General features: G+C 56.2%; 5 protein-coding genes across 20 annotated transcripts in view; 2 read left to right on the plus strand and 3 right to left on the minus strand.

Moving 5' to 3' along the window:
* SLC43A1 (solute carrier family 43 member 1) overlaps positions 1–3623 on the minus strand; it is a 17693-nt gene extending 14070 nt beyond the window's left edge. For 2 of the 4 annotated variants that reach the window (XM_039539104.1, XM_039539102.1), the window contains exons 1-3: positions 3386–3623; positions 2058–2154; positions 1284–1460 (exon numbers count right to left, since the gene is read on the minus strand). In XM_039539104.1, coding sequence (XP_039395038.1) covers positions 1284–1437 — 154 coding nt within the window. In that variant the 5' untranslated portion in view covers positions 1438–1460; positions 2058–2154; positions 3386–3623. Of the gene's footprint in view, positions 1–1283; positions 1461–2057; positions 2155–3140; positions 3177–3385 lie in introns of those variants that run through there. The other 2 variants (XM_039539103.1, XM_039539105.1) reach the window with 2 other exon arrangements.
* A 6258-nt stretch (positions 3624–9881) lies between these two features.
* Positions 9882–12609, minus strand: TIMM10 (translocase of inner mitochondrial membrane 10). Of its 4 annotated transcripts, none has more exons than XM_039537555.1 (3): positions 12521–12609; positions 11884–12012; positions 9882–11060 (listed from the first exon to the last, which is right to left on the minus strand). In XM_039537555.1, exons 2-3 carry the CDS (start codon positions 11952–11954, stop codon positions 10859–10861), a joined length of 273 nt encoding a protein of 90 aa, XP_039393489.1. In that variant the 5' UTR covers positions 11955–12012; positions 12521–12609; the 3' UTR covers positions 9882–10858. The 4 variants fall into 4 exon arrangements, with proteins under 4 accessions (XP_039393489.1, XP_039393492.1, XP_039393490.1 ...); XM_039537558.1 differs by having other exon boundaries at positions 12568–12591; XM_039537556.1 differs by having other exon boundaries at positions 12427–12561.
* Positions 12604–22623, plus strand: SMTNL1 (smoothelin like 1). 2 transcript variants are annotated; one of them, XM_039537552.1, is made up of 11 exons: positions 12604–12623; positions 15077–15181; positions 16345–16522; positions 17177–18018; positions 18349–18505; positions 18713–18758; positions 19014–19181; positions 19575–19677; positions 20383–20534; positions 21286–21431; positions 22480–22623. In XM_039537552.1, the coding sequence occupies exons 4-10, from the start codon at positions 17179–17181 to the stop codon at positions 21428–21430; spliced, it is 1611 nt and encodes a 536-aa protein (XP_039393486.1). In that variant the 5' UTR covers positions 12604–12623; positions 15077–15181; positions 16345–16522; positions 17177–17178; the 3' UTR covers position 21431; positions 22480–22623. The 2 variants fall into 2 exon arrangements, with proteins under 2 accessions (XP_039393486.1, XP_039393485.1); XM_039537551.1 differs by lacking the exons at positions 12604–12623; positions 16345–16522.
* A 1323-nt stretch (positions 22624–23946) lies between these two features.
* On the minus strand, positions 23947–29043 carry UBE2L6 (ubiquitin conjugating enzyme E2 L6). 2 transcript variants are annotated; one of them, XM_039537553.1, is made up of 4 exons: positions 28870–29043; positions 25714–25809; positions 25361–25580; positions 23947–24911 (listed from the first exon to the last, which is right to left on the minus strand). In XM_039537553.1, the coding sequence occupies exons 1-4, from the start codon at positions 28894–28896 to the stop codon at positions 24757–24759; spliced, it is 498 nt and encodes a 165-aa protein (XP_039393487.1). In that variant the 5' UTR covers positions 28897–29043; the 3' UTR covers positions 23947–24756. The 2 variants fall into 2 exon arrangements, with proteins under 2 accessions (XP_039393487.1, XP_039393488.1); XM_039537554.1 differs by having other exon boundaries at positions 25361–25547; positions 28870–29022.
* Positions 29044–36273: 7230 nt separating this feature from the next.
* Positions 36274–47526, plus strand: SERPING1 (serpin family G member 1). 8 transcript variants are annotated; one of them, XM_039537372.1, is made up of 9 exons: positions 36274–36415; positions 37149–37204; positions 38588–39025; positions 39086–39524; positions 42287–42424; positions 43153–43356; positions 43710–43852; positions 45639–45858; positions 46541–47526. In XM_039537372.1, exons 1-9 carry the CDS (start codon positions 36292–36294, stop codon positions 46789–46791), a joined length of 2013 nt encoding a protein of 670 aa, XP_039393306.1. In that variant the 5' UTR covers positions 36274–36291; the 3' UTR covers positions 46792–47526. The 8 variants fall into 8 exon arrangements, with proteins under 8 accessions (XP_039393306.1, XP_039393303.1, XP_039393305.1 ...); XM_039537369.1 differs by having other exon boundaries at positions 38588–39524; XM_039537371.1 differs by having other exon boundaries at positions 38591–39524.
* The last annotated feature ends 3514 nt before the right edge of the window (positions 47527–51040 follow it).

Raw genomic sequence — 51040 nt, forward strand, 5'->3', positions numbered from 1 at the left:
AGAACAGGATTGGATTTTTGTGTCCTAAGGAGTTTGTGCCTGTTGTTTAATTAGCTGCTAGCCACAGCTAATTTCCGTTGTTTCCTTTCTCAGCTCTTCCCTGGAGTGGGGCTGAAAGGGCTTGAGGGTGCCCCACAGGGAGGAATTCCCAAGTGCTCCTTCCTGGGTTCAAAAGGGGTTTTTTTTGCATTTGGGTGGTGGCAGCATTTACCAAGCCACGGTCAGAGAAAAGCTGTAACCTTGGGAGTTTAATACAAGCCTGGAGTGGCCAGTATTAATTTTTTTAATCCTTGTGGGCCCCACTTATGCACTCGGCGTGACAGAGTGGGGCTTCAGCGTTGACCATTCCCATGGGGGGACAGGAAGCAAGGGGGGATGGGAGGGGCAGGGGTTCCCATGCAGGGAGCGGGATCCCATTGGGGACAGGGGCAAGGCAGAGGAGTCCCTGAGGGTCTCCAGCCCTGGCTCAGGAATGCTGTATGGTGCCACACCTGGCAGGGTCTGTGCCAAGCGCCGCTCTCGCTGTCACCCTGGCCACGGGCCCATGCTGCAGCCCCATGGGGTGGGTGTCAGGGAGTCCCAGCACAGCCTGGCACGGGGCAGATGTGTACATCAGTGCCCAGGGCCCATTGAGGGGGGCCTGGCCCGGCCTGCCCTAAGCAGCTGGGGTTGGTGGGAGGCGCCAGTGGCATGGTGCCTGTCAATCCCCCACAGGTCCGTCTGTCCCTCTCTCGGCTGTGTCTGGCTGCGGGTCTCTTGTGGCCGGCAGAGCAACCCGGACCCTGTCAGACCCATCCACCCCACTGGGCCTGTCCCGCCCACCTGGGACGAGGGGCCAGAACCAGCCCGGCTGATCTGGGGAGGAACCCAGCTCTGTGGGGCCTCTGCAGGGACTGAGCCCTGGCCACGCCCCAAACACACCCACATTCCCACACCTCCCCATTCCAACATCTTCCCGTGGCTCCACCCACCTCATCTCAGGCTCCACCCCTCCCCTGCTTGGCCACGCCCCTCCTCATCTCACCTCCTCCCCTGATTGCCCAATCCCATTACTTCCCTTTGCCCTCCACTCCTCATATCATCCCCCACCCTTCTCCTGCTTGGCCCCTCCCATGTTATTGTCCTTCCCACCTTTCATGTTTGGCCCCTCCCACTTTCTCTTTGACCTTCCCCACCCTTCTCCAGCTTGGTCCCTCCCACTCTCTCTGTGCCCCGCCCTTCTCTTGCTCAACCCCACCCACTTTCCCCTGCCCCGCTCTCTCCCTGGGCCCCTCCCCTCTCACCTGTGCACATGTGGGAGTAGAAGCCCTCGTGCTTGAGCATGATGAGCAGGGAGCCCCAGCCCAGCAGCACGGCGGAGAAGAAGAGGTTCTCCAGGACGGCAGTACACGCCATCCACCAGCGCCGACGGTACGCCTGCTGCAGCGTCAGCGCCATCCCGGCTCCACAGGGACCACAGGCTGGGGACACAGAGTGACTGACTCATTCTTTGCCCCCCCCCATCTCCTGCTTGCCCCTCCCCTCTCTAACTAAATGGCAAAGCATAGGGTGGGGGGTGCTGCAGGGATCTGGTCTTATTTAACCTCTGCCATACCAGTCTGGAAGAGGGAGTAAACAGCACAGAATCCATCTGTCTTAGAGACTTACCTGGCCCATAGTGTCTGAGCTCCCTCAATGCCTTTGTATCTTTACACAGACAGGCCAATTATGCCTATTGTACAGATGGGGAAACTGAGGCACAGAAAGGCCAAGTGACCTGCCCCAGGTCTGCGGCAGAGCAAGGAACTGAACCTAGGTCTACCCAGTCCCAGGCTAGTGCCCTAACCACTGGGCCATCCTTCTTCCTCTTGAAAGTCACAGATGCTACGAGCGAGGCCAGGGAAACACCCACCAGGGCCAGGAGAGCTAGTCCACCTGGGCAGGAAATGGAGACTGACTGTTTTTCTAGATCTGCTCTAGCTCAGCCGTGTTTGCAGGGTTGCTGTAGCTGTGCTGGTCTCTGTAGAGCTGGAAAACTGGACAGAAGTCGGTCCAGTGAGCGGGGTTACCTCACCCACCTGGTCTCTCTCGTTCAAACACAAACTCAGTCAGGGCAGCAGGAGGTCAGACGAGCTGGTCGCAGTGGGCTGGGCTGGCCTTGGGATCTGTGACTCTCTGAAATACCAACACGGGATTTCACATGGGAAAGCCAGTGTTTGATTTGTAGCGAAAGAGATGCAATTGTTTTGCTTTCTTAACTGACACGGCAAACTCAGAGGTGCAGGGGCCATGATCTGCCAAGCCCAGTGATGTGGGGTCCATGATCTGCCAAGTCCTGAGGTGCTGGGGCTGTGCCCTGGCACAAATTAAGCATTGGGGAAAGCAAACTAGGGTGACCAGATGTCCCAATTTTATAGGGACAGTCCCGATATTTGGGGCTTTTTCTTATATAGGCTCCTATTACCCCCCACCCCCATCCCGATTTTTCACATTTGCTGTCTGGGCACCCTAAAAGCAACAACCAATCCAGCTGGAGCAACCTGATCCCAAAGCCAGGCGCCCTCCCGCCGGGGCTGGGGGCAGACTGTGAAAGAGACCGAGGTGGGGCAGTGGGGCGGCGCTCCCTGAAATGAGGCACAACTTTGGAAGCTGGAGTGAAGAGGCCGGAGCGACAGGCTTGCCCTTGGCTGTCTGATCCTACACAGGGCTCATTTCCAAGGGGAGACAAAATGTTTGGGGCTCTGTTGAGTTTGCAAATCTCCAAAGGTGGGAAGAGAGAACGTTAAGAAAGAGGAATTTAGGTGAGAAAATAGCTTCAAAGGGGAATAGCCCCCTGGGGGAAGGGCCAGGGGCCCCACTGTCCAGCCAAAGATTTGTGCCCTGGGGGAAGATCAGCCCCTAGACGGCCCGTGTCCCCGAGGGCCTTGCCCTGCTCTGGGCTGTCCCCCGACCCCCTGGCGGAAGCGGAGGTGCTGAGCCCCAGCTGCCAGGATTCTCATGTCAGGCTTCTCTGACAGCTGACAGCACTCTGGGGTACCCCCATTGCAGGGGTATCCCCTCCAGTGCCCCCAACCCTCCAACATCCCAGCTCTGTAATCCACTCAAGCCCCCTCGCCAGCATGGCCTCCCCCCACCCAGCAGCTTCCTAGAATCCCCCTCACCTTCTCTTCCTGTTCCAGCACAGCCAGCCACATGGCCCTACCCCTCCCCAAAAATAGCCCAGAATCAATACGGGGCTGGGCTGGGCTGCGCCTGGCCTGGCCGCCCTGCCACGTGGACTGCACGATTGCTTTGCCCCAGTCACACACGTGTGAAACACTCCTGTCCCCTTGGCCCAGCTGGCTCCCTCCCCAGCCACCGCCTCCCCTCACACCGCTCCCCCTTGGCAGCCCTCGCCCACACTTACCCTCCTGGCGAAAGGGGTCGGGGGGGGGGGGGCAGCTCGGTGATCCCAGAGCAGGGAGGGGTCAAGCGAACTCTCCCTCTGCCTCAAGCCACTGGCTAAGCGGTGTGTTTTTTTGCCTGCTGTTTGCCAGCTGCTGAAGTTAGAAACGGCTGAGCGGGAGTTGAAGAGCGCTTGTGTGTGCAGTGCAGGAAGTGAAAAGAGTATGTGTGGTCTGCTTTATAAGGGCATCAACTCTGCATGTGTGTGTGTGTGTGTGAGAGAGAGAGAGAGAGAGAGAGCCAGGAGGGGGATAAGAAGAATAAGAAAATATGAAGGAGCTAAAGAGGCAAAGAACAAAATAAAGAGGGAATTGAAGAATGAATAAAAGAATGAACAAGTTAAAGAAAGCATGAAAGGACAAATGAGCAAAGAAAAAGTGAATTACAGAAAGATCAAATTAAAAAAAGATCAGGCAAAAAGTGAATTGAAGGAGGAAAGAAAGAGTCAGTGAAAGAATTAAAGGAGGAATGAAAGACGGAAGAAATGAAAGAACAAACTAAGGAAGGAAAGAAAGAGTGAGTTACAAAAAGAATGAAGGAAAGAAAGAACGAAAGAGAATGAAAGAAAGAATGAACTGAAGAAGGAAAGAATGCATGAGTGACAAAATGAATTAAAGAAAGAATCAGCAACAAAGAACAAATTGAAGGAGGAAACACAGAATGAGCAAAAGAATTAAAGAATGAAGGAAAGAGAAGAAATGAAAGAACAAACTAAAGAAGGAAAGAATGAGTGAAAAAGAATGAATTCAAGCAAAAACAGGCAAAAACTGAATTGGAGGAAATTCAGTGTTCATCAATGCAAAAGAATGCACACTGGAAAACATAATCCCAACTCTACCTACAAAATGATGGGGTCTAAATTAGCTGTTACCACTCAAGGAAGACCTTGGAGTCATCATGGTAGTTCTCTAAAAATATCTGCTCCATGTGAACTGGCAGTCAAAAAAGCGAACAGTGTTAGGAACCGTTAGGAAAGGAATAGATAAGACAGAAAATATCCTAATGCCGCTACGTAAATCCATGGCACGCCCACACCTTGAATACTGCATGCAGCTCTGGTCGCCCCAGCTCAAAAAAGATACATTAGACTTGGAAAAGGTACGGAGAAAAGCAACAAAAATTATTATGGGTCTGGAACAGCTTCCATATGGGGAGAGATTAAAACGACTGGGACGGTTCAGCTTAAAAAAGAAACGACTAAGGGGGGACATGATAGAGGTCTGTGGTATCAGGACGGATGTGGAGAAAGTGAATGTGGAAGTGTTATTTACCCCTTCACATAACATGAGAACCAGGGGTCACCTAATGAAATGAATAGGCAGCAGGTTTATAACAAACAAAAGGAAGTATTTTTTCACACAGTGCACAGTTGGCCTGTGGAAGTCGTTGCCAGGGGATGTTGTGAAGGCCAAAACCACAACTGGTTTCAAAAAAGAATTAGGTAAATTCATGGAGGACAGGCCCATCAATGGCTATTGGCCAAGATGGTCAAGGGTTCAATCCCATGCTGGGGATGTCCCTAAATCTCCAATTGCCAGAAGCTGGGACTGGCCAACAGGGGATGGATCATTTGATAATTGCCCTGTTCTGTTCGTTCCCTCTGAAGCACTGGACACTGTTGGACAACAGGACACAGGGCTAGATGGGCCATTGGTCTGACCACATCTGGCCATTCTTATGTTCTTGTGAAATAATTAAAGAATGAACAAAAGATGGAAGAAACAAAATACAGAATGAACTAAAGAAGGAAAGAAAAATGAGTGAAAAAATGCTAGACAAAACAAAGAACTAAAGAAGGAAAGAATGAACAAGTAAAAAAAGAATGAAATAAAGAATGAGCAAAACAGAAAAGGAATTAAAGGAGGAAAGAAAGAACAAGTGAAAGATGGAATAAATGAAAGAAAGAAAGAAGGATTAAGGAAAGAAAAAGGAAAAAGAAATGAATGAGAAAGAATTAAAGAGTGAACTATAGAAATAAAAGAATGCATTAGAGAAGGAAAGAACAAATTAAAAGGAGAAAGAAAGAAGGAAAGAAGGAAAGAGTGATGGACAGGAAAGAATGAACTGAAGGAAGGAGTGGATAGAGGAGAGAGACTGGGAGAGAGCAGAGGGAGAAGAACAGGGTGGAGATTTCCAAATGGGACAGGAGAGAAGAAAGTGGGGCAGGGAGAACAGAGGAAAAGACCAGGTTGGCTGGAGCATATACTGGGAGCAGGCAGATCTCACCAGTGCGGGTCGCCCTTGAAAAGCACCAGGCTCACATTTGGGGGGGGGGGGGCGGGGTGTCTCACCCTTTCCTTTATGTCTCCCACAGCCCCCGGGTGCAGTTGGAACCCTCCCCCCTCACAGCTTCTCATTGGCCACTGACCAGCCTTTAGCTGCTGTGATGAGTCCAACTGCGCAAACACAACCTACAGCTCAACCTTTAACTCCCCCCATGCCACCCACAGGTGCCCCCTCCCCTGGCCGGCCTGTGTGGTTGTGCTGCATGTGCATTCATGTGTGTGTATAGTTGTTTATGTAGTTGTGTGTGTACGTATGGTTGTGCATGGAGAGTGGGTGTACGTGTGGTTGTGCACAGTGGATGGTTGTATATGGTGTTTGTGTGTAAATGTGCATATGTGGCTGTGTGAGGTTGTGCATGTGTGAGGTTGTGCATGTGTGGCTGTGCCTGGTGTGTGTGCACATGTGGCTGTGCCTGGCGTGGTTGTGGTAGCATGTATGTGGCTGTGCAAGGTGTGTGTCTCTCCCTGTGTGGGTGCATGGGGTGTCTGTGGTTGTGTGTGACACTGCATGGTGTGTGGTTGCAGGTGTGGTTGTGCATAGTGTGTGTCTGTCTCTGTGTGATGTGGATCCACAGGATTGGTGCTACACTCTCAGCTTTGGAACAGTCTCTTGGAGTGTGCCAGACCCCCAAAGGGTCCCACCCTTCCTTAAGGGCAGGCCATCAGGCCTCACCGCCTCCTGTGACTGACCCTCCTGCCTCACCCCGTGAGCTCAGTGAGCCCAGCTGGAACAGGTTCCCGGCACAGCCTTGTCTGCTCTTAATGCCCCTGATTAAGTATTTGTGGTGACACTGAGTGTTGTCAAAACAGCCGGGTTCGGCAGCCAGCTGTTACACAGCCCAGGAGGCCCATAGGTGAGCACAGAGAAGTGAAGGTTAAAGCACGGCCCAAGTCCGTCCTGCTCAGCCCAGAGACCAGCCAAGCTGTGGTGAACACCTCTGTTCAGGCTCTGTCTCAGTCTGACCTCAGGTGAGAGCCCCGACTCCTTCCCACAGCCAACTCCTAACCCCATCTCCCACCTCCCCAGCCCTTTGTTCTCCAGCTGGGGGGTTTGCTCAGCCTCCCTGCAGAGCAGTGGGGAAATCCATCGCCCTCTGGGGTGCAGGTTGCTAGGTGTCCGTGTCCTGGTGAGTGGATTTACTGTCTTAGGGGGGCCACCCTCAGCCAGTCCTTCCTTTTTAATGAGCCGCTCAGGCAGCCATGTAACGTTCACACTACATCTCCCAGCCTGTCCAGAGAGCAAACTGTCCTTTTTCCCCACTGGGTAACAATGCAACGTAAGAGGGGGTGTTTGTGACATTCTGTACTTAGGGGGAGCGTGCTATAACCCCCATATTCCTCATTTTCATATCATCGTGATCTTACGTATTAAGCAGGCCTTGTAAGGTATCAGGGGAAAGGTTATGATCTGCTGAAAGTCATTTCTCTCTCCATATATGTATATCATTAATGCATATGAAATTATGAGAATTGTGTAGTATGGTTGTCACTAAAACATGCTGTAAGTTTAGGGAATCAGCCAGATATTAGCTCCTCAGAGGCAACAGCAAGGAAAGCAACCAACGCCCAGGCGGGGTGTCAAACAACCCATCAACAACCATTGTCCAGCAAGGGGGCTACAGTGCAACGACTCACCTGCATGAGGCCCCACCAGTGGAATTGTTCAACCTTGCTTGGAGAGACTCCATGTAATGCTCACCTGACTCTGAAGGGGGGGTGGGGGCAAAGCAAAGAGGGACGAAAGGACGTGATAAAAGGGAGAGATGTTTGCCAGGCTCTTCCTCTCTCTTCCACCTCCATCTACAGCCATCTCCACCAAGTGACTGAAGTCCCACTCAAAGGGGAGAGCCTGACTGAAGGGCAACCAGCCAGCCTGTGGTGAGAAGCATCTAAGTTCGTAAGGGCACTGAGAGTGTTAAGATCAGCTTAGAATGCATTTTGCTTTTATTTCATTTGACCAAATCTGGCTTCTTGTGCTTTGACTTATAACTTAAAATCTATCTTTATAGTTAATACACTTGTTTTGTTTATTCTACCTGAAGCAGTGCGTTTGGTTTGAAGCGAGTCAGAGATTCCCTTGGGATAACAAGCCTGGTACATATCAATTTCTTTGTTAAATTGATGAACTCATATAAGCTCACAGCGTCCAGCGGGCAGAACTGGACACTGCAGGTTCCTAGGGTTGTGTCTGGGACAGGAGATATCGGCTCGTGTCATTCAGTTGCACAATCCAAGGAGCAGATTACATGCCAGAGGCTGTGCGTGAACAGCCCAGGAGTGGGGGTTCTCACAGCGGAGCAGGGTAAGGCTGGCTCCCAGAGTCGAGGAGTGGAGTGACCTAGCAGATCACTGGTCCAGATAACACCAGGGGGGAACATCACAGTGTTTAAGGGCTATAGGGTGTTAGTTCCCCAGTCCTGTGACCAGAGACACTCAGGTATTAACTGCACGGAAACAGGCAGCTGTCCTTCCCAAGACAGCCGGTGGAACTCCCTGCCACTGGATGCCAGAGAGTTAAATGCTGCCGTGGGGTTTGTGGAGGGGCTGGGGAACACTGTGAGTGGAAAACTCCTGCCTTGTAGCCTCAGCTGATGGCTGGGCTCAAGCAGGAATGGCCCACGGGTGGCATAAAGTAGCTGGAAGGTGCCCAGCCCCCAGATGACACTGTCTCACCTGCACTGGGAGACCACTCCTCCCCAGAGCCCACAGCACTGGGGCCAGTTAGTCGTCCTGCCCCCTCTCTGGGTCTGTATGAAATCCCCTTGGGGCACAGCGTCCCCAATGCACCAGGGAGACTCAAAGCCTGTCCCCATTCCTGGGCCTGGCTCCCCCAGTCACCCACTCCTGCTGGGGCCTGGCCCTGTTCCCTACTCCCTCCACACAAACACATACTGCCCCCCACCCTCCAAAGTAGACTCCTTTGGGCTCCCCTCCCCATCACCACAGCGTCGAAGCCCTGCTCTCCTCCCTCCTGGATCTAATGCCAATGGCCTGAAGCCAGAGCAAATGAGGCTGGAACTAAGGGGCTCATTTTAGGCCATTAACCCTTGGGGCCCACCTAGGCACGGGGCAGATTCCCCATCATTCTGAGCCCTTGAAGGAAGAGGGGGCATCTCTCTCTCTCTCTCTCTGAACACTCCACTCTGGCTCCACCCCGCAGGCAGCCCTGGGGTTCAGCTCTGGCCTGGGCTAGCCAGGTCACACTCGCTGATCACACCACTGGCCTGGGAATCTAGGATCTCTGCCTCTCTACCATCATGCTGCTCCCCTGCCCCCAAACTGCCAGGTGTTGGCATCATTCCCATCATGCCTCCTTCCCTGTCCCTCCCCATGGCTACTGCCCTCCTAGGCCGGCCCCTACACATCCGGGGATAGAATAACCACAGCCGCATGGTTGTTAAGACCAGCGCCACCCTCCCAATGGAGAGGTGCCTTACAACAGTCCAGCTTCGCCCCCTTCCTCTACAGCACAGATCCCTAAACTGTGGGGCACGACCCCTAGACATTCAGGGGGGCACAGCCGGCTAGGCCAGCCCCCATGGGGAGCAGTGAGGGAGGGCCACCCAGCCCTGCCCTGTCCCCATTTCTGCTCCCGCCCCAGCTCCATGCCTGACCCCGTCCCCAGCGCACAGGGGCAAAATGGGGGTGTGCAAACGAGGCTGCTTCTGCTACCACTACGAATGCCCCATTTGTCTGGCTGTTCCCCCATCCCAGGTGTGTCTGGCTGTCTGTCTGCAGACCGTGATCACAGTAGGGCAGGGACTTCCCTTCCTGAACATCTGGGAAGCCCCCAGCACACAGGGGTTACCACAACCTCGCAGCCAAAGATCTAACACGGTGCAGTGGCTGGAAGTTGAAGCTAGACAAATTCAGACTGGAAACAAAGCAAAAAACGTGAACAATCTACCAAGGGCTGCAGCAGATTCTCCATCGCTGACAATTCTTCAATCAAGATGGGATGTTTTTCTAACAGATCTGCTAGTTCAACCAGGAGTTAATTCAAGGAAGTCCGCAGGCCTGTGTTAATGCAGGAGATCAGACTAGATAAGCACCGTGGTCCCTTCTGGCTTTATAATCTCTGACTCCTCATTATTACAGCTCATTCCTCTAGCATTTCCCCCACCAGAGAAGCCACCACCCAGCCAAGATGAACAAAACCTCAAGTCAGGCGAATTAAAAATAACTCCCAGCTGGTGCCTTTTAATCCAATTCTGATCTCTAAGTAGCTGGGAGGGGAGAATTCAGCCTCTGGCACAACAGAGCTGCCATGTAATTAACCTGCGGTCAGCACTCTGAATGAGACAAAGGCAGGGAAACAACTCAATTAAGAACCTGGATTGTTAAACATGTACCACAGCCAGGAGCGGTTAAGGGCCACGTGCTCTGCAGGGAGCAGCATGCCCCCTGGTGGGCACACAATGCACCATCAGCCACCTGTGCTTGCCAGGATGAGTTGATTGAAATAAGAGACGCTCTTCACACAGGCATGCATGGATCTGCAGCCACGTCTAGGGTGGGGGGTGATTAAAGAGGAAGAGTGACATCCCTCCACTAGGAGTTTGGGACAGGAAGTGAAAGGATAACTGGAGGGGAGGGGAGGTTATCCAAAATTGATCAGGATCCTGCCAGTCACACACCGATCCCAGTGAAAGTGCCAAGGGAATTTAGTGTGCACAGCAGAAGAGAAGCTGAGCTTTACAGTGCACCAGGAAAATATGCCCCTGCCCCAGCACCACAGCGCCCCCTAGAGCTACACTGGGGTACTAGCAGGAGAAAAAGTAGCCAGAATCCAACCTGGCCTCCTGCAGAACTGCTCCCCCTGTAGGAACTGACTTTGATTAACCCTTTCCTCCCATGACATGGTAAAAGGACTTAGACTGGCCGGCTAAATGGGAGGGTCAGCTGGGCAGGGCAGAACTGGGATCCTATCCACGCGGGGATGGAGCAAGGCGGGTGTGGGAGGGGGAAGCGGAACATCCCATTGGTGTATCCCAGCCCAAGCTCTTTGAAATGTCCTTGCAGGCAAAGGCCTAGCTCATACTGCAGAGGTTTTATTGATGGGGGGGGAGGGGGCACAGGGTTGAGTCCGGAAGGCAATGGTGGGGCCACTGGGCCATACATGCATGCTGTCCACGTTCAAGAGGAAGTCCCTACACTGGCCCCGCCCCCTGCTGCATCCTCTTCATCAGCTCCTCGTCCTGCATGGAAAGCTCTGTCAGTTTCTTGCCCATGCGCTCGTGGATGTCCAGGTACTTGGAGACGCAACGGTCCAGGCACACAGACTCCCCCTTCGAGAGCTCTGCCTCCTTGTAGTGGGGAGGGACGCACTTCCGGTGACAGGCATTGGTCATTCTGGGCCACAGAGGAGGAGAGCATGAGAATACACAGATGCCCCTGTGACCCCAGTCCTGCCTCCTTCCCACAGACCCCACTACTATCCCAGCCCTGAGTTCCCTCCACACCCTGCCCGCAGTTCTGACAGTGCCCCTGAATCCCAATCCAGAGCCCCTGCTATTGCAGTTCTGGGCTCTGCCAATTCCTCTCAATCCCAACCCATGGCCCTTTGATGTTCCAGTCCTCAACTCCAGCATGCCCACAGCCCGCCAGTTCCCTTCATTGTGACCCACACCCCATCTTGATTTAAAACTCATCACTGATGGAGAATGCACTATGACCGTTGGTAAATTGTTCCAGCGGTTAATTACTCTCACCATTAGAATCTGACACCTTATTTCCAGTCTAAATGTATCTAGCTTCAACTTCCAGCCACTGGATCATGTTAGACCTTTCTCTGCTAGACTGAACACCCCATTATTAAATATCTGTTTCCCACACAGGTACTTACCAAGTCATCACTTAACCTTCTCTTGGTTATGCTAAATAGATTGAGCTCCTGGAGTCTCTCACTAGGAGGCATATTTTCTAATCCTTTAAATTATTCTTGGGGCTCTTCCTTGGACTGTCTCCAATTTGCATCTGAAGAAGTGGGTTTTTTACCCACGAAAGCTTATGCCCAAATAAATCTGTTATTCTTTAAGCTGCCACCAGACTCCTTCCAATTTAGATGAAGAGAATGGTCCCTGCTGGCTTTGAAACCGATGACACCCCAGCAAGCCACACTCTGGGGGGCTGGGACCCTACCCTTGACAAGGAGCAGCCGCGATGGGGTCGTTACCTGTTGTACATGTCAGCCATCATCTCCACCTCCAGCTCGGCTGCCAACTGCTGAGCCCTGAGCGGATCCATCGTGCCGCAAGTGAGCACCGAGTCCCCAGTATTTGGGGCGGGAGTCAGTGACTTGCTCCTGGAAACACACAGAGCCTGTCAGAGCTGCCACTTCCCCCCGCCCAGGGCAGCCCCTAGCCCCTACCGCCACCCTCCCCCCAGTGCAGTTCCCCCCACACCCCTAGGACGGCAACGCCACCCCCCAGGGCAGTTCCCCCCACCACCCTCCCAGGGCAGCCCCTACCACCACTCCCACCCCCCAGGGCAGCCCCTGGCCCCTACCACCACCACCCAGGTTAGTTCCCCCCAGGGCGGCAACTCCACCCCCCAGGGCGGCCCCCCACCCAGTGCGGGCACCCTACACACTCCCAGGGGGACGCCACCGCCGAGCCGGGCCAACCGACCCCAGCCAATGCACCGTGGGGCGGGGGGGGCACGTCCCAAGCCTCAGAGCTGACACCCCCTCCCCGGGCCCTGTGCGGGGACCCCTCACCCGCCGCGCTCCTCGGGGATCACTGAGCCCCGCGGTCAGAGGTCAGGGGTCAACAGCCCCCCTCCCTCCCCCGCAAGGTCAGGCCCAGGCCGGCCCCTTTCTCCGGGATGTAACGCGACTTTCCCCGGCCCTGCCGCCAACCGGAAACACGCGAGGACCAGGCGCTTCCGGCGTGATGGGCCCCTCTCTCCTCCAAGGTACCATAGAGTCCGGTGGAGGGGGGGGGAGAGAACCACTTCCGGCGTGTGGCGGACTCAGCTACCACAGAGTTACCCGCCATAGAGCGGGAGGAACTAGGCAGGAGACTAGAGGGGCCGGTTCCAAACCATAGAGATGTGCCGGGACTGGAGCTAGAGCGGAGAGGAGCTGACTCCCGAGGAAGGCGGGGAACCCAGTTAGACCATAGAGCTGGTGAAGGACCCAGGCTAGAACATACCGGATGGGAAACGGGATGATGGGCGTGGCCACGTTACCATAGAGCTCTAGCTGTTGCTAGGATGTCTAATAAGCCTAGAACAGTGTTTCTCAACTTTTGTACTGGTGACCCCCTTTCACCCAGCGAACCTGGGAGTGCAACGCCCCTTGCAAATTAAAAACACTTTTTTTGTATTTAACACTCATAAATGCTGGAGGCAAAGCGGGGTTTGGGGGTGGAGGCGGACAGTTTGTGACTCCCCACGTAATAACCTTGTGACCCCCTGAGGGGTCATGACCCCCAGTTTGAGAACCCCTGGCCTGGAATAGCTGAAGGGCTAGTGTCCCCCCACGGGAGGAGGAGAGGGTGTAGGGGAGGGAGAGAGGCCCCCTGGAGCAGCCCCCCCTCAGGCAGGGATCCCGCAGGGCTTCGGGGACAGCAGGGACGGGAACAGCTGGGAGAGTGGCGGGGTGGTGTCAGGGGTGATCACAGTGGGGGCTGTGGGGTAACAAGGATGGTGGGGGTTCATTGTGAGGGCTGTCAGGCAGTGGGGCTGTGGGGTGACAAGGATGGTGGGGGTTCATTGTGAGGGCTGTCAGGCAGTGGGGCTGTGGGGTGACAAGGGCTGTGGGGGGTAGGGGATGATCACAGTGGGGGCCAGCAGACAGTGGGGCTGTGCTGTTATTTGCAGTACGCCCCCAGAGTCCCCTGTACCTGGAGCAGGAACAGGACAGGAGCAGAGCTGCCAAAGCCCAGATACAGCCTGTACCATCATGCTGGGCACCACCAGCCACTCCCAATCTTTGACCCCAGGCAGCACCTCCCACAATGGGCCCCTGGGAGAAGCGGCAGCACTGAAGTGTGGGACCTGGGACTGACCCCACAGCCAGTGGGGCTGGAGTGGGCCCTGCCCGATCGCCCCCCAAACACATTGCAAGAACATGCCCTACCCTGGCTGCCAGTTACCTCCTGCCTGCCGCTTACAAACGCCCTGGGCTGAGTGTCCCTGTGGCGGTGCCTGTCTCTGCTGCTGCCAATTTTATGTGGAAAGGGGCATCTGCCTCTGAGCCAGTGACAATCTGAGCCTCCTGCTAAACAGAGCCAGGCAGCTCATCCTAGGCAGTGTGCATGCTGGGTTTGTCACACCCCACCACCATATTACACACAGGGAAATTGAGGCACAGAATGAGGCAGGGACTTGCCCAAGCTCAGAATCAGGACAGAACCCAGTTCTCCTGACTCCCAGTTCCCGGCTCTACCCACGAGAGCACGGAGTTTTTGTCTTCAGAAGGGAGGAAGCGACACAGTTGAGCCTAAGATTGCCAAGAGAGGCAGGGAATGGCTGCAAAGGAGCCACCCAGGGGCCTGGATTAGGTGGGACCTACCCTGTCTTTTCCTTCTGCCGCATGGATGATGCCCACGTGACTGCCTAGCACCCCAGCATCTGGCTGGGTTGGCGTGCCAGGCCCCAGAGCTGCACTGGGGTCAGACCAGTTGTACTACATAGACTCATAGACTTTAAGGTCAGAAGGGACCATTATGATCATCTAGTCTGACCTCCTGCACAACGCAGGCCACAGAATCTCACCCATCCATTTCTATAACAACCCCCTAACCTATGTCTGAGTTATTGAAGTCCTCAAATTGGGTGGCCTGGATGCTCCACAGAGACATTCACGAAGTGGCGGGGCGGCAGTCTCCTTCCTGATTGGTTGCCTGGGCGACCTCCAAATCCCTGATGCTCCATCAGCCAAACGCCTGCATCTCACGGGCTCAGGAGGGGGACCCTGCCCAGTGTTGGGGCACCCCTAGCAGTACAGAGAGGAGGAGATGCCCTGTGGTCCCCCTTGCACCCGCTATGGCTCTGTTAGCTCCAGCCCCGGGGTGCCAAGCTGGATGGCTGGTGTCCCCTGGAGCGGGGCCAGTACCCTGAGGTGGGGGAGGGAGGAGCTCCAGGTGTTTTCGGGGTGGGATTCCCTGTGGCTGTTTGTCCTTTTGCTTCATTCCCCATTTGCTACCTCTTAGCACAAGGGTCCCCTGCCAGGGTTAGTGGCTGCACTTCCTGCCTGGTGAGGTCCCCCCTTAGCCCCCCAGGCTTGTCCCAGGGGGTCTCACCCATGTGACCCTGGGAGAGTGGAGCTCCCCCTACCCCCGCCTCCCCAGAGGACCAGGGGAGCTGACAGAGTGGAGGAGTGTGAATGAAAGTGGCACCTGTTCCTCTCCTGGTAAAAATAGGCTGCACTGCCCCGGGATGGGGGATGTGCCAAGGGTGGTGACACAAAGAGCAGGACAGAGGAGGATTGAGACCAGAACCAGCCTGCCCCGTGGAGCAGCCAGCAGGTGGGTGCAGCCCTGGCCAGCACCCCTACTCCAGGGAGGGCCCAGAGTGGGGGTGGGGGTGGGGGGGGAAGTGGGGCATTGAATGAACCCCTCCGATGGGGGAGCTTGGTCAGGCTGGAGACACCCCCTGCCCTGGCTTATGGGGCTCAGGATGCAGAGGGTCCATTTCCCATTGCCCCTGGCTCAAGATCCCCCAGCCCCCTTTCCTCTCTCAGGCACTGGGGGAGCCCCTGGAATCACCCCAACCCCCTTTCAGCTCTCAGGCACTGGGGGAGCCACCGGAATCACCCCAATCCCCTTTCATCTCTCAGGCACTGGGGGAGCCCCCAGAATCACCCCAACCCCCTTTCCGCTCTCAGGCACTGGGGGAGCCCCCAGCATCACCCCAACCTCCTTTCCTCTCTCAGGCACTGGGGGAGCCCCCGGAATCACCCCAACCCCCTTTCCTCTCTCAGGCACTAGGGGAGCCCCTGGAATCACCCCAACCCCCTTTCCTCTCTCAGGCCCTAGGGGAGACCATCTGAATCAAAGGCAGCTCATGGGAGCCCAGGCCTGGAATAACAGGGGCTGCAGGTTGGGATTGAGGGGCACTGGCAGAGCTGGGGGGAGCCCGGGGCCAGGCTAGCAGAGGGTGGCAGGTCGCTATAGAGGGGCACTGGCAGAGCTGGGGGGAGCCCGGGGCCAGGCTAGCAGAGGGTGGCAGGTCGCTATAGAGGGGCACTGGCAGAGCTGGGGGGAGCCCGGGGCCAGGCTAGCAGAGGGTGCCAGGTCGCTATAGAGAGGCACTGGCAGAGCTGGGGGGAGCCCGGGGCTGGGCTAGCAGAGGGTGGCAGGTTGCTATAGAGGGGCACTGGCAGAGCTGGGGGGAGCCCGGGGCTGGGCTAGCAGGGGGTGGCAGGTCGCTATAGAAAGGCACTGGCAGAGCTGGGGGGAGCCTAGGGCTGGGGTAGCAGGAGGTGGCAGGTCGCTAATTAGGGGAGCACTGGCAGAGCTAGAGTGGAAGTCCGGGGCTGCAGGCAGTTTACCACGGGCGGGTGGCAGGGCCACGGTTGGCGAATCCCCCATTCCCTGGGTCTGGCAGAGTGGTAAATGTCAGGGGTATATTTAGCCGCTGAGGAGAGGGTCACCTGCCCCCTCCCCAAGATGCCCTCCCCCCGCTGCAGGTTTGGTGCCTGAGTCAGAAGCCTGTTCCAGCCCCTGGGGATTGTTTACTGGAGGATGGGGCACCTTGCTTTAAAGGCCAGCATCCAGCCTGGCCTCCTATTCACTCGAAAGGGTTGACAGCGCAGCCAGCCCCAAGGGCCCTCTCCCTGGCTGCCTTCCCAGCTCTCCCAGGTTTAGGTAGGTCCTACAGTATTTACTGCATAGTCACACAATCGCTGGTGTTGGCCAAGCTCATTGGATAAACCAGGGGCTCCCGGCACCCCTCCATACCCGCCTACAAGATCCCTGGGTTCAACCCTCCATTGCAGGGACACTCTGCAACTCCCCCACACCAGGGGCTGTGTGTGCCCCCATTTCCTCTCCTCCCAGGTTTCCCCAATCTCTCCCCCACACCAGGGGTCTGTGTGCCACCCATTCTCCCTCCCCCCACTCCCTCCCCCCACACACCTCCAGTAAACAAGGTTCCCCAATCTGTCCCCCATGTCAGGGGCTCTGTGTTCCCTGGTTCCCCCTCCCCCCACACCATGGTCCCCCAATCTCTCCCCCAGGCTGCATTCCCCCAAGAAAAAGAACTGCATTGGAGTTGATGTAAGCTCCCAATCACAGGCCCCACAATGCCATGGTATGGCCACAGAGGGTGACCCGATGCCTCCTGCCCCCTCCCTCTCCCCCCCAAACTTGGCAGTGGTGGGGCTCAGGGGTGGGGGGAAAAAGAGCCGTGGAGGGATCTGGTAGGCCAATCCCTGGGCAGGCCAGTCGGGGGCCTCTCACAGCCCCAATTCAGGTCCCTGCTGCCCCCATCTGACCCACATGCTTCTTGTCTCCTTCCAGACATGGAGGAACAGGAAGGCACCCCCAGGCCGAAGGCAGAGGAGCCCAGGGCCACAACTAACAAGGCTGAAGGGGTGGCTGGGACTGGAGCCAAGGAGGTGGCTCAGGGTGGGGATGGGCTGGGGGAGAAGGGAGGAGCAGGGAATTCTGGGAGCAATGCTAAGGGGGACATTGAGGCTGAGGGAGCAGGGGATTCTGGGAGTGATGCTAAGGGGGACGTTGAGGCTGGGAGAGCAGGGAATTCTGGGAGTGATGCTAAGGGAGGCAGTGAGGCCGGGGGAGCAGGGGATTCTGGGAGTGATGCAAAGGGAGGCAATGAGGCCACCAGAGCAGGGGATTCTGGGAGCGATGCTAAGGGAGGCGGTGAGGCTGAGGGAGCAGGGGATTCTGGGAGTGATGCTAAGGGAGTCAGTGAGGCCAGCAGAGCAAGGGATTCTGGGAGTGATGCTAAGGGAGGTGGTGAGGCCAGCAGAGCAGAGGATTCTGGGAGCAATGCTAAGGGGGGTGGTGAGGCTGGGGGAGCAGGGGATTCTGGGAGTGATGCTAAGGGAGGCAGTGAGGCCAGCAGAGCAGGGGATTCTGGGAGTGATGCTAAGAGAGACGGTGAGGCCAGCAGAGCAGAGGATGCTGGGAGAGATGCTAAGGGGGGTGGTGAGGCTGGGGGAGCAGGGGATTCTGGGGCTGGGGCAGAGGAGGGGGCAGAGGGTGGGCAGGAGATTGGGGCAGAGGAGAGGGAGGCAGTAGGTGGGTCTGGGCTTGAGCCCCAAGACGGGGCTGGAGGGGCCGAACCAGAGATGCAAGGGGCTGAAGCCGAGGGGACCAACGATGCCGTGGCCAGAGAGGTGAGTGTCCCTTTGGGTTAGATGGGGCAATGCGGGGAGGAGGGAAACTCACACACACCTCCCTAGGGGGCCAGCTTGCCCGGAAGGTGCTGCGGATGCCCACTTGCCCTCCCTGATGCCATGCCCAGGCCATCGCAGGGAGCGGCTCCCAGGGCTCGGGATGGGCTGCGGGATTCAGCCCCAGTGGTAACCCCCCAGGGGTGGTGGGTTCAAATCTCACCTGGGGGGGCAGGGAGGCCATGGCGGGGGGAAGGACAGGATTCGGGGCCAGCAGCGGGGGTCTGGGATTTGGGGGGCAGGGGCCTGTTAAAGGGCTTTGTTCCCCCCCAGGGGCGTGGTGGGAGCACCTCAGAGGAGCCGCTGTCCCCAGAGATGGGGGGCGAGGAGGAGGAGTGGGGTGAGCCTGCACCCAGCTCCCCCGACGAGGGGCTGGCCAGCCCCACAGGGGACGCTGCCTTTGGGAAGGAGACTGGGGCCCCCCAGCCGGGTAAGGCCAATTGAATTGGGGAATGAGGGTGGGGGAAGAATACAGGGAGGGGACGCCCCCCACAGCGCCCCCTAGCACAGCCCCCCCAGTCCCATCTCCCACTCACACAGGGTCACCCCCCCAGCACAGCCCCACAATCTCAGATACCCAGTTGAGCCCACTGTGGTGATTGTTTTTAACATCAAATACTTTGTAAATTCCTTTCAGGAGGCGCCTCCCAAGGCCAAGAAGCCACTCCAGGTGGCAGCGCCAGGTGAGATCACCCGCGGGGGCCCCCGGTACCAGGATAAGGGACTTCTACCCCCAGCACAGTGCCCTCTGCTGCCAGGCAGGGAGGTGGAGGCACACAGCCAGGGGTGGGGAGAGCCCCCCAGCACACACACCCTGGTGCCAGGCAGGGAGGTGGAGGCACACAGCCTGGGGAAGGGAGATCTCCCCCCTCCACAGAACAGCTGCCCCATCTCCTCTTCCTGGCCCATTCTCTGATCCACTCCCCTTTTCTTCGCAGCACTGAAGGGACAGCCCAGCAGGACAACGTGCAGAGCCCTGCACCTGAAGGAGTTGCACCCCCCAAGGAGAAGCCAAAGAGACCAGCGCTGGATCGGAGGGAGCTGACCCGACCCCGCCTGGCACCCAGGGCCCAGTCCCGCAAGGCCCTTGTGGAGAAATTTGGGGGGTGCGCAATCCCCTATTAACCTCCCCCCAGGGGCTATGAATGGGCCGGCCCACACACGAGAGGACGGAGCTTGGAGGAGAGGCCCTGGTTGGTCAACCAATGGGGGTGCCCAGTGCCATTAAGGAGCCACATGCCAAGAGAGGGTGTAGGGAGGGGCACTAGTCACCTGTGGAACTCCCTGCCACTGGACGTTAGGGGCAAAGTATTCGGGGCAGCTCTTGTGGCACCAAGGGTACCATGGGGGTTAACCCCTTCAGCGCCTGGCCCAACGCAGGCTCTGGGGGCTGGTGGAACAGAGAGGGAAGGCCCAGGGATAGGAGAGGGAGGGGACTTGGCCAGTCACTGGCATTGTCCCTTCTCTCTGTGACACCAGCCCCTCCATCCCCCCTGCAGGGCAGCCAGTGGCCCTGCCCCCAACATCAAGAAGACTGGAGGTGCCAACACCATCAAGAACATGCTGCTGGAGTGGTGCCGTGCCAAGACGCGTGGCTATGAGGTGAGAGGCTGGCAAGGGTGAGGTGTTGCCCAGCGTGCAGCCTCCTCCCCTCAGACACACAGGAGGCCCTAGTAGAGGGGAGGGTAGACACTAGCCAGCCCCGCTCCCCCCACTCCTGCAATGACCATGGGGATTGAGGGATGTCGGATGGAAGGGGCAGGGGCCCAAGGGTGCCTGCCATGCTCATAACTCAGTAGGGGCACACCCAGCCAGGCACACTGCCACCTGGATCTTCATGGGGGTGGCTAGACCTGGCCCAGGGGGGAAAGATGGCAAGGAGAGGCAGCTGGGATAGCCGCTAGGAAGCATTGGGGCAGGCAGCTGGCCCAAGGGGTACAGCATAGGGGTGGTTCTACCATCCCCGGGTGAGCAGCTCTGCCCCAAGGCCCTGGGTCACCAGTGCTGACTACAGCATGGAGAGGAGGAACAGCGGGAGAGCGCCCCCCCCTGCCCCAGGCAGGCCTCTGCCATGCTGGGCACAGCGCTGCCACCCATCCACTGTGGAGACAGCCAGAGAACACAGCCGCCAGCTTTCTGCTCCAGCCTCTCGTCCTAGTGCGTGGGAGGGCGGGCAGCCCACAAGGTCGGGCACCCCCGGACCCTGCAGTGCCCACAAAGAGGCTGCGGGGGGGGAGGCCCACCCAGTGCTCGTGGGGCTGATTGGCATTCCCTCCCTGTGCCCCTGCTCTGCTGCCTGGCTGCCAGCACGTGGACATCCAGAACTTCTCCTCCAGCTGGAGCAGCGGCTTGGCCTTCTGCGCCCTCCTCCACAAGTTCTTCCCTGACGCCTTCGACTACGCAGCCCTCGACCCGGCCAACCGCAGGGAGAACTTTACCCTGGCTTTTGCCACTGCTGAGTGAGTGCACCCCCCGCCCCAAAGCCCAGGGAAGCCTGCCCCACCTAGGGAAGGGCCTCTGACATGGGGCTTGAAGGCAGAGTAGGAATCTGCAGTTGCCCAGTAGGGGGCGCTGTGACACCAGGGAGGGGGAGAAGCCTGCACTGCCCAGCCCCACCCTCCCCAGCAGCAGGTGCTGTGATGCCAGGTGGGCTTGGGTGCATTAGTCCACCCTATATCAGCTGGTATAGAAGGCCCGGCTGGGTGCTGCATCCAATAATTGAGGCAGTTAGCTAATTAGCCGTACTCCCTCTGCAACTTGGCCACCCTGTGGCTCTCGGGAGCTCTGCCCTGGCCCTCCCCCTCCCCCATGAGCCCAGAGCTCAGTGACCCTGACAGCCTGGGCCCAGCCACGCAGCCAAACCCAACCAGGCCAGGGCACGATCCTGCTGGGACAGGCCCGGAAGCAGCTCCAGGGACCCACCCTCTAGCCTGGACTGGACACCGAGCCCTTCTCTAGGGCACTAGCTCCGTGGTCCCCTCCCTTCACTCCCATTCCGTCACGACAGGCACATCCTGGGCCACTTCCCCTTTGCCCATTGGCATCAAACACTGCCTGGTTTGCAGAGGGGCCATGGCTTGGGATAGGAGGGAGGGGAGGCCTGTGGGACAGCCATGCCCGGGGCGGGGAACAGAGCAAACCAAGGGCCCCGGGGCCGAGTCGAGTGCCCTGGTTGAGGGCAGCACTGACCCCTGGCCTCTCGCCCCGCAGGAAGCATGCCGACTGCGCCCCACTGCTGGAGGTGGAGGACATGGTGCGCATGAGCGTCCCGGACTCGAAGTGCGTCTACACCTACATCCAGGAGCTGTACCGCAGCCTGGTGGACAAGGGACTGGTGAAGACCAAGAAGAAATGAGGTGGGGGTAGCAGCCGGCTGGGGAAGCAGAGAGAGCGCCAGGCGGCATGGGTGAGGACGGGCCACCCAGACATTCAGCCTGGCACACGGGGGCATGGGTGAGGAACAGCAGGGGGTGCTGCTGGAAACGGGAGCACTCATGCACCCAGGGGTCTACACGTTCCATCCTCCCCCTCACTGCTCAAATGGGAGCAAGGGGCTCCTCAGTGACCAGGCATCACCTCCTCCCAGAGGGGCAGATTGGGCTAGGTATGGGGGGGGTGGGGCGCTGGGCCCTCCTCAGCCCCTTCAGAACCTTCCCCAAGGCCCAGAGTCCAACCCCACCAGGACACCGCCATGGCCCCATTCAAATCACGGGTGGTGTGTGTGCGTTCTCCCTGCAGGATGGGACACCTCCATCCCGGCCCGTCGGCCTAGTCCCGCACCTGGCCGAGCTGAGAGCCTGTGTCTGAACACTCCATGGGGACAGGGCAGAAATGGGCACGGGTGAGGAGGGGGGTTTCCTGCTCTGGAGAAAAGCCTCCCCCCCCCCACCCGAGCATGATGGGGAGGAGCTATCCCCTCCCTCCCCCAACCTCCTGAATCAGAAGTGCAAGAGGCTCAGCACCGTCCCTGTGGGGGTTCCCTCCATGAGGCCAGGGGGTGGGGGGTCCAGCAGGGCACGGCAGCTCCAGGGGCATCTTCTCTCCCCTGCCCAAGGTAGGGAAGGAGGCATGTGGGGGGAGGGGGTCATAACAGGTTCTTTCCAGTGGCCCCTTTTCAACAGAGCCCCCCCCAGCTGGTTCAGCCTTGTGCCCAATGATCAGCGGTGGAGCCCACTGCTCAGCAGACCCGCTACGGGCAGGATACCCGGGCCTGGCCCCTGCCCGCTCTCCCAGCCCCTGGAGTCCTTGGCTGAGGCTGCCCAGCTGGTGGGAGGCAGAGCAAGCTTCCAACAGGTGCCAGCACCACCTCACTGGGGTGTGTGGTAGCTGGCAGGGACCCCTCCAAGGCAGAGTTCCTGAAGCAAGGCCCCACCCCCACAACACCTGCTCCCCCTCTCCCAACAGGTCTGTCCTGGAGCTCTCCCCCAACGTGGCATCTCCTCCGCTGGTAACCCTCCACAGCCATCTCCTGCCTGCCCCCTTCCCCGCGGCTCACGTGTGTACACGAGACCCTGGCAGATCCAGTAAAGCAGAACTGCTCCAAGCTCAGGCAGACGCCGGGCGATTTCTTGTGGTTAGCTCGGGTAGGTCGAGGGTTCCAGCAGCGCCAGCCACATTCCTCAGCCAGGGCGCAACAGATGTGGCTATGGCTGTGGCTGCAGTCCAGACAGGAGCGACGCCCATCAGCAGCAGGAAGTCGCCTCTGCCCCCCGCCAATGCCAGATGAGCACATTTCACCATAGGGCTGGGGCCAGCGTTCCTCCTGGATCCAAGCTGGCAGCGGGTGCCTGGAACGCGTCCTTGGCTGGCCGCAGCAGGGGTGGTTCTCCTGGCACTTCCAGGGTCCATTAGAACCAAGCGCCGCACACTCAGGGCTACCCCCAGCAGCTGGCCAGCTCCAAGTGACAGTGAACCTGGGCTGCTTTCCTGCTGGTGCCAATCCAGCTGGGTGCCAATGATCTTCCAAGCTCTGAAGGGCCTTGTCTAAGTGCAGGCCTCTGCTCTGGGCCTTGGCTCAGCTCTGCCAAGCTGCCAGATTCCACAGCGGGTGCTCAGCAGAGGGCCTGGAAGTTGTATGCTTGAGCACAGACCCCCGCCCCCTTCCAGCCCCCATAGCTCTGTGCTGCCCTCTGGTGGCAGAGTCTTGCTAGCTCTAGATCATGGATGGTCCAAACCGATGACGGCACCAACAGCAGCCACTTCCTCCAGCTCCAGGGTACAAGGCAGCAGCTGCTCAAGGGCCATCGGAGCTGCAGGGTCAGTGTGCTGAGGTGACCTGCGGTTAGGACAGGAAGTGGAGGCGTGGACCATACCAAGGGAGGAAAGAGAGAGAGACAGGGTGTGATCACTCAAGCTGGCAGGGGCTCTGACACACCCCCCTGTGGGATTTTTAATTGGCACAAGCAGCCAAAGACCTCGGTTCTATGTACCCTGGGAATGCAGCCTCCCTCCCCGCGCTGTCCGGGGGGCCCTATAGGGTCACACACATGGCTTTGGCAGCTCTCAGCTGGGCAACTCCATGGTCTGACCCTCAAGCCAGCTTGTGGTAACTGGGGAGAATGGGAGGGAGGGCTGGGGGGAGCTGGCTAGGAACAGCACCCGGCTCCATGGGAACAGGCTGGCCCAGGGAGCTGGGACAGGACCCAGAGCCCTTCCCCTCCAGTCCGGGGTGGGGGGGTGTCAGAATGGTTCATCCTCACGGCATCTGCTCCAATCCCACCTCAAAGGGGGAGGGTGGAAGTGACTGAGGCAGGAACAGCAGGAAAGAGGAAGAGTCTAGAGATATTCCGAGGTCCCCAGGGAATGGCCCCACACCGCGTTGGGGCAGGGAAGGCAGCTACCTGGGAAATCATCCAAGGGGGGATCTGCACATGGGAGCAAAGGGATCACGGTCCATTTTTATTGACCAGAAAAAGGAAGTTATGTCACACACACACACACACACAACCCCCCCATCACCACCCGCCGACAAACAAAGGGGCTATTTTAAAAAAACATTTCTATCACACTCTTACACCCCAGAATCACCCTCAAGCCTGATACCCCCACCCCTCCCCTGCACAGAGCCCCAGTCACCTGCCGTGCTGCAGGGCTCCTGGGGGGCATCCCCCACCCCGCATCACTTCCTGTCTGCATGGGCTGGGGGCAGGGAAGGCATTTGGGGCTGCTCTCTCCCCCTTCCGGTCTTTGTAGCTGAGGTTTTAAAGTGCCAGGCAACAAACCAAAACAAGATCAACAGTGGCAATGGGGGTCATGGCACAGAGCTCAGTGCCCAGGGAGCGGCCTTCGGCCCAACCACTCCTGGCAGGCCTGGGGGCCCCCCAGTGAAGACGGGATGAGCAAAAGAGTCAGTCAATGAAGGGAAGGGGAAAGCGCACAAACCCAACTTCAACCCCTCCCCCACCCCGGCTTCAGTGCCCCCTCTCGGTTGAAGGGCTCCCACAAGTGACAACAGCGTTACTGTGAGGTGCTGGGTCCCCCCTTAGTCCGGGCAGGGATGGGGCATATGCCCCAGAATTCCATGGGGTGCATCGCCATGACAGCATGTGATGGTGGGAGGGGCCACCTTGGCCCCACCCACCCACTAGACTTCACCCACTAAGTGCATAGGCCCCACCCCTGCCTGGGCCACCGAGTCTTCCCCAGGAGGAGCCGGCAGGGGGTGCCAGAGCAGGAGCAGGGTCACTCGCAGGGCCGCTTCTCGCTGAATTTGCGGGTGTGATCCTCGGCGTTGCGCAGGAACCTCTTGTGGTCGCGGGTGAACTCCTCGGCCAGGTCGGCACGCAGCGGGTGGCCCGGCTCGGGCTCGTTTACCAGCGCAATCAGGGCCTGGATCACTGCACAGAGGGGCAGGGAGGGGGTCAGCACGGCACAGAGTAGAGCAGGTTGTGCCTGCACCCCCACACTGGCCCCAGCACCCCCAGCCACCCCCCAGGGTACCAGCCTCACCCACCCATGCTGCCCCCTGGCACCCTCAGCCACTCCACAGGGTACCAGCCTCACCCACCCATGCTGCCCCCTGGCACCCTCAGCCGCTCCACAGGGTACCAGCCTTACCCACCCATGCTGCCCACTGGCACTGCCACCTACCCCACAGGGTACCAGCCTCACCCACCCGCACTGATCTTGGCACACAAACTGCTGCATGCCGCCATCCTCACTCACCCCTGCAGCCATGTCACTGCCACCCTTGTTATAACCCCCCAGACTCCACAGGCCCAGTGCTTCTGGGCAATACCCCCACTAGCTCCCTGGAGGCGTGTATGTGCGGCAGGGGGGCACGTACCTTGATCCGTCTTGGTGGCAGGTTTCCAGTTCTCAGCACTGATGATTGGCAGGCAGACCTGCCCCTTCTCATCTACGTTGGGGTGGTAGATCTTAGTTTTGAAGGTGACCTTGGGGGGCTTGAAGGGGTACTCGGCCGGGAAGCTGATCTCGATTCGGAAAGCGCCTTTGTTGTAGGGAGGATTGTCCTGGTCATAAGGCAGGAGAGAGAGGGCAGGAAGCTACAGAGCCAACAAACATTGATCCTTGGGGAGAACTGGGGGCTTCCCCCATCTGAACCCAGCACAGACCGCCTTGAGGCCTGCAGCCCCTTCTGACACCATCACCCCCCCATCTCCCAGTCCCCACACTCACCGGCACTAGGAGCCCTTTCCACAGAAGAACATTGGTGTCGTCCACCTCAATGTCCTTCAAGCAGCGGGACCCAGACCTCTTCAAGTCATCCAGCTCCTGCAGTGGGACACAGCCGAGACATCGGGGATCAGAGCTGCCCCCCAATTGGCCCCAGCCTTCTGCTCCCTAAAATTGCCACCCCAAGAGGCCTCAGACTCCCACTTCCCCAGCAAGCCCCATCCACCCCCAGGTAGCAGCACAAACCAAACCATCAGTGGCACCAATTCAGATCTTTCGGGGGGCGGAATTCCAGTTCCTGACACACACACACCAGGAACCTGCTCTAGTTCCAACTTGTCACCCCCTCCACCGGGTAAATGTCTACGTGCAGTTGTATGACAAGGCTGCTTGTGATGGTAAGGACTGGCTTCAGCAGCCCTGGGGCTCAGTTCTGGTTTATGTCCTGTGTTCCTGATGCTTCAGGGTTTCAGCCACAGCCACCCGCAGGGGTCAGGAAGGGATTTCCCCTCTCTCAGTGTATTCTGGGTTTTTTCTCTCCTTTGAAGCATCAGGGATGGCCACAGCTGGAGATGGGACATTAGGGGTCAGGCATCTACCATTCTCTCTCAGAGGTGCTTGGCAGGCTGGATCCTGCTCGCATGCTCAGGGTCTAACTCGGGGATAGGGAACCTCCAGCCCATGGCAAATCTCCACGCCGCGGGCCAGAAACCCGGAGCCTCAGTGCCCCCTGCGGGGGGAGGATTGCCAGGCTGTTAAAAGTCTGGTTGGCTCTGCACAGCAACCGGAAGCAGGCCTGTAGCCCCTAGGTACAGGGGTGATCAGGGAAATGCCACATGCTACCCCCACGCCCAGCACTGATTCCACAGCTCCCATTGGCCGGGAACCACAGCCTTTGGATGGAGGGGCAGCCGGGCCAAATCTGACTGGTACTGTGACCCTGTGCGCCAGGTAGCAATGTCACTTGCTGAAACGTGACCTGGCCACCCTCCCATCAGGACGGAGGGGCAACCGGAGCAAATCCGAGCACTGCTGAGACCCCGCAGCCAGGGCGACACTCCGGCAGCAGCTGCATTGATTTAGTACGGGGATCACTGCTTAAAAGTGGTCGGCCATGGCCCCCCAGCTCTGGGGCATATGAAGCACTGAGCAAATGCAAACACCCTGGGGCGGCATTCGCCCATCCCCTGAAGCCCCCGCAACTGGCACCACTGCGAGACGCCCTCCCTCGCCCGTTATCTCCCCACAACAGGGCCACGGCAACCAGGGGCTGAGCTGGGCTCTGCCCATCTCTGCAGCTGGCCCAGGCTCAGGTACATTTCTCAGAAATGCCTTGAAACTGGAGGGGCGGGGCAAACTCACTTCCTGCTCCCAAAGGCAAATAAACAACAGAGCCTCCTGCTGCTAGCAACTCACCTCCAGGGCCGCCCAGAGGATTCCAGGGGCCCGGGGTCTTCGGCGGCGGGGGGTCCTTCCGTTCCGGGACCCACCACCGAAGTGCCCCGAAGACCCAGCGCCCCGCCGCCGATTACGCGGCGGACCCGCCGCAAGTGCAGCCCGGTCTTGGCGGTAATTCCGCGGAAGGCCCCGCCGCAGGTCTTCAGGGCACTTCGCGCGGTCCCGAAGGAAGGCCCCGCCGAATTACCGCCGAAGACTGAGCTGAACTTCGGCGGCAGGTCCCGCTCCGTCTTCGGCGGTAATTCGCCGGCGGGGGGTCCTTCCGCCCCGGAGCAGAAGGACCCCCCACCAGCGAAGACTGGGAGCAGAAGAAGCTCCTGCGCCCGGCCCCGCAAGAGTTTTCCGGCCCCCCCGGAGGGAGTGAAGGACCCTGCTCCGGGGACCCTGAAAAACTCTGGTGGGGACCCCTGTGGGGCTCGGGGCCTGGGGCAAATTGCCCCTCTTGCCCCCCTCTCTGGGCGGCCCTGCTCACCTCCCCCTAGTGGAGCAACCCAACTCCCAGGGACAGGAGGGACCCTTGGGTTACCCAGTCCTCCCACCTCACCCTACTCTAGGGCTCCGCTCCCCATGCCCCCAAGAGACGGGATGTCTCCCAGATCAGGTCACTCCAGAGGAGAGAGTCCACTCCCTCAGCTCAGCCCGCATCCATCCTCACCCTGCACCTTTGGTTTCCAAGAAACCAGCCAGGGACTTTCCAAGGCAGCAGCAATAGAAAGTGAAAGCACCTGCCTGGTCCTGGCACTTATTTTTAGACATTGTTCCTAAAATTAACTGCTTCCTTTCCTCCTGCTTCAGCCCTGCTTTGGTCCCGAACACCCCCCTCCATAGCAATCTTGCCTGGATCCTTTATAAAGCCGGCACCACCAGGGCCAGCGTGGGGCATTTGTCCGAAGTTGGCCAGGGCACAAAGGGTGCCAGCCCCCATCACCTCAGGGGAATCCAGGGCCTCACATTTTTTCTGTAGGTCAGTCCAGCCACTCCAGCCCCACCAGCGTGATTTTGATATGTTACAAGTCGGTTTTTCCAATCTGGGTTTTATTCCCGTCCAATCGGATGGGGTTGAGCAGCCAGATGCTGAGCAGAGCTGGAGACAACCCCCCCCCCCCCCTCCCTTGCACAGGGATCACAGCTGCACCTTTGATCCGGCTCCAGGCACATGACAAGCAAAGGGGCAGGTGTGACAGGATGGGGGGGGAACACACAGGAAGGGGTTAATCTCACTGTAGGGGGCCTTCGGAGCCACAGTGGGACCCAGAGTGCCCCCCATCCCATGGGGTGGCCATCAGAGACCTAGGGTGGGTCCAGCACCCCCCTGGCTAGCCAGGAGCACCCAAACAAAAGTGAAAGTAATACAAAGTTCCCACCACTTACCTTGTACCCCACAACCAGCCCCCACCTCACCCAGGCCCCCCACCCGGCCTCTCCCCAGCCCCCCAACTCACCCAGCCTCTCCCCCGCCCTCCCCACCCGGCCTCTCTCCAGCCCCCCAACTCACCCAGCCTCTCCCCCGCCCTCCCCACCCTGCCTCTCCCCAGTCCCCCAAAGCACCCAGCCCCGTCCCGCCATCATCCTCAGTCCCCCCCACCTCACGCAACCCCCCCCCCCATCACTCCCTGCCCCCAACTCACCCATCCCCCCACCCTGTTTCGTCCCAGCCCCCCCCGGGCCGGTGCGACCAGAGACCCGGCCCGGCCCCCGCACCTTGCCCACTCTCCTGCTCGCCGCCATCTTCCCGGCCCGAGCCCAGCCCGGCCGGCTCAGCGCGGAGCAGCGAGTCTGCGGGGCGGCGGCTCCAGCCCGTGTACCAGCGCCCCTCCCCCCGCCGGCCACAGAGGGGGCGGGGCTAGAACGCGGCCTCTGCCCCGCCTCCTCAGGGATCACGGATGGGGTGGGGCGGGGCAAACTCCGGCCCGCAGGACCCGCCCCTCTGGCCCCGAGCCCCGGCCGGGGGGCGGGGTCAGCACAGGCTGGCGGAGGAGCCAGCGCCACGCCCCGGCCGCGCCTGGCCACGCCCCTCCTCCCCCGCAGTCACAGGCTGCAGCTGCGGCCGGGCGGCCCGGCTCTATCGCCGCCAGACCTGGTGCTCCGGGGTGGGGAGCAGGGGGCGGTCAAGGGGCCTGGGCCCTGCTGCCGGGGACGGGCAGAGCAAGCCAGGCCCCCCCCTCCACCCCCAGCGTGCTTGGCCCCTGTCCCCAGCAGCCAAGCCCAGACAGGGAACGAGGCCTGCCCGACTGCCAGGGAGAGCAGCCAGACTGAGCCCCCCTTTCCCCCACCCCACAGGTAACGTGGGGTGGGGAGGGTTGGCTAGGGGACCCCAGGAGGGGTGGTCAGGGGGTGGGGAGCAGAGGAGATTGGATGGGGGTGGAGGTTCCAGGGGGCTGGATAGGGGGCCAGGCCACACCTCGCTGTTTGGGGAGGCATAGCCTCCCCCAGCCTTCCCTACCGGCCCTCCATACAATTTCTGTATCTGATGTGGCCCCAGGGCCAAAAAGTTTGCCCACCCCTGCTCTAGCCCCGCCCTTTCCCCTGAGCCCCCGCTCATTATATCCCCCTCTAACAGTGGCTCACTCTCCCCCCCACCATCACTCACTTTCACTGGGCAGGGGGCTGGGGTGGGGTTGGGGATGAGGGGTTTGGGGTGCAGGAGGGGGCTTTGGGCTGGGGTGGAGCCTAGGGATTCAGCGTGCGGGAGGGGTTGAGGCATGGGTTGGGGTAGAGGAGGGGATACGGGCTGTGGGTGCGAGCTCTGGGATGGAGCTGGGGATGAGGGGCTTGGGTTGCAGGGGGGGGGGCTCAAGGCTGGGGGGTGGGGCCAAAGGATTTGAAGTGCAGGAAAGAGCTGCAGGTTGAGGCAGGGGGTTGGGGTGCAGGATCTGAGGTGAGCTGGGGATGAGGGGTTTGGGGTGCAGGAGTGTGCTCCAGGTTTGGGGAGGGACTCAGGGTTGGGGCACAGGCTTACTTCAGGCAGCTCCCGGTCAATGGCGCAGCGGGGGGTAGTGGGAGGGGCTAAGGCAGGCTGCCTGCCTGTCCTGGCACTGCGCTGTGCACGCCCTGGAAGCAGCCAAACAAGTCCAGCTCCTGGCACGGGGGCTAGGAGGCTCCATGCACTGCTCTTGCCCACAGGCACTGTCTCCCACAGGCACTGTCTCCCCCAGCTCCCATTGGCTGGTTCCTGGACAATGGGAGTGTGGAGATGGTGTTGGGGCAGGGGCAACGTGCAGAGCCCTGTGGCCACACACACACACCCCCCCAGGACCCAGACCTCCTGGCCACTTCCAGGTGTAGTGTGGGGCCAGCCAGGACAGATAGGGACTAGTCTGCCTTAGCCCCGCAGCACCACCAAATGGACTTTTAACAGCCCGGTTGGTGGTGCTGACCGGAACTGCCAGGGTTCCTTTTTGACCGGGTGTTCCGGTCGAAAACCGGACCCCTGGTCACCCTAGTTTCACCGGGAGTCTCCTGGAATCATCTCCGCAGCTCCCATTGGGGCCTCTGGGACTACCAGAATAGAAATAATGTACAACAGTGGAAAGCGAAGCCAAGAAGCAATGGGCTGCATAGGCGGGGAGCCAGCAAGTGAAGGAGTTTATTGTAAGACACGGTGGTGGTGTAAGGATAAGGTCTTCATCTGCAGCCAGATTAAAAGAGCAGCCAAGCAGCAGCCATTAGCTGAGAAGCAGGAAGTCACATCCTCACATTCCATCTAAATTACATTAAAGCAATGTAATATCAGGCTGTTAAGAAGGAGACCTGCTATCACCAGATAAAGAAACAGATCTTAAGATGGCTAAAGAAAACTTAGTTTGACAGCGTCCTGTCTGTCAAGGAATCATAGAACATCAGGGTTGGAAGGGACCTCAGGAGGTCATCTAGTCCCACCCCCTGCTCAAAGCAGGACCAATCCCCAACTAAATCATCCCAGCCAGGGCTTTGTCAGGCCTGACCTTAAAAACCTCTAAGGAAGGAGATTCCACCACCTCCCTAGGTAACCCATTCCAGTGCTTCACCATCCTCCTAGTGAAATAGTTTTTCCTAATATCCAACCTAAACCTCCCCCACTGCAACTCTCCCACACACTCCTTGTTCTGTCATCTGCCACCACTGAGAACAGCCGAGCTCCATCCTCTTTGGAACCCCCTTCACGTAATTGAAGTCTGCTATCAAATCCCCCCTCACTCTTCTCTTCTGCAGACTAAATAACCCCAGTTCCCTCAGCCTCTCCTCATAAATCATGTGCTCCAGCCCCCTAATCATTTTTGTTGCCCTCTGCTGGACTCTTCCCAATTTTTCCACATCCTTCTTGTAGTGTGGGGTGCAAAACTGGACACAGTACTCCAGCTGAGGCCTCACCAATGCCGAATAGAGGGGAATGATCACGTCCCTCGATTTGCTTATCAATAGGTGTGGTTGTGAAATCCTCATTTCTTTATTTTTTTGTCATTATGGTCCCCACTTCCCTATTTTTTATCTGCATGGTTTCTGTGGTTCTTTTCTGTCTGTTACATAATTTTGCTAGGCGTAAATTAATTAAGGTGGTGGGGTACGATTGGTTAAAGAATTGTGTTACACTGTGTTAGGATTGGTTAGTAAAATTTTAATATAATGATTGGTTAAGGTATAGCTAAAAAGGACTCAAATTTCACTATATAAACTGGGGTCCAAAAGGAAGTTATTTGGGAACCAACTCCAGGACAGAGCCCCAAAGCTCAGAGCTGCCAGACCTCAACATTCTGCCAATGACACCGTGCAGAACCTGGAGTCCCCCAGATGGACCTGATCCTGACTGGCCATCAAGAAAAGTTCATCTGTCTTATTGGGAGTGGTGAGCACTGTATGTGTCGCGTGTGCAGTCTGGTTTTGGTGATTGTTAATAAATAGAGGTTATGGGGTGAAAACATTATCTATATTACTGGTAAAAGACCCCGTAAACCTGCAAAATATTAAGCTCTGAGTCCACAGGGAAAGGGTCTTTCCCCGGAGCCCACGGAGGGGTAAAGTTAGGTTCTTTTCCCCTGGAGCCCTAGGAACTGGGAAAGGGTGGGGGTGCCTAAATTAAGAGGGTTACGCCTTGAGCCCTAGGACCTGGGTAAAGGTGGGTGCCCTAGAGTGTGTGAGTAACAGAGAATTTTGTGCGGGTAATAGTGGATTTTCAGCAACTGTTGCTGATCTCACATGGGCAGCAGCTCCTCAGTTGGAAGAAGAACAGGAGTACTTGTGGCACCTTAGAGACTAACAAATTTATCTGAGCATAAGTTTTTGTGGGCTACAGCCCACTTCATGGGATGCATGCAGTAAAAAATCCAGAAGGAAGATATAGATATAGATATATACACACACACAGAGACCATGAAACAATGGGTGTTACCATACACACTAAGGAGAGTGATCAGTTAAGGTGAGCTATTATCGGCAGGAGAGAAAAAGAACTGTTTGTAGTGGTAATGAAAATGGCCCATTTCCAGCAATTGACAAGAAGATGCAAGGAACTCAGCTATAATACACACACACCAGTGGGAGCCAAAACCGTAACATCATGTGACTTATTTCAGAGTAGCAGCCATGTTAGTCTGTATCTGCAAAAAGAACAGGAGTCCTTGTGGCACCTTAGAGACTAACAAATTTATTTGAGCATAAGACTTAGATATCCAATCAAACTACTGAGATATTAACCCTTGGTAAACTGCTCCTGAAGGAGCCTCCTGGCCTGGGAACCATTTACAGGGGATTCTCTATTTGAGGAAACTCCAACCTTCTCTGAGAAATTCACAGAGAGACAGAGAGGTGACACTCTTCCATACATCATTCGCACACCTCTACTTTCCATGTCTCGTCATTCCCCTCTCACTCTCAATCCTTGTTTTTCTTCCTGCTAGTTGTTCTCTGGACTAGGGCACGTAGCTGTGTTGCCAGCTCTCATGCTTTTCTCACAAGCCTCACAACTCTTTGTGTATTTCTGAAATCTCCAGAATCCTGTGATTAGCTGAAAATCTCAACTTTGATTTAAAGAAAAAAGTAAGTCTCTGCTCTTCTTGGTCCTGGAGAAAAGCTAGAAAAGGGGACCTGAGTGCAACCTAAGACCAAGACAACTCCATCTCTTTCACAGACCAGCCTTCCCCAGGTGGCAGAAAGCTCCAGCTGTGACTTGCCTCCAACTCTGGGCCCTACCAGTATGTCATTGGCAGAGGGGAGGGGGGGATAGCTCAGTGGTTTGAGCATTGGCCTCCTAAATCCAGGGTTGTGAGCTCAATCCTTGAGGGGGCCCTTTAGTTGATCGGGGGCAAAAATCTGTCTGGGGATTGATTCTGCTTTGAGCACAGGGTTGGACTAGATGAACTGCTAAGGTGCCTTCCACCCCTGATATTCTATGATTTGGTGTAGATTGGGCACTTGTACATTATGATGAGGCTCTCTGAGTTTCACCAGACATCAGGCAGGTGTACAGCTAAAACTCTGGACATGAGGGGACTTACACTTCAACTATCTCAAGATGCCAAGAAAAATGTCAGGTAGTTCTCTTTGAGTTCAAGGTTTAATGTATCAGCATATCGCTCCTGAGCAAGATCTGCTATACATACTGTGTTGGGTTTGCACAGGTATAACTATGCCAGTTAGGGGTGCAATTTTCTTCTGATATGGTTATACTAGTACAGCCACTAGTGTAAATGACATCATACTGGTATAAAGGTGTCTTATACTAGTGTAGTTTATTCCCCTTCCTGCACAGGAATAGCTATCCCAGTGTATGCATCTTTATACTAGTCTATACTGGTATAAGCACCTTCATAGGAGTGGATATAAACTGTATATACAGGTATAACTGCATCCACTCCTTTAACAATCCAGGATGGCTAACCCGCTGTAGCTTGTGTGTCTAGATAAGGCCTGAGTCCTTATCGCACTCATGCTTCTTTTCACCCTGTTCTTGCATTGTTGAACTGTTTGTAAGCCCCAGAGGCTGAGTCACAATGGCCCTGTTTTCAGAAAGGAGGGCCATCAAAATCAGGGCATTTCCATTAGGGTCAAAGTAGCAGTCACACCAGGAGAGGCCCAGAGACAGGATCCAGCCTCAGACTGGATACTGAGCTCAATCCGGATTCACTTTGGAGTGACTCTGATCTGATCCAGAGCCTTCCCTCCAACTGATCACCTTTGGATCAGGGCTGGGAGCGGGCTCAGATGCGGGCCCGCCGTTTGTTTACCTTTGGGGCGTTCCACAGAGAACCGGAACCAGGCCGGGCCTGGAATTTGTAGGAAGGTTCTGTGCCCCATGACATTCCGTGGAATCAGATTGGGAAGGACGGGGCTGCTCTTGTGACACTACTTCAACATTGTGCTCTTGGGCTCCTGAGCTGCTCTGGAGAAGTGAGGAGAGATGGGACAAGAGGGAAATGTGTCAGGGGTGGCACAGAAGAGATTCCCACCCCATCCACAGACCCTTGCTTTGAAAGGACTCCCCCATGCGAGAGCAGGGCCTAATCCTGATTCCCATTCCACCAGTGCAATCCCATGGACTTCCAGATGAACACAGGGGAGTGAGGGGAGGGGGATGGGAATTGGGCCTCTTGCACGGAAATACTCCTACGTGGCTGTGGCTTGCTGACCTAATCAGAAAAATGGAGCTCGGATCCCAGCAGCAACAAACGGACAGTAAATAAGGCAGGGGTTTTACACTGTCAGTTACTGTCAGATGGGACCCCAGCAGGGGCTCTGGAACAGTTTGTTTAATGGGGGTGCTGATTGCTATTGAACCAAACTGCAAACCCTGTTTATCAGAGGGGGGCAAACTATGGCCCGTGGGCCCCTTCCCTCTGGCCCCTGAGCTCCTGCCAGGGAGCAGGGTCAGGACAGGCTTGCGGAGGAGCCGGCCCAACTCCCTGGCAACACAGTGAGTGGAGCAGAGGCTAGCCCCTGGCCCCTCCCCACCGCCTTCCTCACAGTCACAGTCCCCCAGCACCTGGGCTGCAGCTCCGGCCGGCTGGCCCGGCTATAGCACCGCCAGACCTGGTGCTCGGGGGTGGCACTGTCTGGGGGCGGGGAGCAGGGGGAGTTCCAGGGGGGCGGTCAAGGGGCCTGGGCCCTGCTGCCGGGGACAGGGGCAGAGCAAGCCAGGGCCCCCCTCCACCCCCAGCGTGCTTGGCCCCTGTCCCCAGCAGCCAAGCCCAGGCAGGGAGCGAGCCCTGCCCGACTGCCAGGGAGAGCAGCCAAACGAGCAGGGGACACGCACAGGGAAAGGACTGAGCCCCCCTTTCCCCCACCCCACAGGTAACAGGTGGGGAGAGCAGGGAGAGTTGGATACAGGGGCAGCTCCAGGCCCCAGCACACCAAGCGCATGCTTGGGGCAGCATGCCGCAGGGGGCGCTCTGCCAGCCGCCGGGGGGCAGCAGGCAGGCCGCCTTTGGCGGGTCTGCTGGTCCCGCAGCTTCAGTGGACCTCCCGCAGCGGAGGGTCCGCTGGTCCTGCGGCTCCACCGAAGCCGCGGGACTAGCAGACCCTCCACAGGCACGCCTGCAGGAGGTCCACCGGAGCCGCGGGACCGGTGACCGGCAAAGCGCCCCCCGTGGCATGATGCCGTGTTTGGGGCAGCGAAATGTCTAGAGCCACCCCTGGTTGGATAGGGGACCTCAGGGGGCTGGTCAGGAGGTGGAGAGGAGGGGGTATTGGATAGGATGTGGGAGCCCCAGGGGACAGGCTGGGGTGGGTAGTGGGGTGGATGGGGTGGGAGTCCCGGGGCTGGCTAGGGGGCCAGGCCACGCCTCATCTTGCTGTTTGAGTAGGCATAGCCTCCCCCAGCCTTCCCTACCTGGCCCTCCATACAATTTCTGTATCCAATGTGGCCTAGGGGCCAAAAAGTTTGCCCACCCCTGCTGTATATGATGGAAAGCACTTCAAGCCAGTACCTCTGGCCTCCAGTTGCTGCCCCAGGGTGGGAACAGGGGGCTATACTCATGGGGGAAGGGGCCAAGGCCCTGGTTTCCAGCTGGCACCTTTGACAGAGTTGGATAATCCACCCGGTGCCTCCCCCGCACCAGCTGCTGCCCACCCCTCTTGCCCCCTGATTTACGGGAAATCACACCAGGAATCAATCATCCTTAATTTTTAACGGGCCGGGGCCGGAGCCAGCCAATGGGTGCATCCCCTCCACCCTATGCTCCACCCCCAACCGCCCTCTGTGCCCTGAATGCCTGGACTCAGGTCTGGACACTGATCACTCCGGAACACAGGGAGCAGGTGGGGCTCTGGGTCTGGGGTCAGATATGAGGCAGATTTCTGCCCTTTTTCACCACTGTCAGCCCCTCTTACTTCTCTCTCTCTCTGTCTCTCTCCTGCATCTGATGTCTGTTCCTCCCACTCCCTGGCTCAGCCTCTCAGCCCCTGGCTTTCAGCAACAGGGGTGGGGAGCTGCTGGGAGCGAACCTAGCATCCACAGTGGCCATGTGATGAGAGATTGCGAAAGAGACAGAATGGGAAGACCCAGAGTCCGACACACGGAGGGGGAGGCAGACAGACGGACGCACAGAGAGAGGTGCGCAGACAGACACAGGGACAAGTGGGGGACAGACAGACACAGAAGGGTGGGAAAGACAGACTGAGAGAGGCACAGAGTTGGGAGACAGACAGAAGGGATGGACAGACAGACAAGCAGGGAGATGGGGGAGACAGACAGAGGGGGAGAATGGACAGACAGACATAGAGATGTGGGGGACAGACAGGCACAGAGGGGGTGAGCAGACAGACATGGAGACCGGGGGACAGAGAGACAGGACAGACAGACTGGCACAGAGGGGTGGCCAGACAGACAGAAGCTGAGGGAGTGCAATGGAAAAGGCATTGGGCGCAGCAGGCTGAGGAGGGGGCACTGTACTTCGGTGGGAGGGGTTGCACCTGGGGGCCCCAGCCAGGCCCAGCACTGTGAGCATCTGGGCCAGGAGAGGGCAAAGGTGGGCAGGGTTTTCACTGACTTCTGGGCATTGCTTTGGCAGGATTCGTTGCCATGAAGAGCTGGTTGATCCTGGTGTGGTTGGTGACCTTCACAGGCGTGAGTCAATCCTCCGTGCTGGGGGAGCCTTGTCCTTCCTGGGGAGTGGGGAGTTTAACCCATTGAGTGCTGGAGATGAATGCTCCAAGGACCCTAGGGCTGGAGATACAGAGGTGCTGAGCACCAGCTCCATTGCCACAAATCCCACTCTTCAGACTACAGGGCCAGAGCCAGTGGGCACGGCATAGCATGCTGGGTCTTTGCCCAACTCTGCCCCAATCCTGGCACAGACTGGAGCAGCCTACCGGTTGCTCTGAACTATGCCAACTGGTAAGTGCCCATCTGGGCATGGTCAGCGCTCTGGATGTGGAGGATGTTTGGTTTATTAAATCTGCAAAACAATTGGCAAAAAGAACCATTTTCTTTCATTTTTGCCTATATTTTTCTGCAAAACCTTTTGGGGTTTTATTAACCAAAAAAAAAAAAAAAGGAAAATAAATTCCATGTTTGGCCACCAAAACTAGAACAGTTTCCCAAAATTAGGGGGTTTAAGGCACTGGAAACCCCAAAATTTTCACCTGCTTAGGCAAAATTTGGGGAGTTTATTGAAAGTTTTCCACCTGAGATGTTTCATAGAATATCAGGGTTGGAAGGGGCCTCAGGAGATCATCTAGTCAAAGCAGGACTAATTCCCAGACACTTTTTTGCCCAAGATCCCCTTAAGCATTGAACTCACAGCCCTGGATTTAGCAAGCCAATGCTCAAACCACTGAGCTATCGCTCCCCTCAAAGGGAGCATTACTTGTTTTCATTGCTGAAAACTGTAATGTTTTCTGGCCTGTCATTTATTTCAGCAAAAAAACTAACACTGGAAAAAATAATGGTTTTTGGTGACTGAAAATGTTTTGGTTTCTGACAACTGGAAAGCAAAAAACTTTAGGCAGTTGGACAGAAATATTTGCTTTCACTGAACATTTTCACCTAAGTCCTGAAATTTTTCAGTTTTTGGTGGCTAAAAACTGGAAAATTGGGTTTTTAAGCGCCCCTGTCATCCAAAAATGGATTCCCCCCCACACACACACACCAGAAATGCCATTTTGATTAAAAAGCCATTTTTTTGTTGAAAAAAACATTTTGAACAAAGAATATTGACCAGAGTGGTGTGCTCTGGCCACACCCACTCCCCCAGAGCTCCACCTCCTGGGAACTTCCCCCCAGCTCTGCCTCCTGGAAACTCCACCTCCTAGGAACTTCCCTGTAGCTCCACCCCTTGGGGATTTCCCCACTCAGCTGAATCTCCAGCTGGGGAGAGTCAGGCAGTTCCTGAGGGGTAAGGGGCAGTGAATCACCCCTTAATTGGTACTAGATCCAATCACACCCCTTGGGCCTTGTATCTCGCTTATCTGATGGATCCTTCTCCTTTCCTTTATGGTGTTGGCACAGCAGGATTGGCTGAATGGGGCAGAAGGGGACAAACAGTGCCCTGCTTCCAAGGTCCCCCTACAAGCTGCTGCCCACAACTCCACAGGAGATGAGGAGGCCAACAATGGGATCCGCCAGGAGGCTGTGATTTGTCGAGAAGACCCTCCGCAGACCAGGGAAGGCCCTGAGCAAACCTCGGGGAAGGGAGGGGAGGATGGGGGAGAGAGGGAGGATGGGGGAGAGAGGGAGGGGCAGGAGACCCAGCAGGGGCTGGTGCAGGAAGGGCCAGGGGGAGAGGAGTCCACAGGTTGCAAAGCTGCCTCCAGCATGACAGAGGGAGAAGGGGAAGCCGATCAGGCTACTGGCATGAGTGGCCCGGGAGGGGTCCCTGAGAGACATACATCAGAGATCCAGAGTACCATGGAGCTGTCCAAGGAGCCGGACAAGGAACTGTCCAAGGAGCCGGACAAGGAACTGTCCAAGAAGCCGGACAAGGGGCTTGACGAGGAGTCGGCCAAGGAGCCGGACAAGGGGCTTGACGAGGAGTCGGCCAAGGAGCCGGACAAGGGGCTTGACGAGGAGTCGGCCAAGGAGCCGGACAAGGAGCTTGAAAAGGAGTCGGCCAAGGAACCGGACAAGGGGCTTGACGAGGAGTCGGCCAAGGAGCTGGACAAGGAGCTTGAAAAGGAGTCGGCCAAGGAACCAACCAAGGAGCCCACTGCAGCACCCACCACTGAGGCCGCTACGGTGCCCGTTACAACACCGCAGCGGTGCCCGCCCAGTGACCCCTGGGGAAGCTGTGGGGACGACTCCAAGGAGGAGAGCCCTATGGTGGCAAAAGCGCTGACTGATTTTGCACTGAATTTCTATTCGAAATTGGTCAAGGTGGAAGGCTCTGGCTCCAACGTGGTCTTCTCGCCCTTCAGTGTGGCCCTGGCACTCTCACACCTCTTGCTGGGTAAGGGCAGTGCACACTTACACAGCAGTCACACACACAGTCATCGCACACGCAGATGCAGCTGTCTCACACACACACCTGTCACACATGCACCCATCACACCGAGTCACAGCTGTCACACACACACACACCTGTCACACATACTCCCATCACACATACCCACAACTGTCACACACACACCTGTCACACACCCATCACGCATACCAACAGCTGTCACACACACACCTATCACACATACACCCATCACGCATACCCACAGCTGTCACACACACACACACCTGTCACATATACATACACACCTGTCACATATACACCCATCACACATACCTACAGCTCTCACACCTGTCTGTCACATATACATACACACCTGTCACATATACACCCATCACACATACCTACAGCTCTCACACACACCTGTCACACATACACTCATCACGCATACCCATAGCTGTCACACACACACACACACCTGTCACATATACACCATCACACATACCTACAGCTCTCACACACACCTGTCACACATACACTCATCACACAAACCCATAGCTGTCACACACACACACCTATCACACATATACGTATCATACATACCCAAAGCTGTCTCTCACACACACACACCTGGCATACATACACCTATCATGCATACCCACAGCTATTGCACACACACCAGCCACACATACACCTACCACGAGTACCCACATCTGTCACACACACATCTGTCACACATATATCCATCACACATACCAACACTTGTCACACACGCACTCCTGTCACACATACACCTAGCCTTCACACACACCTGTCACACACACACATCACACATGGCCACAGCTCTCTCTCTCTCTCACACACACATCATACGTATACCTCTCACACATACCCACAACTATCTCACACACAACTTTCGTGCATACACCCAACCTTCACACGCACACCTCTCACACATCCACTCATCACGCATACCCACAGGTATCACACAAACACCTGTCACACATACACCCAGCCTTCACACACACCTCTCACACATACACCCATAACACATACCCACAGGTGTCTCACACACACACACACATCATACATATACCTCTCACGCATACCCACAGCTATCTGACACACACCTGTCACGCATACACCCATCACACATACTCACAGCTATCACACACACTCCTATCACACATATACCCAGCCTTCACACACACACCTCTCACACATACACCCATAACACATACCCACAGGTGTCACACATACCCCTTTCACACATATACCCATCATGCATACCCACAGCTCACATACACACACATCATACATATACCTCTCACACACACCCACAAATGTTGCACACATACCTCTCACACATACACCTATCTCATACTCACAGACATCACACACACCTGTCACACATACACCCATCACACAGACACACAGCTGTCACACATATACCCATCACGTGCACACGTACACACCCATCATACACACACCCAGCCTACACATGCATCTGTCACACCTACACCCCCATTGCGCATGCATACCCACCCAGCTGTCACACGAATATCCATCACACACACACACACCCATTACAGACACACACAACCATCATAAACCCACCCAGAGTGCATACACACAGCTCTCACACACACAGTGCACACACACCTGTCATACACATGCACATTGCACACGCACACCCATCATACATGCTCAAAACAGCCACCACAAAAACACCCATCATGTGTAAACACCCATGGCACAACTCACTTATCAAACACATATAACCATAGCACACAAACCCATTGTGCGCGCGCACACAGCCATCACACACATCCCCATTGTGCACTATCAAACCTATCACACTCACAGCCGTCTCACACACATACACACATTGCATGCACACAGCCATCACATACACACTCATCGCATGCTCATCCAGCTATCAGACACCCATCACACATACCCAGTGAACCATCACTCACACACACACACAGTCATTGCACATACAGTCACCAGACATGTCCACACAAACATCACAGGCCCAAATAGCCATCATGCATGCACACACACACAACCATTGCATGCACACACTACTGTTGCATGCACAACCATTGTGCACATAGCCATTGCATGTGCAGACACAACCATTTCACACATGCACAACCACTGTGTATGTGCACACACATAACCGTTACACAAATCCAGTCAGCGCACACACAGCCATCTGACACACACACACACACACACACACACACACACACACACACACACACACACACAACCATTGCACACACAAAACAACCACACACACAGAGCCGGTCACACAACGATCACACACACATTCAACCTCACAAACGCAGCCATCGCTCACACCCACCACTCTCCAAACACTCGTCACCCCCCCCTTCACTTACCCCCCCATCCCCAAATACTCCCATTTTGAGGGGGCCATGCCCAGCTCTGCCTCCCTCTGGGATGGTGCACTGGGAGCCTTCTCCCGTTGGCCATGGGCCAAAGCAACGCCGCTGGGTGGCTAGGGTGAGATGGTGTTACCAATGGTACTGGGAGCCCCCAATGAGGAGGAAAGGCCCGGCCAACCAAGGAAACCCCAGAGAACAAGCAATCCCGTGGAGATGAGTCTCCAGCCCAGCCCCCAGTGCCACCCACATACAGAATTATCCAAGGCCAATATCCCTGCAGGAGTGGCCCTTGCCCCTTTCCCCAGCCTTGTCAATCCTCATCCTCCCATCTGAGAACTTGTTCTTCTCACACAGGGGCCCGGGGCGAAACCAAAGAGCGACTGGAGTCCATCCTCTCCTACCCCTCAAATCTCGTCTGCGTCCACACTGCACTGCAGCGGCTCCTCAAATCCCAGCCCTTGATCTCAGCCTCAAAGCTCTTCCTCCGCCAAGGTGAGTGGGCATGAGGGCTTCACATCGGCACTCAGGTCAGCAGAGAAATGCCAGTGCTTTGCTCTTCCCTCTGAGAATCTCAAAGCACTTTCCAGCTCCTCCTCCCCAGCATGTCTTCAGGGAAGGAGGCATTGTCATGGCAGGGGTCCCAAGGCAGCACTGTTGCACAGAGTCTTAGAAGCTCTTTTTTTTTTTTTTTACTGTGCAAGCAAGTGTTCAGGCTTTGGAGACATGCTGTGTTGCTGTTAGTTTTGTAATCCAGCTTCTTTTTGGGAGAAGCTGTTACAAACAGCAGAAGCTTCGCTCTCTGCCTTAATGTCTGCAACTAGAGTCAATTCTGGGGACAGGCTTGCTTCCTGGGAAGTGGGCGTTGGAGTCTGGACCGGGATCTCTGAAAGAGGGGATTAGCCTGAGTGCTCTTTGTGACCACCCCATTCCAGGACAGGTGGAGATAGCGTAAATAAACAAGTTATCCCTTCAACGATTTCCCCTGCAGGGCCCCAACATCTAATGCTGCTCAGCAGAGAGGCTGATCTTACAGATGGGGAAACTGAGGCACCAGGAGGGGGGAGGGGTGTGTCTAATTTCCTTTGGTCAGGAAGAGGGTTCGCGACATGGTTAGGGGGTAGGAGTAAGGGGAGGTTGGTGTTGCCCAGGTGGCAGGGGAAGTTTGAGGGCTTCACAGGGTGGCACTGGATTCCTCATCCCCTTGCCTTCCCGGCTTGCAGGCCTGCACCTGAACGAAGCCTTCCGCAACCAGTCGCTGCGCTTCTACAACAGCCGGCCCCATGTGCTCAGTGGCAACGAGACCCAGGACCTGCGATTCATCAACAAGTGGGTGAAAGACGTGACCAAGGGCAAGATCAGGAGGCTGCTGAAGGAGCTGGAGCCGGACGTCCAGCTGGTGCTGCTCAACGCTGTCTATTTCCAATGTAAGGGAGGGGCGCATTGCACCGTGCCATGCCCAGGACCCGCTTCCCTGCCCCCCTACGTTCCCTCCAAAAACCCGGGTCCCTTGGACCTGCCCCCCCGCCCAATATCCAAGTCTCCAGGGACACATTCCCTTTGCCCCTCCTGTTAGACCCACCCCTGCAACACATGCACCCACTGGGACCGGTCCCCTGAGATATCCTAGCCCCCAGGGAGCCCACCTGGAGCTCTCTGCCCCAGTGGCTCCTCCAGGCTGCCCATCCCCGCAAGCCCCCTGCCCTCGAGGGACTCCTCTGGGATACCCCTGCACTGAGGGTGCTCCCCGGCTACGTCTCCCTGTCCTTTCGCCCTCCAGCCAAGTGGAAGACGACCTTTAAAGTGAAGAACACAGTGAATGAGACGTTCTACCGCCCGGGCCAGGCCCCCATCCAGGTGCCCATGATGACCAGCAAGAAGTACCCGCTGGCCTTCTTCAATGACCCCAGCCTGCAGGCCAAGGTGAGCCCCCGTGGGTGCTCTGTGCCACGCCCCCTCCCCTCTTGGCGCCTGCCTTGCCCACCTTCCAATGACAACTCCACTTTCGCTTCCTTCTCCCCTCCACTGTCTCCTTGTTTTCCACCCCGTCGCACCTCCTCCATAATGTCACTTACTGATGTCCCCTGTGTAGGGTGACCAGACAGCGACTGTGAAAAAACGGGACGGGGGTGGGGGGGTAATAGGCGCCTAGATAAGAAAAAGTCCCAAAAAACTGGACTGTCCCTTTAAAAATGGGACATCTGGTCACCCTACCCCTATGCCCCCCTCTCCACACTCCTCTCCCCTCCCCACCTCCCATCTCATCCAAGTGAAGCCAGCATCTCAGAATAGCAGGCTCAGGGTGCAGGTGGGGATCTCAAGCTGAGGACTCTCAACTCATGGCATCCAATATCCGTGGCTCCACAGAGCGTGGGTCCAGTCATTGCCTGGGAAGTTTTTTCTCCAGCAGAGCATTGGTTCTGCATGCAAGGCGCCCAGATGATGGGTGCTGGGATAAGATCCTAAGAGAGATAACTGCAAGTCTTTATTGTCCCACATTTCCAACCGACCCTAGCATTATAAGCTGAACTGGTCACAAAACACCAAGAGTCCAAAAATGTTTGTTTCCTTCATGATTTTCAGGCAACACATTTTTCAAAGATTTTGGGGGGGGGGGCATTTGTTTGTTTGGCCTTGACTTTTTTAAATGAGAAACTAACACATTTTAATTCATCAGCAAATCAGGGTTTTTTTGGTTAGAAAGCAAATCAGTTGTTAGCAGGGAAAAAACTGAATTTAGTGCTCTAAAACAACTGCGTTTTGTTTAGAAAGAAAATTGGTTTCTGGCAAGAATTTTTTTTTTAAATTGGTTTTCTTTAAGAAATCTTTTTTGTCCTTTTAATTAGTTTTTGGGTAGAAAGTAAACATGTTTTTGGTAAAAACAACATTCAAATTGCTTTTTGGTTCAAAAATCAGTTTTCTGTTAAAAAGGAAATCAGTTGTTTATTAGGGGGGGGAAATTTCAGTAAGAAACCAAATTGGTTTTTGGTTTGAACCAAACAGGTTTTGGTTAAAAAAAAAAGTTTTACATAAAAAATAAGTGGGGTTTTTTTTTTTTTGGTTTTAAACACTTTTTTTTAATTTGATTTTTGCAAAAAATATTGTTTTTCAGTTAAAAAAAAAAAAAGTTAGAAGCATTTTTGGCTTTTGAAACCTGAAACCATTTAATGGAAAATGTTCATTTTCCACTGTTTTGTCCAAAAATATGTTTGGCAGGAAGTTTTGGAGGAAACGTGGTTGAAAAATGCCAGCTGTCTTGGGGGGCGAAAATGGTTTGATGAAAAAGTGTCGCTCAGCCCTAATTGCCCAGGCATGGGAGTGGGCGGGACCAAGAACGGGAAGGGGGCGGGACTTGGGGACACAAAAGCATGTGGGAGAACTGGTTGGTGTCCCAGAGATGGGGAGTGGGACAGCAAAGGCACCATGTACCCATGCCCTGGCTCGCAGGGGTTGCAGTTGGTGCTGCAGGGTAGGTGTAGGCACAAGGGGCCTGATCCCCAGCTGACCAAGACGGCAGTCAGTGGCATGATGCTGGTTCACGCCCACGGGTGGCTTGGAGGTCCCATTGGAAGGACTCCAAGAATAGGGGGATGGGGTGATGAGGGCCCAGCTGTGGCACATGAAGGGACGGACGGGAGAAGGGGACGTTTGATTGGGGCTTAGGACAGGCCCTCAGCACAGAGAGGCCTTTGTGTCGTCTTCCCCCAAGGTTGGCCGGCTGCAGCTGTCCCACAACATGAGCCTCATAGTCATCGTGCCCCAGCACGTGTCCCAGATGCTCGCCCAGCTGGAGCAGAAGCTGACCAAAGAGACCTTCACTGCGGTGATGAAGAAGCTGATGGGTGTCCCCTTCAAGCCCACTGTGGTGAGCCTGCCCAAGTTGAAGCTGGACAGCTCCCAGGACCTCATGGACATCTTGGGGGAGATGGGTAAGGATGGTGCTGGGCAGGTGGTAGATGGCGGCAGTGGGGGCTGGGGTGGGAGGGGAAGAGGCAAGAGAGCCCCCTCCCCCTCTGGGCAGGAAGGGACATCAGAGCAGGGGTGTTGGGTTGTGACATCACTTCCTGGAGGGGAATGGATGAGCAATGCTGTCACTTCCTGAGGGGTGGCATCAGACCGCTGCTTCTGAGAGACCCATTCCCATGGCTAATCCACCACGCCAGTGTCTATTGGGTCTGTGAGACCAGTGGACACACCGTGGATACTCCCCCCTGCAGCTCCCTGGTTCTGAGTGACCCATTTCCTTGATCGATCTATCCCGTGTCTGATGGATATGTGAGACTGCTGGGTGGATCATGACACCTGGTTCTGAGTGACCCTTCTCCATGGCCGATCCATCACACTAATGTCTATTGGCTCCATTTGACTTTTGGACATATCACAGGCTCCCTTGGTTTGGAATGACCCATTCCCATAGCTGATCAGTCCCATGTCTCTTGGTCCCATGAGACCACTGGACATATCATGGGCTCCCGTGGTTCTGAGTGGCCCATCTCCAAGGTTGATCTCTGGCACTGGTGTCTACCCAGGAGGAGGTTCTCCAGCACTGGGGCAGACTCCTGTGCACTGAGGGGTGGTTCCTACCTCCTCCCTTCTCTGCCTGTTCTCCAGACTACGGAATTTTCTATGATTCGAACCTGTGCGGCATCTCAGAGACAGAGGATCTGTTGGTGACGAGTGCCCAGCACCGGGCCATGCTGGAGCTGAACGAGGAAGGGGTGGAGGCCGCAGCTGCCACAGCCTTTTCGGTGGCCCGCACTGCCTGGGTCTTCGATGTGCAGCAGCCCTTCCTCTTCGTGCTGTGGAATGATGACCACCGCTTCCCCATCTTCATGGGCCACGTCAACGACCCCAGAGTATGAACCAACCCTCTCCACGCCCAGTGCCACTTGCATGGTATGCCCTGGTGCCACAGGCACTGAACAGGGTGCCAGCGGAGTGCTGCTTGGCTGTGACGCTTTTGGGGGGGGAATATCTGTCTCTCTCTCCTCCTCCGTATATAACCATCCATTCATCCCCATGCACTCCCTTCTACTTCACTATCAATTCCACACAGCATTTATCAAGGGACTGACCTGGGAGGCAGTGTAGCCTAGTGGTTAGCACAGTGTACTGGGACTCTCAGAGACCTAGGTTCTGCTGCTAGGCGTCCTAGATCAAGAGACATTCTAGCTCTATGCCTCAGTTTCCCCATCCACAAAATGGGGATAATGATCCTGACCTGCTCTGTAAAGCACTAAAGATCTGCTGATGGAAAGGGCTGTAGATGAACTAGGGATTATTATTATTATCTATCCATGCATCCCCAATACGTAACCTCTATCTAGCTATCTCCCAATACACCCCATTCATCACCACAGTCTGTTCTCTCTGGATTTTCCTTCTGTCTCCCTCTCTCTCTTCTCCCCTCAGCCCCTTTGTTCCTCCCTCTCCCTACTTGACTGTCTGTAGCCTGTGACCATCCCAGGCTCGGATCTTCTGAAATGTACAGGGACGAGCTGATCTGTGGGGGGGTCCCTTCTCCCCACTCCCTCAACTCTGTCCCCATCACAGCAGCCGCTGCCTCTTCCAACAGTAAATAAAGTCTGAAAACTTTGGCTTCCTGGCCTCTCCTTCTCACCTTCCAGAGTGCCTGCTGCCAGACGGGCTGCGTGAGGGCAAACACTGTGGAGTGGAGGGGGTGTTTCCACTGGTCCGGTTACCTCCCTGGGTGGTAAATGTAGGGGCACAAGGGTAAATAACACCTTGAGGGGTCATTATCCAGATCTAGTCACCCCCCACGCAAGTTGTTGTCACACTGAATTCCCCTGGAGGAACCTGACTCAAGGATTTCCTAGGCCAAGAGCCTAGTATGAGCTACATACATGTACAGGAGAGATCCCATAACACCCGCAGATGCCTCCCTCTGCCCCCCACTCCATCTCTCTTCTTGCCCTAAGGAATCCCCATATTTAGCACCATAGCCAGTGGGGCAGCCCCACTCCACCCTCCAGGTGGTATAGTAACTTGACAGCTGGGGGCACCACCCATTGGCCTGGCCTTCCAGTGGTATGGTTCAGAGGCAAGGGGAAATTAGCATGCAGCGCTTGGATTGGCCAAGTGGAGGGCTGAGCAGGTTCCGCTGCGGTATATCCAGCCAGCCAGCCTGCCGGAGTGTTGTATGCAAATGAGCCAAAGGGATGAGCTGCAGGTATACCATGGTCGCAGGACTAGAAAAGATGTGTTTTATTTAAAAATATACTCGCTACCAAAGCCACCTTGTGGGGCCACACCCCGGTGGGAAGGTGAGAGAGGCAATAGATATTAAATATAATTATTAGTAGCATGGCTGGTGAGATGCACAGTCAGTGCAGGAGAGTGTCTTCCTCTTGTTCTCGTGAGCCACATTCATCGCTTCAAAGGTGCTTTTGGTTTCCAGCTGGGCTTGGAGCACTGGGTGCGTTTTCCAAAGCGTCCAAGTGACCCAGGCTTCTAAATCCTATCTTCAAAAGTGATTCAGGCCCTCAGGAGCCGGAGTCTCAGTGGGACTGAGCACCTGTGTCTCTTTCAGAGATGGGACTTAGGCCCAGAGCCACAAAGGGGGCGTCTCACTTCTGTTGAAATCAGTGAAAGTCTGGAGCTGAAATGACTTCATCATACAGGCATGTTGGAAAATTCGACCCACGGTCTCAACTGTACCTCCACACACGTACACACACATACCCAGAGCAATGCACAAACACACTCACCCCCTACCCCCACCTTTTGCACGCGCACACACACACACACACACACTCACTAGCTGCACAAAAGTGTGTCTTCAGCCACAGGGGAACTGCAGTTGCTTCAAGTACTCAAGAAGCTCCTTGGAGAGCTGGGGCCCGGTGGTGATCTCCCTCCACCCGGTGCCAGCAAAGGGCCAGGCCACTTCGCAGAAGGACGGGTACGGTGCTGCTGATGGCTGCTGGGCAGAACAAAAAGAGAGAGAGAGAGAGAGAGAGAGAATGAAATGTCAGGAGGTCACCCCTCCAAAAGTCACCAAACTATAGAACACCTGGATTTTGCTGCAGGTCGCTCCCTATGCCTGGCAGATCACAACATTCCCCAGCCATCAAACCACGTGGAAAGGGCAAGTCTGTGTCGGGCAAATGAAATAAACCAGGTTTATAAATCGGGGAAAGAGAGAAACAGAAAAGCCCATGAAGGCTCCCAGCATGGATGTTTGAACCTTTGGTCTTTAGATCTTCACCACAGCTCCCTTTCTCAGGTGTTAAGAATTAGGCAGCTAAAATGTCCAGTGATTCTGTCTGCACTGATCATGCTCCAACCAGCCCAGGGAAACAGGTGCTCAGCAGCACTTTCCCTACAATTTCTGCTCTTGGCTGCCAGGAGCCCCTGCACTGCTGGAACTGAGCAGAGAACCTGTCTCTCCCGTACTCCCCGTGCTCCCCTGTTGGTGCCCAGGCAGCGTGGAGGGGAAGGCAGAAGCCGCCTGAGAGTGGATAGGGTGAAGGAGTTGCCGTAGTCAGAGGGTGCAAAGGGGGGACAGGGCAGAAGGGTCTATAACCACTAGGCTCTATCCTCTCCAGAGCCTGCAGTGGAACTCAGGCATCCTGAGTCTCACTATTCCTCTGCTGCCATCCAATAGCTGTAAAACCCACTGGCCACGTGTCCCAACCCCCTCTTCACCCAACACACAGCCGCACTGTGGAACTCATTGCCAGGGGATGTTGTGAAGGCCGGAAGTATAACGGGGTTCAGAAAAAAATTAGTTAAGTTCATGGAGGTTAGGTCCATTGATGGCTATTAGCCAGGATGGTCAGAGACACAACCCCATGCTCTGGGTGTCCCTAACCCTCTGATTGCCAGGAGCTGGGACTGGGTGACAGGGGATGGATCATTCGATATGTGCCCTGTTCTGTTCATTCCCTCTGAAGCATACTGGGCTAGATGGACCATTGGTCTGACCGAGTATGGCCGTTCTTATGGTCTTAGTGCCTGAGTCTCTTGGAAGATAACAGCCTACCACTGCGCCCACCTACTCCGCTAGCTCCAGAGGCAGAGCTCTGTGTGGTGGATCTAAACATTCTAACCTTGCTGATGGCTGAGGCTAGGATCAAAATGGTTCCACTGGGGGAGATCTGTCCCCCCCCGCCAGTAATTTTTAAAGTTCCTAGGAAATTACATCCATAAAAGCTACATTAAAAGAATGTGAAGGTCACAAAGTCAATCATTCAACAGTTAGGAAATAGCAGAATTAAAGCTGCCCCTGAAACCTTAATTCAGTCCCTTAGCCATGTGCATCACGATACAGGCTTCGATGACATGATCACAGACTATTTTTGCCCCTGTTCCCCATCTCCCAAGGAGAGTGACCCCACTGGCTAGGGGGGACTCCACCACCTCTCAAGAGAGGCCCTTATTACCACCGCATCACAGGGAGAGAGGGGTATTCAGGGCTGCATTAATCCAGCCCTGAGATCAAGGTCTCACAGGGAACCTGTGTAGAGCCGAAAATTGAACCGCCATCTCCTGGATCCCAGCCTAGGGCTTTATCCACAAGGCACCAGCGCTCTGCATACCAATCTGCAGTGATAATCACTTGCAGAATAAACCACCTGCAGAGACATGTCAGCTCTGCTTCCCCCCACAGCTAAAGGCAGCAATGGTTTCTCCCATGGTTTATCCGCAGGCTACAGCACTGTCCCAGGGCAGGAGTATGGGCTCCTTTACCTTCATCTTGCTGATGGTGTTTCTGAGGTGGGAGAGCTGGCGCTGGCAGAGGCTCATGCCACTGGTGATGCTGAGCGGCAGCTGGTTGGTCCCCCAGAAGCTGTTTGCCAGGTGCCTTAAGCAGGCATTGTACTGGCACAGCCGGGTGCTGATCGTGTCCTATGGCATGGGAGAGGAGATGGGTCAGCACTCACAGAGTTAGCTCTCACCCTTGTCCAGGGAGCTCCAGAAAGGATCTGACCCACAGTCCTGCTCTTTATTCTGTCTGTACAGCCCCTGGCACAGCGGAGCCCTGACTGGCCACCTTGGGGAGTCTTCCTCCTGCTTTATGGTTAGTTATTGACTGTCTAGTTATTGGGCCTATGAGCCAGGACTCCTGGGTTCCATTCCAAGCTCACC

This window comes from Mauremys reevesii, linkage group 4 (assembly GCF_016161935.1).
Source record: "Mauremys reevesii isolate NIE-2019 linkage group 4, ASM1616193v1, whole genome shotgun sequence".
NCBI lineage: Eukaryota > Metazoa > Chordata > Testudines > Geoemydidae > Mauremys > Mauremys reevesii.

Bases quoted from the DNA above. Each gene is read 5' to 3' on its own strand.
- TIMM10 (XM_039537555.1), bottom strand. From the start codon at position 11,954: ATGGATCCGCTCAGGGCTCAGCAGTTGGCAGCCGAGCTGGAGGTGGAG. The intron at 11,061-11,883 runs GTAACGACCCCA...TCTGTGGCCCAG, and splicing joins ATGGCTGACATGTACAACAG to AATGACCAATGCCTGTCACC.
- SMTNL1 (XM_039537552.1), top strand. From the start codon at position 17,179: ATGGAGGAACAGGAAGGCACCCCCAGGCCGAAGGCAGAGGAGCCCAGG. The intron at 18,019-18,348 runs GTGAGTGTCCCT...GTTCCCCCCCAG, and splicing joins ACGATGCCGTGGCCAGAGAG to GGGCGTGGTGGGAGCACCTC. The intron at 18,506-18,712 runs GTAAGGCCAATT...AATTCCTTTCAG, and splicing joins GACTGGGGCCCCCCAGCCGG to GAGGCGCCTCCCAAGGCCAA.
- UBE2L6 (XM_039537553.1), bottom strand. From the start codon at position 28,896: ATGGCGGCGAGCAGGAGAGTGGGCAAG. The intron at 25,810-28,869 runs GTGCGGGGGCCG...GTCCCACTGCAG, and splicing joins CGAGCAGGAGAGTGGGCAAG to GAGCTGGATGACTTGAAGAG. The intron at 24,912-25,360 runs GTACGTGCCCCC...CCCTCTGTGCAG, and splicing joins TGCCACCAAGACGGATCAAG to TGATCCAGGCCCTGATTGCG.
- SERPING1 (XM_039537369.1), top strand. From the start codon at position 36,292: ATGGGTGCATCCCCTCCACCCTATGCTCCACCCCCAACCGCCCTCTGT. The intron at 37,205-38,587 runs GTGAGTCAATCC...GTGTTGGCACAG, and splicing joins GGTTGGTGACCTTCACAGGC to CAGGATTGGCTGAATGGGGC. The intron at 43,357-43,709 runs GTAAGGGAGGGG...TTCGCCCTCCAG, and splicing joins CAACGCTGTCTATTTCCAAT to CCAAGTGGAAGACGACCTTT.